The 64,243-nt window shown below is 38.3% G+C and overlaps 2 pseudogenes; one reads left to right on the plus strand and one right to left on the minus strand.

The window, feature by feature from the left end:
* Positions 1-32,371: 32,371 nt before the first annotated feature.
* LOC110596961 (uncharacterized) lies at positions 32,372-34,060 on the minus strand (annotated as a pseudogene).
* Positions 34,061-47,147: 13,087 nt separating this feature from the next.
* On the plus strand, positions 47,148-51,001 carry LOC110596962 (C2 domain-containing protein 2 pseudogene; annotated as a pseudogene).
* The last annotated feature ends 13,242 nt before the right edge of the window (positions 51,002-64,243 follow it).

Here is a 64,243-nt window from a genome sequence, read left to right on the forward strand (position 1 = left end):
ATCCTAAATTGTAGCAAATAAGAGCTAATTTATCCTACCTGAGACCCAATAAAGACTAAATTATTCCAGGCCCACATAATTCTAGATATTTTCATTATTGACATTTTGGTCTGTGGATTCTTCAGATCTTTGTGGCTGGAGATCTCTGCCCTCTGCCAAACCATGACAATCAAAACAGGTCTCCAGACCCTGCAAATGACCCTAACTGGAAAAATCAGTTGAGAACCACTGCCCTTAACAATTCACACACTACAACCTGAATACAAATTCCCCAGAGGCTGCTAGAAACAGCTCCTCCTTTGAATATCTTTTTTTTTTTTTTTTTTGGTGGCAGTGGTGCTAGGGATTGGACACAGGGCCTTGTGCATGTGAGGCAAGCATTCTACCTAAGGAGCTATATCCCCAGCCCCTCTGGTATGATTTTAACACCTTGCCAGGAGATAAAGATGCTTCTGACTCAAAACACTCTACAGAACTACTAAATCACCCCAGATAAAGCCTCAATTTCTCTAGGGTCACTTTATCCAAATTCCTTTTCTATCATGCTGTGTCCACCAGGGCAGCACTAATACCACATGCGCCTACCCTATCGCAGAAAGGGAAGAGTAGAGGGATCATTAGGGATCAGAGAGAGTGTCCCTTCTTTTCTGAGAGTGTCAAAGAAGCCTCTTACCTTTCCTGTGTCCACAGAAGAAATGCCTAGCTACAAAAATTTGTCTATCAAACTCTGCTTTAGTCTGTCTGTGTTGCTGTAACAAAATGCCTGAAGCTGTGTACTTTTAAAGAAAAGAGGCTTATTTAGCTCACAGGCCAAGGGTATGGTGCTGGCCTATGCTTGCTCTAGTGAGAGTCTCATAGCAGATGGATTCATAATGATGGGAGGAGAGAGAGAAGAGATCACATAGCAAGGCCAGGAATCAAGAGATCGGGGAGGATAAGGTTCCCTCTTATAGAACAAGCTGCTGACATGAACAAATCCACTTTTATCAGACCTGACCCATTCCTGAGAGATAGCATTAATCTCTTCTGAGAGTGAACCCCCATATCTGGATTATCTATCACTATCACTAGGTCCCACCTCTGAAAGGTCCCGCTACCTCCCAGCACCAACACACTGGGAATCAAGCTCCAACATGTGCACCTTTAAGGAACAAACCAAATTAAAACCATAACAACCTACAACCCAGAACTCTAAGATTTCATATGGTCAGAAATCACTAATGTTAGCATTGTTATTGTTTAGCTATGAGGTGTCCTCCAAAAGCTTCTGTGTTAATGCAGATGTTAAAAGAGTAGATTATGAACTATAATCTAACCAGTGGGTGAATTCATTATCTGGATTAATAATTTGAATGGATTAACTGGGGCATAATTGTAGGCAGGTGGGTAGTGACTAGAGGAACTAGGTCACTGGCGGTGTGTCTTGAGTATTTGTACTTTGTTCCTGTTGCTTCTTCTCTCTCTGCTTCCTGGCTGCCATGAGTTGAGCAGATTTTCTCTGCCATGTTCTTCTGCCCTGATGCTCTGCCTCACCTTGAGCTCAGAGTTATCTCACTGGCCATAAACTGAACATCTAAAACCATGAGCCCAAATTTTGGTCACAGTGACAAAACTCTAACAAACACAAGCTTTATCAAAAGCTCAAGTTATGACCAAGAAATAGTTAATAGTAAAGAGAAAAATCACTTAACTGGTTGAGGATTTTATAGAAATCCATCTTAATTTCATATTTCCTCCCCACAGAAATAAAACTAAAAAATAAGGGTCATTATTATTAATTCATTTTTTTGTGTTTATTATTCATTTGAGACATACTATGGGTTTGCTATTTTTTTTAAAAAATCACAATTTAATTACTGTCATTTTCCAGAAATCCCTGAAAATAAATTATTTCCTGATGATTTGATGCTTAACAGACTTGAGCTGTTAATGTTAATACTTTTAAATGTTTTTATTAGTTTATTATAGTTATACACAATACTGGGGTTCATTTTGACATAATTAATGCTCCATTTTAGTCTTAAGTACTTCTCTTTCCCTCTCCTCCTCCCTCTACTGTTCCCCTTCCTGTATGTTGGTCTTCTTTTTTTTTTATTGGTATGCTATAGATAAATATAAAGGTGAAATTCACTGTGATATATTCATATATGTCCATAGCATAACTTCTTCAATTTCATTCTGCAGTTCCTCCCTTTCCCCATTGACTACCCCAGCTCCTTTCTGGGAGCCACTGATCTCCTATATCCATGGAATTCCTTTATCTCTTTCTCTCTCTCTCTCTCTCTCTCTCTCTCTCTCTCTCTCTCTCTCTCTCTCTCTTTCTCTCTTTTATTCTATCATCTATATAGGAGAGAAAGCATTTGGCCCTTACGTTTTGGGGGATTATATATTTTGTTCCTGGCTCCTCCTATCACTCTCTCTCCCTGTTTCCTAGTTACGAGGAGGTGAATATCTTTCCACCTCCAACTGTTCTGCCATGATGTTCTACATCACCTCAGGCCTAGAACAATGGAATCAGCTAACCACTGAAGCAAACCTCTGAAACCATAAGCCCAGAATAAATTTTGCCCTTCTAAATTGTTCTCATCTAGTATTTTGATCACAGAGGTAAGAACTTAAATAACACAGTAAGCATAAAGGGTGAGTGTTCCAAGAAATAATCTAGCAAAAAATTTTGGAGGCCCATGGAAGGAAAAAGAAATAAAGAGTTAGGGTAGAGGCAGAGAAATCTGTGGTCCCCACATTGCTCTCTGCTGGAGAGAAGGGCCAGTTTCTATTTATTCCCTTTTCTCATTTCAGGGGAAAATGTGACTCTTCTGTGGATCCATAGAGATCTGGGATCATTCCATTTTAGATCTCAATATCCAGAAGTAAACAAAACTGTGAAACAGAAACCCTCAAAACTATCTTGGACCCCCAAAAGAAACTAAGGCATCTCATTAGACATTGAATTATGTCCCTTATAAAGGCAGCAAAGTCTTAACTGCAATACCCATGGTGGCCTCAACTTTAAACAAGGTCTTTGCAGATGATTAACTTAAGATGAGACCATTAACATGGACCTTGATCCAATATGACTGCGTCCTTATGAAAAGGGTACATTTCAACACAGACAAATGAGGAGAGTATCATGTGAGATGGAGGCAGAGGTGGGGTAATGCTTCTATGAGCAAAGTAATGCCAGACTGATGTAAATCTGCATAAGCTGGAGGGAGGCCTGGGACAGATTCTCCCTGCCAGCCAGAGAGGAAATCAACCCTGCCCATACCTTGATCTGTTGTTTAAGCCATCTAGATTATGGTATTTTGTCACAGTGGTAGTATTAAACTAATACTCGGCCTTTCTTCCTATGCATTCAATAAGAGAAAGAAATGAATCACCCCTCGTAGTTGCATGGTTTTTTCACATTCCAAGTTTGCTAAAGTCTACAGTGTAAGTGGGACCTTGAGGATGGGCTGGTGTCTGTGCTATGGCTTTGTACAGCTGTAGACCCATGTCCACTGGGGAGGTGAATGAGCTCTCACAGGGAGCATCAGAAATGGTCACCAGTGGTTACAGATGCCAAGAAACAGGACCTCTGACAACAGTGCTTGGCTCTGTATAAAGTTGCTGGAGGTGTGACTTGGGGAGTGTCTCTTAGCTGTCCTGACCCACTCCATTTTCAGTGGTAAGACCTTACATTATCTAGCCTTGCAGGGCCACTGCATGCATTGGGCCTCAGGGTGGGAGGAATATTTATACTCATCTGTCTTCTCATTTTGCAGAAAAAGGTAGGTCAGATCTTTGTATTATTCAAGACTGCCATATTTTAGGTCATGAAGCAAGTCTTAACAGAAACAACAAAAAATTAATATTATCCTTGGTATCTTGTAAGATCATAATGAAATGAAATCAGAAATCAAGAGTACAAAAGTATAGAAGCCACACAAACAAATGGAGATTGAACAATTATCTTTTCTTGATCAATGTTTTATATTCATTTTAATTAGTTATACATGACAGTAGAATGCATTTATGTACTTTGATATATCATACATAGATAAAATATAATTTCTCATTTTTCTGAGTGTACATGTTATAGAATCACATTGGTCATACAGTCACATATATACATAAAGTAATAATGTCTGTTTAATTCTACTGTCTTTCCTATCCCCACATACCCTACCCTCCCTCCCTTCACTTCCCTCTACCTAATCTAAGGTAACACTATTCTTCTCTAGTGCCCCCCCCCACCTTCTTGTGAATTAGATCCACATATTAGAGAAAACATTCAGCCTTTGGATTTTTAGGATTGGCTTATTTCACTTAGCATGATGTTCTCCAACTCCATCCATTTACTGGCAAATGCCATAATTTCACTCTTCTTTGAAGCTGAGTAATATTCCATTGAGTATATATACCACAGTTTCTTTATCCATTCATCTATTGAATGACATGTAGGTTGGTTCCATAGTTTAGCTATTGTGAATTGAGCTGCTATAAACATTGATGTGGCTGCATTACTGTAGTATGCTGATTTAAGTCCTTTGAGTATAACCAAGGAGTGTTATAGCTGAGTCAAATGGTGGCTCCATTCCAAGTTTTCTGAGGAATCTCCATACTGCTTTCCACAGTTGTTGCACCGATTTGCAGTCCCACCAGCAATGTGTGAGTGTGCCTTTCTCCCCACATTCTTGCCAATATTTATTTTTGCTTGTAATCTTAATAATTGCCATTCTGACAGGAGTGAGATGAAATCTTAGTTTTGATTTGCATTTCTCTAATTGATAGAAATGTTGACCACTTTTTCATATATTTGTTGATTGATTGTATTTCTTCTTTTATGAAGTGTCTCTTCTTTAGCCCATTTATTAATTGGGTTATTTGTTTTTGGAATTTAGTTGTTTGAGTTCTCTATATATCCTAGGGAATAATTATTTTCTCCCATTCTGTAGGCTCTCTTCTCATTATTGATTGTTTCCTTTGCTGAGAAAAAGCTTTTTAATTTGAATCAATCCTATTTATTAATAGAGGTTCAATTTCATTTTGCTACATATGGATTTCCAGTTGTGCCAGCACCATTTGTTGAATAGGCTATCTTTCTCCAGTGAATGTTTTTGGCACCTTTGTCTAGTATGACATAACCATATTTATGTGGGTTTGTCTATGTGTCCTCTATTTTGTACCATTGGTCTACAAGTCTATTTTAGTGCCAATATCATGCTGTTTTTGTTACTATAGCTCTGTAGTATGGTTTAAATTCTGGTATAGTGATGCCTTCTGCTTCATTTTTCTTGCTAAAAAGATTGCTTTAGCTATTCTGAGTCTCTTATTTGGTGCAGGGTTGGTTCAACATATGGAAATCAATAAACATAATTCATCATATTAATAGAATGATATAATCATCTCAATATTATATAATCATCTCAATAGATGAAGAAAGAGCATTTGATAAAATACAGCATGTTTTTAATGTTCAAAACATGAGAAAAACTAGGGGTAGTGAAAACATACCTCAACATTATATAAGCCATATATGTTAAACCTAAGGGCAGCATCATTCTAAATGGAGAAAAATTTAAAGTGTTACCTCTAAAAACTGGAACAAGGCAAGGATGTCCTCTTTCACTACTTCTATTCAACATCATCCTTGAAACTCTAGCCAGAGACAGAAGACAAAAGAAATAAATTAAAGAGATATAAATAGGTAAAGAAAAACTCAAATTATTGCTATTTGCTTATGCCATAATTCTATATCTAGAAGATTAAAAAAATTCTACCACAAAATTCTAAAACTAATAATGAGTTCAGAAAAGTAGCGGGATATAAAATCAACACACATAAATCAAATGCATTTCTATACATCAGCAATGAATCCACAGAAAGAGAAATTAGAAAAACTACCCCATTCACAACAGACTCCAAAAAAAAAAAATACCTGAGTATCAATCTAACAATTATCTTTTAAATGAGAAATAAATAATAGAATAAATGACAGCAGAAATAAATTTTTTTTGGAATCAAACAAGAATAGAGATAACAACATACCAAAATCTCTGCAACATTATGAAGGAGGTTTTAAGGAGAACATTTAGCATTAAGTGTCTATATAGATACATATAACAACAACAAGAGCAACAACACCACACATAGACACACACACACACACACACACACACACACACAAAGCCAGAAAGATCCCCAATAAACAATTTAATGTATATGCCAAATCCCTAGAAACACAGGAACAAACTAACTCCAAAATCAGTGGAAGACAGGAAATAATATCAGGACCAAAGTCAGTGAAATAGACAAAAAAAAAAAAAACCACAAATGATCAATGCAGCAAAGAATTGGGTCTTTGAAAAGATAAACCAAATTAATAAACCCCTAGCCAAACTACCCCCCAAAAGAGAAAACCCAAATAAAAAAAATAGAGATAAAAAAGAGATATCACGGGGCTGGGGATGTGGCTCAAGCGGTAGCGCGCTCGCCTGGCATGCGTGCGGCCTGGGTTCGATCCTCAGCACCACATACCAACAAAGATGTTGTGTCTGCCGAGAACTAAAAAATAAATATTAAAAATTCTCTCTCTCTCTCTCTCTCTCTCTCTCTCTCTCTCTCTCTCTCTCTCTCCTCTCTCACTCTCTAAAAAAAAAAAAAAGAGATATCACCACAGTCATTTCTAAAATTCAGAAGTTCCCTAAGGTCTATTTTGAAAATTTATATTCCAGTAGATATAAATATAAATGTTGTTGCTCTTGTTGTTGCTATGTGTGTGTAACTATATAGGCACTTAATGCTAAAGTACTGAGAATGTAGCCCTGGAGTCCAAAAGGAAAGAGATTGGTCTACCTGCTACCACAATGGTTACCTGGGTTTCCATATTGTGATCGCATTTTGAGATCCCAGGTCTCATCAGTCATCCCTAGCTATTTGCAGAAAGTCTGTTTGCAGAGCGTGGGGTTGTGTGACCTCCTGCCTCTCTGGGCAAGAAGGCAATAAAAAGCCCAGTGGCCCAGATGGGGGCATTTAGAACAGGGACTGAGAGGTTTTTGAGGATTGGAAAAAGATTTGGCCCAATGGCCCAACTGATCACAACTATACATATTCGGGAGGGATGTCTTCTGTGGGTTACAGAAGTAGTGATTGTAGTGGCAGGTTGTTGAAATGTTTTGGCTAGCATTTGATATTTAGCATCACAGCCCTTTTCATCTCTGCCATTGTACACCTTGAAGGCCACCTCAAGCACTTGAGCAGGTGGGGTGAGGGGACCTCGCTCCAACTTATTAATGTCAACTTATTTAATGTCAGGAAGCTTTGGGAGAAAAAGTAGATCATGAGTAAGTTATGACCATCAGGTGACTTAGGATCAAATATGTGTACTGGAGTAGGGCCTGAGTCAGGCAGTTTGAAAAGGAAGAGGGGTTTTCATTTTTATCTTCAATGACCTCTTGCAGTTTATCATAACTGATGGCTTTATGAGCTGCCTTTTTTAAACCTGTCAGTAAGCAGGTAAAAAATCAGTCCCTTCTTAATTGGCCTCCAGGGAAATTTTTAGTCCCAACTGGTGGGCTTCATTGGCAAAGTTCCAGGCTTGTTCCCAGACTCATCTGCACTACTCTAGGAGGAGGGTGTTGAATTGGATCACTTGCATACCATGAATGGTGAGGTTTTGGCCTATGTTATGTATTGTAACTCCTTGGCATATGTACTAGGGTTGGAGGTAAAGGATCCTAGGCATTTCTCGATTTGGGAGAGATCACCTAGAGAGAAGGGCACATGGACTCTGCCTACCCCTCAAACCCAACACTTCCTGGAGAGGAAGTAAAGCGGGGGGCTCTTAAATGGCTGTGTTACATTGGGTGATGGGAGGGCTGAAGGGTGTTTGGGATGGTGGTGTGGAGGGAGCAGGTGGGTTTGGTGGAACTTAGTAAGCTCATCAGTGGGGTTGAAAGGAGGGTTTGGGTCCCTTGTTTGTATAGGAATAGGGTCTCTGGAGGAATCCAAGCCTTGGTGACAAGTAACAGCTGGGCAGGAGAGCAAGAAGAGCAAAGGGAAGGCTTAGAGCAGAGAATAGTGAAGAATCCAAGGCAGGTGGAGGAGTGGAAGCAAATACTGCTGGCTTAGAGGCTTTTTCCCCCTCATTGCTGGCTTGACTCTCAGAGTCTGGAGTCCAGGAGTGTTGACCTTGAGGGTCTAATATCTGCTGTCATTTGATTAAAGTAACACAGTATTTTATCATCATATGAGTTTTTAAAACATGTATGAATATAGAATTTTAACTTTCAATCATCTTGGTTTTAGTAAGAGCAGAAATAAAGAGATCTTAAACTTTCCATTGAACAACAATTTATGAAAATAATATTTATAATGTTTACTCCATTTAAGTTAAATCTGATTTATCTATTTTAACTTAGATTACCCATGAAAACCAAGTTTAGTTAACATTTTAAGGCTTTTTGTTGTTGTTGTTGTTGAAGAAACCTAGAAAAAACAATGTACATTATATTTAAGACATTTAATAGAAAATGAGATTTTTCATTGTCTGATCATCTGCATCAGTGATTTTGAAGCCATCATTACCTTTTTTTGTTTACCCAATTTAAACTGAACTTTAAATCATGTGAATCAAAGGCATTGGTTCCATTTTTTTGAATTTTAGTTTATGAGTGCTCTGTATTTGGGTTCTGATAGATACACATGTGTAGACAAGACAGTATGCAGAACAAATAAGTAAAGGCCTTATAACTTTAAAATATATTAAGAGTCAACCCTCATAAATTGGTCACTGAGCAAAGCAGAGTGTAAAAAAAACTTTTAGAGTTGGATAAAATAGGTCTGTACAATAATTATAGGCATGCAGGATCAAATTTCTTAGCTCAAAAATATAGATTTTTTTTAAAAGATTCCTAGGGGCTGGGGTTGTGGCTCAGTAGTAGAGTGCTCACCAAGCATGTGTGAGGCTCTGTGTTCAATCCTCAGTACCATATAAAAATACATAAATAACAATAAAGGTATTGTGTTCAACTAGGTGGCCTAGGGATTGGACCCTAGAGGCGAAGGAGGGTCATGTTTCTTTGGGAACTGATATCTCCTAGCAGCACTGTGAGGAAGATGTATTCTCCCTCCACACCAATGGGGCTCCAGGGAAGGGGCTGAGATTTGCCCCTGTCACAAAGATGGGAGGATGGAGGTGAGTCTGCTGTTGGATCTGCAATCTCCCACTCCTTCTACAGACTTCCTAAAGATCTGGCAGCCTCTGGAACAAGGAAGGAGCACAGAGCTTCCAGGGCACCTAGGAGGGGAGGGGTCTAGGGATAGGAAAACTGTGTATCTTGCTTTCCTTGAAGTGGTATGGAAGGTCTCAGGGAAGACAAAACAGTGAGCTGAGATGGGGCACAAGAGAGATGGGTCCCTGAACCCTCTGTGGTGCCATGTTCTCAACACAAAGCCTTGCCTTTCCACGGCACCTCAGCTTGACAGCGCTTCAGCAGCTGTGTGGCACAAGTCTCTCAATTTGGTGATGGAGTGGGGAGGAAGGTGGCTCTCTGGCTCCTCAGGATGCTATATATCCAGGAGGGTGGGATGAAATAGGGTTGGGACTTCTGACAGGACTCCATCTCTCTGCCCCCAGGATGACACAGGAGAATCTCATCATGATGATCTGGGATTGGCCCTGGAGGCCCAAGGCATGCTGCTATTGGGGATCCCAAATAGCCAGAGGCTGCCCAAGGGGAATCCTCACTACCCATTGCTATTCCCTCAGCTCCCCTGGCACTGGTAGCTCAAGGCCCATGTACTGAGTTCCTGGGACCAAAACCTGAAAAAGCCTGGCCAGACCCAGGGACAGAGTGGCCCAACCTCCTATCCACTGTCCTTCTCAGCTTCCCACTGGACCTAGGGTCTACAATGAAGATCTCAGTTTGCCTCAACCCAAGGATGGAGGCTTTAACATGGCTGCCATGTGCCCTTGTGGTTTCGCAAAGTCTAGGCCTTATAGCTTTCTTCCTTGTGCCAAGTCCCTCAGAGCCCTGCATCCTACTGACCCTTCTCATCTTGTTCACTCAGGACCACTTCTAGAGACTTGTCAGCCTCTGACCTCAATCACAGGTCTCTGAGTGCCACCTCTGTGGGACAAGAGACACAGGGCAAGAGAAGAAGAAAGCAGGAGCCAGTACCCAGTTGTGGCCCTTTTAGACCCTGGTCTCACACTCTGGGTTACAGGATCCTCAGCTCCAGCTTCTTCCTCACCCAGCAAGGAAGTAAGGTGGATGGTCCCTCACTCCTTCCTGAGTGTGTGTGGATATTTGAGTATGCATGTGAGAGTGAACCAGCAAACTTGTGAGTGTGTAAGGGAGGGGATGGAGCTGTTGAATATGAGAGCTGCTCTAGCTGTTCAGCCCTCTCTGCAAAGGGCTCCACCTGGGGCCTAGGGAACCCTTTCCTATAGGGAGAAATGTAAGTGGAGCCTCAGGGCCCACCCTCAGATCTCCACTTCAGGGAAACCCAACCCTGCCCAGCAAACTGGTTTGGTCTGTGGCCACCTCTGTCAAAAGGGTTTGGCCTTGGGAGGGACAGGGACCAGGCTTCAGGCCCCAGCCTTGTGTTACTACACTGTTGGGGCCTTGACCCATTGGTGAGATTCTGCTTTCCCACCTCCTCTCTGGTCTTTTTACTCTTCCTCATGAGCCCTGGTTCTGGTGGTTGTGTGATGTGGTCTTCATGCACTTTATTTATTTGCAGTCTGTGTTCCAGGTGGCAGAACTCCTACACATTCAGAGACCAAGCCTTGATGATTTTACATTTCTGAGTGATGATCTCTGCACTGGCCAACACTGTCAGGTCAGGAATATGTTCTTGTTTCTGATATTGACACATGTTGTTGTCTCCCTATGTTAAAAAAAAAAAAAAAGAAGAAGCTTAAGATTTCCCTGTTTATTTTTCTTTGGTCAATGGCCATTTAGAGGAGCATTGTTTAAATTTCCCATGTTCTGGGATTTCCCTAATATCTTTCTGTTATATATGTTTTCCTCTGTATAATCGCATTATGTTCAGAGAACATATTCTGCACATGATTTACCTCTTCCTTTTTTATTTTTATTTTTTAGTTGTAGTTGGACACAATACCTTTATTTTATTTATGTTATTTTTATGGGTTGCTGAGGATCAAACCCAGGGTCTTGCACGTGCTAGGCGATTGCTCTACTGCTGAGCCACAACCCCAGCCCCCTTCCTCTTTCTGTATTTTTCTTTAGTTTCTGCATATGAGAGAAAGCATTTGACTCTTGACTTTCTGAGTCTGGATTATTTCACCTAGCATGATGTTCTTCAGCTCCATGAATTTATCAGTAAATTCTTTATGGCTAAATATATATAACACATCTTCAATCATTCACCTGTTCTTGAGTGCTAGGAGCCACAGCAAAAGTATTATGATACATGGCACCTTTGGTTTAGGTGACTGCCAGCTAGCCATTGAGATGATATGATTATGTTAAGATTTGCATTCATATTGAACTCCTGCTGTTCACCTCGCCTGCTACGAGACTCATGTTACAGGACTCATGTTACGGGACTCCCAGAGAGTTCCCATTGGTTGGGGAAGAATAGTAGGAGGGAATTTCCAGGGGAGGTCCGGGCCCCCGGTTCCGGTAGACGCACACACGTGTGTGGACCAGCTTGCTAGCGGGGCGCACACGGGGCACTGGTGGCCTTTTTAAAATAAAACTTTGTTTCTGCTCGAGCGGCTTGTGATTCTGTGCCAAGCCGGGTTGTGGCAATATTGCTGTCTCTGACCCTCATAAGGTCCCTTTCCTAATAACATGTCCATATTTCTTTGAGGGTAACCAGCTGCTGCATTTCGCCTAGCTGTCTCCATGCAAAATTCCTCATTGGCAACTTTCCATAATAAATATTGTTCTCCATTTAGCACAGACCGACATAAGTTAGCCCAATCTGCTGGTGTCAAGTCCAAGTTGGTAATAGATTCAACCATACTTATTGTGAAGGGTGCCTGGGGACTGTAGGTTGCTACAGCTTCCTTTAATTGCTTTATTACTTTGAAATCTAAAGCACGGTAAACTCGTTGCCCTTCTGCCCGCTCAAGTACAGGGCATGCTAACTTTTGGGGTCCTGCCTCAGGATTCTGTCCATCAACTATGGAAGTTGAGGGCCGCTCAGCTGCAGGTGGAGCTGTTGGTTGAATTACACCCTCTGGTGATAGAGTTAGTAGCAGCCTCCCTATCTGATGGCTGTTTTTCCCCTGAGCTTGCTTTCTTCAAATCTTCCTCTGTCTGACTAGCTTGAGAGACCTTTTCTTTTGCTTGACCTAATATATTTTCTACCATAGCCTGGACCTCTAACAATTTACTTAACAGTCTTTCAGTTTGTTTTTTACTAGATTCTAATCTACTATAAAGGTAATGTAACCCAATATGATAGGATAGAACAAAGCCAAAAGAGAATGAAACAAAAACGGAGAGGAGAATGGTTATATCAATTTCCTCATTCTCAGGGCTGAATAATTTCAACCCTTGAGCCAACCATTTTTCCCAGTTCACCTGAGGAAATTGTAAGGCTAGGGAGCTTGAAATAAAAACAAAATAAATCAAAACAAGAATACCCATTCTGTCGCCTTTCCTCAGGGGCGAGCGATATTACTCACCTCTAAGCTTCGGGCGTTCCCCGTCTGGGCCGCCAATTGCTGCAACCCTGCTGGGCACAGAATCACAAGCCACTCAAGCAGAAACAAAGTTTTATTTTAAAAAGGCCGCCAGTGCCCCGTGTGCACCCCGCTAGCAAGCTGGTCCACACACGTGTGTGCGTCTACCGGAACCGGGGGCCCGGACCTCCCCTGGAAATTCCCTCCTACTATCCTTCCCCAACCAATGGGAACTCTCCGGGAGTCCCGTAACATTAGTCCCATAGCAGGCAAGGTGAATAGCAGGAGTCCAATTTCCATATGAGTGTAAATCTTAACATAATCATATCATCTCAATGGCTAGCTGGCAGTCACCTAAACCAAAGGTGCCATGTATCATAATACTTTTGCTGTGGCTTCTAGCACTTGAGTACCTGGGCTGGTTTCATTACTTGGCTATTGTGAATTGTGTTGCTGTAAACATTGATGTGCCTATATCAGTATAGTATGCTGACTGTAGTTCTTTTGGATAAACATCAAGAAGTGGACAGCTGGGTCAGGTTCCCATTCTTAGTCATTTGAGGGGTCTCCATATGGATTCCAAAGTAGTTATTAATTTGCAGTCCTACCCAAAATTTATAACTATACTTTTCTCCCCACACCCTCACCAGCATTTATTATTTATAATTTAAAAAATTGCATTTTAACTGAAGTGAAATGAAATCTCATGTAGTTTTGATTTACATTTCCTTGATTTCCAGGAATGCTGAACTTCTTTTTTTCAAATATGCATTTTCCATTTGTATTTTTTCTTTAAAAAAGTCTATTTACTTCTTTTGCCCATTTATTAATTGGGTAATAAATTTTTTTGGTGTTAAGTTCTTTATATATTCTGGATATTAATCCCCCATTACAGGAGTAGCCAGAAAAGATTTTCTCCCATTCAGTAGACTCTCTCTTCACACTCTTAGTTGTTTTGTTTGCTGTGCAGAAACTTTTAAATTTCATGCCACTGCACTTATTGATTCTTGATTTTCTTCCTTGAGCTTTAGGGAAGCTTGTTAAGTTGTGTTAAGGAACTGCATGCCTGCACTGATATGTTGGGAGTGTCAAAAGTATATTTTCTTCTAGCAGTTGAAAATGTTTCTGTTCTAATTCTATTATGGTTTAAATATAAGGTGTTCCCAAAAAGTTCATTTATGAGACAATGCAAGAATTTTTAGAGGTGAAATGAAGTGTGACCTAATTAGAGGATTAGTCTGCTAATGGATTAACTGGGTAGTAATGATAAGCAGCTAGGTTGCGGCTGGGGAAAGTATGTCACTGGGGGTCTGTATGCCTTTGGGGCTTATATTTTGTCCTTTCGAGCAGAGCTTTTTCTTGGCTTTTTGGTTGCCATGACCTGAGCCACTTTCTTCTGCCACACACTTCTGACATGATGTTCTGCTTCAATAAGGTCTAGAGCTATGGAGGTGGCAAACCATGGGCTGCATCTCTAAAACCAGGAGCTAAAATAAACTTTTCCTTCTCTAAGTTATTCTTGTCAGTTTTTTTAATCATGGCAGAAAAACTGACTGAAACAAATTTCCAGGTTTTTGATCCACTCTGAGTTGACTTTTGTAAAGGGTGAGAGATGAGTCAAGTTTCATTCTTCTGCAAATGGATATACAATTTTCCTAGCATCATTTGTTTAAAAGGCTACCTTTTCTCCAACATACACCTTAGTGAAGTATCAGATGACTGTATCCATGTGGGTTTTTTTCTGAGTCTTCTATTCTATCCCATTGGTCTCTGTGCATGTCTGTTTTGGTGCCAATATTATGCTCTTTGTGTTCCTCTAGCTGGGTAGTATAATATGCATCCAGCATCATTTTCTTGCTTAGGATTTCTTTGGCTCTTCTGGGTCTTTTATTGTTCCAAAGGGATTTTAGGACTATTTTTTCTACTTCTGTCAAGAATGTCATTGGTATTTTGATAGGGATTTCATTGAATCTGTATAAAGCTTTGGTGATAATTAATTTTGACAATATTAATTCTGCCTATCCAAGAATATAGGAGATCTTTCCCTCTTCTAAGATCTTCAATTTCTTTCTTAAGTGTTCTATAGTTCTCATTGTAGAGGTCTTTCACCTTGGATAGATTTATTCTTAAGTATTTTATTTTATTTTGTGATATTATTGTGATAGGATAATTTTCCTGATTTATTTCTCAGAAGGATCCTTATTGGAGTATAAGAAAGCTATCAATTTTTGTATGTTGATATTGTATTCTGTTACTTCACTTAAATTTTTTTATTAGCTCTAGAAATATTCTAGTATAATTTTGGGGGTCTTCTTAGATAATGTCATCAGAAAACATAAATAATTTGAATTATTATTTTTCTATTTAAATCCTTGTAATTTTCTTCTCTTGCTTGATTGTTCTGGTTAAAGTTTGAAAAACTACGTTAAATAAGAATTGCAAGAGTGGACATGCTTGTCTTGTTTCTGATTTTAGAGGAAATGGTTTCAGTTTTTCTCCGTTTAGTTGATGTTTTTGTGTTTATCACATATAGCAATCTTGGTTAGAATCTGTTATCTTCCAGAATTTTGTGTATATTATTCCAAGACCTTCTGGATTTTAAGGTTTGGGGTAAGAAATCAATACAAATTCTAATTGACTTACTTCTAAATGTGACTTGCTGATTTCCACTTGCAGCTTTTATAATCTTGCTTGTTCTATTTATTAGCCTTTTTAATTATAAAGTGTCTTGGAGAGGATCTTTTTTTGATCTTACCTATTTAGAGTTGTAAATACCTCTTCTATTTGGATTTCTGTCTCATTCTTAAGGCTTGGAAAATTTATGATTATTTCATTTAAAAGTTTTTGCATTTCTTTAGTTTGTATTTCAGTGCCTTCATGTGTGCCAGTGATTTTTATCTTTGGTCTCTTAATGTTATTCAAGATTTCTTGAATATTCTGATCATGATCTTTTAACATGTTTTCTTTATTGTTGACTTTGTTTTCAAGTTTGTATACTTCATTTTTGAGGTCTGGGAATGTCTTCTCTGTGATCCTACTCCATTGGGAAATGCTTTCAATTGAATTTTTAATTTGATTTATTGAGTCATTTCTATTTTTTTTCAGAATCTTTGTCCTTTTATTTAAATGTTCTTTCACTTCCTATATATTTGTTCTTTTATTAATTCCTTAGATCTTTAAGTTCATTGAACATTTTAATTATCTACTTTCCAATTCTTTTCTGGCATTTTCTCTATAGTAGTGTCCATGGAAGCACTTGTGTTGTGAGTTATTAGGGGTGGCTTGTTCCCTTAATTTTCCATATTGTTAGTATTTTTACCCATCTTCTGGGATAATTTTCTCTTCTACTTTTTTTTGTGAGGGATTTTTTTAGTGAATTTTTTTCTTTTTACTGTGTGTCCTGGGTTGGTCAAATATTTCAATGTTGATATTTTCACTCAATTTGAACTTTCTATTATTGCCATTCTCTCATACCTCATTTGGAGGATGTACTAATTCCCTTAATTACAATGACTTTATAACAATGCTTATATTGATAAATCTTTAAGGAGATCTTTTTGACAGTGTTCTTCACTAACCCATTTATCTGTTTTTTTTGGCCAGATTTTTGCAGTGGAATGTTTTCTTTCTAGGGCTTCACTTATTGTGCGGTTTGTTTCTTCCTCAGCTCTGACCCAAAGTGGCCAAGCCTGTTTAAGGAGTCTGGATGCAGAGTTTCACAGTAGAATTCCATTCCCTTCTTGGTGGGTTTCAGACTATGTGCTTGGGCAGGAGAGTGGGATGCATCAGCGGATCCTGCCCTCTCTAAGCTTGGAAGAGATGACTCGTGGTTCACCAGAGTTGGTCTGAATTTAATTTGTTTCAGTCCCCTTCCCCCACCTGTGACAGAAAGGCTTCTAATCTCAGCGCTCAGATTGCATGTTTCAAGTGAAAGTGCTTTTCTGCTTTTCTCAGCTTTGTAGACTCAATTTCCTGGTGCTGAATTGCTGTTTTGATTCCTTCTTGGAAAGCTGCTATGATAGTATGGCTTCCTCTGAACCACCTTATGCCATTCTCCAAAGGGATAGACTTGATATGAAGCTGTATTCCTGTAATTAAAATTCTATTATGGCCATTCTCTCATTACACATTGGGAGGATGTACTAATCCCCTTAATTACAATAACTTTATAACAATGCCTTATATTAATAAATCTTTAAGAAGAGGAAGTGGGAAGTGCATCATCCCCTGTAGACCCAGTGACTCAGGGGGCTAGAGGAGCCAAGTTTGAGGAAAGCCTTCGAAACTCAACCAGAACATGTAATACCAGCTACTTGGGAGGCTGAGGCAGGAGGATTATAGCATTATAGGAAAGCCTGAGAAACTTAGTGAGACTCTGTCTCTAAATAAAATTTAAAACAGGGTGGAAATGTAACTAAGTGGTAGTATACCCCATTTCCTGGCTATCAGGATGCCTGACATTCTCCTTTCAGATCTTTTGGCACCTGTGCAACTGAGCAACGTGGACCTTTTGAACATAGGAAAGGGAGCCTAGAGATACACCCAAATTTGTAGGTCTTACTAATATGTTTATTAGAAAGAATTGTGAACCGGACAGTGACCTCACCACAAGTATAACTCTTATGCAGAGTACATTCAGATGCTAAATTAATGTGTTACATTTATTAGAAGGAACAATTGTTTGGTAGGTCCTCATAATAAACAAATTGGATCTCATCCTCAGTCATTGACATTCCTACTTTTAGAGTAGGGTCTTTGCCTTCAGCACCCATTTATTTTTACTATTTTAAATTAGAACCTTGGAAGCAAATGTATGCTCTAGTTTTGAGAAATCACAATCAATACCTTGCCCCAATTCCTTATTCCCTCTGCACCCTGACAGACATTGGTGCTTCCCATATGGCCCTTCATGGTGTGTGGGTCCCCTTCCTTCTGGCTATCAATGTTGATATTTTCACTCAATTTGAATGGATATTATCAGACTCATTTCACTGTGAGTCATCTTTTGCCCTCTTTGTCCTACTAAACCTGAATAATAATAAGAACAATATTTTATATTTTAAATTATTTTTTAAACCATTTTTTAAACCAACAAGGGCTATGAGTCTTCCCTGGTCCTGGCTCCTCTTCCTTGCCTTTCTGCAGCCATATGGCCCCAGTGAGTAAGGAGACATTACCATGTGACTGCCCATAGTGCATTGATTTTATAGTTGCACAGCATGTGGACCCTATTTAGGGTTTAATGCTATTTAGGAATCCATTCAGAAGTCCAACATTATTAGATTTCTTGAGGGCACCAGCAATAACATTGTCTCTTACTTCCCCTGTGACCACCTGCTCTGTGCAGCCCCTGAAACCCCATCCTCCTTCACCCCAAGTGCAGGCAGCAGGCCTAGGCCTCAACTGCAATACATGCACATCAAATCAGAGGCCATCTCAAAGTTGGAACAAAGAGAAGATCTCTGCTCTCATAGGAATAATCAAGTAGGGAGAGTGGGTGAGTTGTCAGTGATGGCAGGAGAATCCAGGGGCAAGGGCAAGCTCCTTAGGAGCCCAGGATTTACCCAAAAATTCTTGAAAGAAGAGGACAAAACAGAGCATAGAATGATGATTTTCTTCTTAAAAAATCAACAAATACATAAATAGAATATATATATATATATATATATATATATATATATATATATACACACATACATACATATATATGTATATATGTATACATTATTACTAAAATTAAAACTATCAAAGACCATAAAATCTATTTAAATGGACAGTTAAGTAGGGGAAAGGAAAGTAAGCATACAACTTCTACAATTGTTTATAATATGCAATTTCTAGAAAAATAGTTAAGGGAATGCTATAAATTATAAAGATGATTATCACAGCAGCAAGACAATCTACTTACTAGAAGGAGAATATGCTTATTGAAAGCTTGTTTTTCATATAGGGCCAACAAATGGGCAACACAGTAGAATGAAGTTCAGACAAAACATAATCTGCCAATCTGGAAGTACAAACTGTTAAATTGTAAATACATTGGATTAAAAAAAAACATAGCAGTTATATATATATATATATATATATATATATATATATATAAAGTGAAAAATCACTTTAATAAGCTGAACAGCAAGGTTTAAAATTAATGTGTGAACACATAAAAATCTGTGTGTCTAATAACATATCAGGATGCAGAAAACAAAATTCGAGGGTAGTAGAAGTGATTGCACACCAGAAGGGGGAGACTTCAATGTTCTGATCTGATTTAATAACAAATATAGTGAACAGAAAAAGCAAGTGAGGCTAAAGGAGAAATAAATACAACACCAGAGAAAACAAAGAAAAAAATCCTTTTTTCATGTTATATGAAATTTCATTGAAAAAAGTAAAAGCATACTAGGTCATAAGAGAACCTCAATGAATCTTACAAGTCAGTATTATTGCCTACAATAGTCTGTAATTAGTTCAATAAAACTAGTAATTAGTAGAAAAATGGAAAGCAGAAAATCTCTTTTCATGGAAATATTGAAAAAATAATATCTCTTGAGCAATTCATAGGAAAAAGGAAATAAGATTAAAAATGCAAAAATTCTAATAAATATAAAATAAGTATTTTATAATGTTAGAACTGTAGGCCATAGTGATGATAAGAGGAAATTATGACCCCAGCAAGAGCAGTGGCCTGAGGAACAAGAGACCAAGTTCCCCTAGGGCAATGTAGTAAATACTGAAGACAGTGCAGCTCAGGTAGGATCATTGCTGGTATAGATCAATGGAATGGGATTGAGAGTCCAGAAGGAACCCTTTATCTTTATGATCTGTTGATATTTAACAATGTTGCCAAGACAATTCAATGGGGGAGAAAATAATCTTTTCCACAGATGTTGCTGGAACAACTGGTTATCCATGTACACAAACATGGAGTTGAATCCCTTCTCAAAGCAAGTACAAATATTAACTCAAAATGGATCAAATATTTAAATTTAAATATAAGAAAATATTTGTTATACTAAGTTAGGCAATGCCTTCATGGTGGCACAGCCTATTCCCTCTGCAGCAGGAGTCACCTGTATCCCTCAGTTGTGAAAAGCCAAGTGTAGGCCCCAGGGGAGGGTGCTCCTGGTTCCAAGGCTTTAAAGTTTCCAGTTCCTGATGCCCTGCCAGACCTTGTGACCTGAGTGGAGGAGATAAGGAAATGTCCTTATATCCTCTCATCACCATACATGGAGGAAACACTTCTGATGAATTTGGGAATCAAAAGAGAAGAATCAAGTTCTGTAATTCCTAAATTTTCTAAAATGTATATGTTTACCTTTTATAAATGGATTTAGAATATTAAAACATACGTGCCTACAACATTACATGAGCCTTCAGAAAGCCACCATTGGAGAGATTAATAGGAATTTTACACTGTTCTTTGTGGCCTGGTTAATACTCTTTTCAAGACCTGAGTTTAATTTCAGGAAATGGGACTTTTTTTAAGCTTTTTTAAAAAGTTATAGATGAACACAGAATCTTTTTTTGTTTACTTATTTTTATGTGGTGCTGAGGATCGAACCCAGTGCCTTACATGTGTGAATGAAGCAAACATTCTGCCACTGAGCCACAACCCAAGCCCCAGAAAATGGAACTTTTTAAATGGTTCAGAAATATAAAGATTTGCACATCATAAAATATTAAAATTCATTTAATGTGTGATAAGCTTATAAATATTATAGTACTTTTGTGTTTGGTTGTGTTATTTGAATTGCTTTAATGGTTATTATGATTTTTTAAAAGACCTTATTCTTAATATAGTGAAACCATTATTTTGAGTTCCTGTATATTGAACTGCTCTCACCACCAGCGGCACACACATCATGGAGCATGGCTGGATTCTGGGCATGGTTTTCTTTTTTCATTTTTGATGGTATATTTATTACAGGTTTGATGAATGGACATTTGAGAGCAATTAAGATTAATGCTGCAATAGTAGAGGATAGGAAAGGTAGCAGAATACAACAGTTACTAATATGGCATTATGTAAAAATGTGGATATGTAACCGATGTGATTCTGCAATCTGTATTTGGGGTAAAAATGAGATTTCATAACCCAATTGAATCTAATGTATGAAATATGATATGTCAAGAGCTTTGTAATGTTTTGAACAGCCAATAAAAAAGAAAAGAAAGAATTATAGTTTAATTATTCAAAAAAAAGATTAATGCTGAACACACATATGAACCTTCGAATGTCTCATAAAATCATACAAAAATAAGAAATTGAGTAAGCCCTTTCCTATTAGTTCAGGTGAGCACTTTATCTCCAACATAGGTCCCATTAAACATATAGTCTGAGAAAGGAGACTGGGCTATGGGCTTAGGAAGAAGGCTACATATTGTATACTTTTCTCTGCTGAGTGAGGTTCCTTAAATGAGAAATAAAATTGGAATTCTTTGGAAGTGAGCACTTTGGTCTGTGTTAAAATTCTAGAGCAGTTGATGAATATGACTGAAATTCTCTAGACAAAATACATAAAATGTTATTTTAAATTATTTCAGTAGTTTTTCATTATTAATGTTTAAAATTTTTATTTCAAATCCTGTGTATATTATATGTATGCTATATACAAAGTGTACTAAAGAAGAATTCAATGCTACCTAAAATTGAATAATGTAGCCATACATATATATGTGAACATGGGGATATAAATCCTGCTACTTTAATTGTAAAGTCAATGATGACCTCTTTTTTTCATAAAAAGAATTAGTTTTTCCATATGTGTTTCTGTCTTTTCCTCAGCTACTCAGAAGTTGGCACGAGGTGGCTATAATTTTCCTGCTGTCATGTAAAACTAAAAATGAGAACTACTGGAGAATGATATTGACCAAATCATATTGTTATATTATGTGCATGAATGAATAGGTAATAACAAATCTCACTAATATATGTAATTATGATGCACCAATAAAAATATGGGAAAAAAATCTTTATTTTGAATAGATTTCACTAGAATCTATTTGCCTGTATTTTTTATTTAAAAAATTTAGTTTTGTAGTATTTTTAAAGAAAATATAGGAGCTACCTGCCATAATATGTCTGAGGATGTTCAATGCAGTTATTTTACTTATAATATTTTTAAATAACTATCCAGGATCAGGGTCTGTGTTGCCAATCCCTGAATAAAGAGTGAATGGATTGGCACTGTCCTTTTCCTGGGCTGTGGGGCTCACTGACAACATCACAGTGCTACACCTGATTCCCACAGGAGATCTGAGTGCTGCACACAGCTGGGCAGGACTTTCCTGTGCCCTTTTCTAGACACAGGCTGATGGTGCTTGAGGAAAGAAGTTATAGTGAGAGAAGTCTCTGTGGAGAAACAGGGGACAGGGGCAGGAAGGTTGGTAGCATTTCTGTGTCCTACCATCCTCCTGAAGACCCTAACTCATTCCACAGTAGGAGCATGACAGGTTGGAGAAATGGAAACAATGTATTTCAAAAAACCAGGCACATCCTGATCTTGGTATTGTGTGGTCAGTTGCTGTATGGCTGTTTGTGATAAAACAATCTTTTATAAAAAGCTGTTCTTTCAACTATTTTTGATAATAAGAATGATACACTCCAGAAGAAATTTTTAGAAAATATGAAAATACAAATACCTCATAATTTTACTGCTCAACAATACACATTTTTAAGATTTTGGAAGTGTTTCTTCCTATGTATATAGAGAGATAAATATGTTTTTATTATTTAATATTTCAAACATACAATTTTTTTTTCAAAAATAAAGAACACCTTGACTGATTTCCTGATCAGGACCCTTGCATTTTTCTGTCTAATCTATCCTGCAATGTTCCCCCAGATATAACCACTAACCTGAATTTAATCTTCATTATTCCTGCATTTCCCTTTAGATTCAGTTATGTATTTGTGCATTCTTAAACAACTCAGAGACTTATTGTGTGTATTTTGAACAATTTATAAATGGAATAATGTCCACAGCCAGAACAGTTGTTCCAGAGCAGTAGGATAACTTGCCAAAACACCAAGGGAGAGACATCTGGAGATCGTGGGTGAGATGTAAGGGAAATGCTTTGGGGGGAGGCCCATAGGTGACAGGCTGAATGGGAGGCTTTAGTAGAGTCCAGTGGTGAAGGCTGGACCTTCTTCCCTCACAGTGCTTCACCAAGTAGCACCTCCTGTCCTTACTAATGCCACCCCAGAAGACAATGTCTCCTATTCCTCATTGTGTTTTGTCTGGTGGTGGCCAGATGAATGAAAGACACCTATCTTTTCTGCAGTGCCCTCAGTTCAAGTTGCTTCTGGGTTTTTTTTTTTTTTTTTTCGCTATTTGAAATAGTGTTGCTGAAGATACAGTTTATATGTCTTTTTGTGTACCAGGCACCAGACTAGATGTCTTGCTGGGTCATAGTGTGAGTAATCTGTTCCAGTCCCTCCCTTAAGTGATGTAAGAATTCAGCCTCTCTCCAATCACTGTGTGGAAGAAGGTTTTGTAGCTTAGGCTGCAGAAGCAGTGACATCATCAGTATTAGCTTGCTTTGTTCTATATAGTATTAGCTTATATCAGTATTAGCTTGCTTTTTTCTTTTTATCAAGGAGCAGCTATCCTGTCATGCATGCAAAAAAAAGTGACTTTCTACAGATAATACTAACATGATCTAGTTTCCAGCATACATGAGAGAATGTCAGTGTCCTTCAAGATAGCACTAGCTGGACATTCTGACCCAGGCCTGCTCTCTATAGTCCCTTGACTTAGCCTGGTTCCTGGGAATTTAAAGGAGCATTCCAAGGATGTAATGCTTTACTGTCCTCTTTTTCTTAAATGATGGTGCCCGTGCACTGTGTGCATGCTTGTGCAAGTTGCTCATTCTAGTCAATAAAATTATGGGTTGCATTTGCCCATGTCAAGAAAATGTGGCTTATTCTTTTTAATTGCTACAGAGTATTCCATTGAATGGATATACCAACACTTAATTTAGTCATGTTCAAGTTGCATCTGAGTTTTTTCTTTTTTTTTTTTTTTTTTTTTTTGCTATTTGAAATAGTGCTGCTGAAGATACAATTTATATGTCTTTATGTGTACCAGGCACCAGACTAGATGTCTTGCTGGGTAATAGTGTGAGTAATCTGTTCCAGTCCCTCCCTTAAGTGATGTAAGAATTCAGCCTCTCTCCAGCTGGGCCTAAGATTTGTCATTGCTCCAGATATTCACCAATACTGATTGGTTTGATGGTCTCTGCCTCTCCCCTTGCAGTCTCCAGAATATAAATGGTATCTGATTGTAGTTTTAATTGGCATTTTTCAATTGAGATTGTATATATTTTCATATATTTATTGGTCACTTGCATTTTGGGGGGTGCCTGTTCCTACTCCTGGCAGGTTGTATTGGTCTTTTTAGGAAATCTTTATTTAACAAGAAATATAGCACATTTTCTTCTGAAAGTTTTCACAGTGTAATTTGTTAGGATTTTAACTCACTTAGATTTGAACTCTGTAGATATGGCCTGAAGTAGAGATGCAAAATTTTAAGTATTGAGAAAAAATATTTTCATGAGGAGATATTATAAAAAACAATTAATTCAAACCTGTTCACATTATGCGAATGAAGGCAGAAAAAGGAAATAAACCAGAAAACAGATGGCACAAATTAGAAACAAATATTAACATAGCTAAATCCAAAGAGGTCAATGATTTTATTAAATGCAAATGCTCTAATCACAGTAATCAAAACAGAGGCTGCAGATTGCTTTTAAAGACTATAGAAATGAGACCAGTACAGTAGAAGAAAGGGAGCAGGAGAAATAGGTGGAAAGGGGAGATACTGGGGAATGAAATTGATGAAATTATGTTATGTGCATGCACAGATATATTACAATGAAATCCACTATTGTGTATAATTATCATACAGCAATAAAAATAAAGTTCCCAGAAATAGAATTGTTGACAAAAGAAAAATACAAATAAAAAATTAAAAACAATAAAACCTGCTGAAACAAAAATAAAACATACACCACAAAAATTATATATTGTTGCTTGACAACAGTAACAACAGTAACTTATCTCTACACATACAGAATATCCATGTACAAAGAGTACAGAATTACTCTTTTTTCCTCTCCAACAACAGGAAATTGAGTTTTTCCTCTTATTATAACATAAACTTGGTCACAGAAGAAAATTCGGCAAGTATAGAAAAGTACAAAGAAAGAAATTAAGTCACCTCTTATCACTATTGAGAGGGCCAACCATTGACATGCAGAAGGCCTCCCACTAGGACTATTATTAGCACCCTCGATAACATGCAGCCAGGAATACCCAGGCAGGCAGCACTTGACCACGGGATAATAAAATGCATTCACACTTTCAGCTTCACTTCTGCTTTATTCATATCCAGGTGACTCAGAGGCATCAGGCAGCCTATTTTGCAGAAGATAAGCACCTGTTGCCCCAGCTCACTCTCCCAAGAACCTCCTCCTGCAGGTGGAACACTAAAACTCATCCTTTATGTCAAAATGTGGTTGATCTTCAGGCTTAAAGTCCAAGTCCTCACTGAAAATTCTCTGGGCTGTGTAGCCAACAATGGAGTATGTGTCCTTATATGCCCTGGCGAAGGCATCATTCAGAGTCTCCAGATCCTTTGCTATGAGACCGTGGTATCATGGGTGAGGTCTGCAGGATCCAGGAACAACTTGGCCACCCCTCTGGTGGAATCCTTCCTGGTCAAGGATTCCAAACAACTCCTTTCCGGAAGTAACATCCAACACAACTCTGTTCACTGTGCAGATGGGCTGATCTTCCTCCTCCCGGCCCTAGTGAGTCTGCTCTCCTCAGAAGAGCTGCACCAACGCCCTCGCTTGGCTGGGCATGGCACCTGACTGGCCTAGGCTTCTGGCAGCCCTGGGCCCAGTGCCAGGACAAGGCCATGGTGAGAACTCAGCGCAGGGCAGGGATGGCCCACAACAGAGCCAGATTAGTTTTAAAAATAACAATTTTAAATGCTCTAGAATAAGCTCCCTTTAAATGCAATGCTATATGTAGTTTAAAAGTGAAAGACTTGAAAAAAATACACCATGAAAACACCAATGAAAAGAAAACTGAACCATCTATATGAATGCCACTCAAAGTAGATTTCAGAATGAAGAATTCCATCAGAGAGGATGAGGGGTATTCCATGATGATATAAGGGTCATTTTATGAGAAGACACAATAATCTCAATGTGCAATGTCAGAGCTTGTGATAGACCCAACCTGATCTTTTCTTAAAATTGGGAGCAATCTCACCACAAAGCCATGAAAAGATAATTTTGGCTTTACTATAAATTACTGCAAATTCTGAATGTGTTTGGAATGCCTGCCCTTGCCTTGAACTCACTCATGCCTGGCTCTCTGACCAGAGAGCAGCCCTCTCTGAAACTTTAGTGACACCTCATAAATATTGGCCTTCTCTGGCCAAACAAGGACCCTCTCTGAGGCTCTAATGGTCCTCATAAATTCTGATGTTGGGGCCAGCAAAAAATGTAAACTACCATTAGTGTTATGCTCGTAAGAATTCTGTTATCTGTAACCCCCCCCTTTGTGTAACTTTCTGGGCTATAAAGCTGGGCTGCAGAAAAGCTGCTGCTGCTGTCTTGTTTCCGTCGTTTTGGGAGGGAGCGGCAGCTCAGCCGGTCAAAATAATAAGTTTGCTTTAATTTGATTTTAATTGGAGTCAGTGGTCTTTTCTTGCATCCTGGTCTAACACTTGAAAATCAGGAAGAGAAAATTGAAAGAACTTGAAGGAGAACATGATAAATCCACAAGAGGAATTGAAGATTTCAACACCGTTCTCTAAATCATCAATCAAACTGATAGAAAATCATCAAGGGCAGTGACCAGAACAACACCAGAAGCCAAGTACACAGAGTGGACTTTCATAGACCCTCCATCCAACACAGAGGGTATGTGTTCTTGCCAAATGAATAAGGACAGATCACGTCTTGCATCTTAGATCAAACCTAGCAGATTTAAAGGAATAGAAATCACATGTAACATTTTATATGGCCCTATATTAATGTAAAAATCACTAAGAGAAAGATAACACACATTTTACCTCCTCTTCAATTTTCCTTCAGCTGATCTTTGGCAGGAAGTTCCTGACCCTTCCTTGATCCTAGTCTTTTCCTTTTAAAGATCCATTGGCTCCAACTTTTCTATGAACTTTTCCCTATCTCTAGCCTTTTAACCCCAGTCAATTTTTACTGGAAATACCCCATTTTTTAGAGTAATGTTTTCTTTCTTGAAGTGATCTGCTTTTTCCAGGTATACCGACATCTGCTTGAGGTTAGAGACTGTATATCATGTTAATCAGTTGATCATCTTTTTCAGACAACTAAGCACTTTGGAACTGATGTCAGCAGGGACCAGGATAAAAAGGCCCCAGCCTATGTTTCCCTATCCTCAGGGAGGACGAAGAGCAGCCTGGGAAGGGTATGGGTACTTAAGAACAGAACATATTGGGATTTTGATGTAGTTTCAAGAGTGGACTCATTTAAACAAAGTTAGTTCACCAAGTAGACTGTCTTCTCATTCTTGAAAGAATTCACAGAAGTGTGTAGATACTGGTTCAACTTGTTTTCATTTAAAATACCACCAATATTGGGGTAAGTTCACATAAAACAAAATGCACACATTAATCAATCATAAATACATACAGCCATGTAAACAACATGAATCAAGATGCAGCATTTTCTATAATCCCCCAAAGGTTCTCTTCTGCCTCATTTGCAGACAACCCATCGCCATTGGCAACCACTGATTTTCTTTTTGATGCCATGAGTTAGGTTTAACTTTTCTAACCCTTCATATAAACTTTGTGATTACATAAATGCAATCTTAGAGCTTATATTCTTTTGCATTTTTCCTACTTTTTGTGTTTGAGAAATATCCATTGTATTGCATCCATTAGTAGTTTGCTCCTTTTGGTTGCTGAATCTGATTTTATTGTTTTGATGGATATTTGGCTCATCTCCTGATAAAGCTGCTTCTGTTGATGGATATTTGGCTCATCTCCTGATAAAGCTGCTATGAATGTGTTACTGGAGTTCTTGAAGACCCTAGCCCCAGGGTGTCCCAACAGATCAGGCTGGGCCACCTGTCCCAATATGCCAATCAAAGACAAAGGTAGTGGTGAAGGGCAGGAAAGGAGTTTTAATCAGTGTGACCACACCAGGAGGAACAGGTGTAGGGGTACAGTGGCCATAGATCTTCTTCAAGGCATTGACAGAAACCTCATGATTTATAGAAAAGGTAACAAAGTCAAGTGTTGGGGATTCAAATGGGAGTTTTCATAAATAGAAAAGTAGTTCATTTTGGTCATGCTATGCTCTGGTTGATTATTATTTCAGAACTGGTTTTATGAGGTGGCTCTGCAGAAGTCCTTATCACAGTTAAGTGGTACAATCAGTACACATGGGGTGATTGCTCCTGCTTCATGGGGCAGCCTCAGTTCCCATGGGAGATAATTGCTCCCATTTAGTGGAATGATCTCATCAGGCATGATCTGTCTGTGAGGCTCTGCTAATCCTAGAACACAATTGACTGCAGGTTTAGGGCAGTCACAGGAGACACGTGGGAGCCACTGAAGGGTGGAGGGTTGTAAAAGCTGGCAATTTAATGTCCCTGCAAATCTCAAAAATATCTTTCTTGATGTCCTCAGTCTTGAAGGGGGACAAGATAGGTTAGATAAATTTAGGGCTAATAAACCTTGTATTTTACTCCCGAAGTAAATAATTAGCCTTTGAACAGAACTGAATGGGGTCCTGGTCCAAAATTTAAGATAATAAAATGCAAATTGAAAGCAGAGATGCCAAGCTTTATCCTGCTTATTAGTTACTCTTTGGACATTGAAAGGCCTGAGTGAAGAGTCAGTACTTTTAGCAAAGTGACTTTTAATTCTCTCTTTAATATATATTTAGTTGTAGATCGACACAATACTTTCATTTTATTTGTTTATTTTTATGTGGTGCCAGGGATGGAACCCAGTACCTCATGCATGCTAGGTAAGCACTCTACCACTGAGCCACATCCCAGCCTGCAAAGTGGCTTCTAATTCTCTAATTACCCACTGTGTATGGATACATGCTCTTATTTCTCCTGGGTAAATTCTAGGAGTAGGATGGTAAATAATATAGTAGTTCCATGCTTAAATTTTTAGAGAAATTGCCAAACTGTTTTCCAGGGTAGTTGTACCATTTTAATCTAGCAGCAGAATATGGGAGTTCTAGTCCCTCTGTATTCTTATCATGAGTTGGTACTATCAAGTCTTTTTTATTTGATCTATTTTAATAAGTACCATACATAGACATATCTTTTTTTTTTAGTATTTTTTTTAAATTTTTTATTTTTTTTATTGGTTGTTCACAACATTACAAAGCTCTTGACATATCATATTTCATACATTAGATTGAAGTGGGTTATGAACTCCCAATTTTACCCCTAATGCAGATTGCAGAATCACGTTGGTTATACATCCACAATTTTACATAATGCCCAATTAGTAATTGTTGTATTCTGCTAACTTTCCTATCCCCTACTATCCCCCCTCCCCTCCCCTCCCTTCTTCTCTCTCTACCCCATCTACTGTAATTCATTACTCTCCTTGTTTATTTTCCCATTCCCCTCACAACCTCTTATATGTAATTTTGTATAGCAATGAGGGTCTCCCTTCATTTCCATGTAATTTCCCTTTTCTCTCCCTTTCCCTCCCATCTCATGACTCTGTTAAATGTTAGTCTTTTCTTCCTGCTCTTCCTCCTTGCTCTGTTCATAGTTGCTCTCATTATATCAGAGAAGACATTTGGTATTTGTTTTTTAGGGATTGACTAGCTTCACTAAGCATAATCTGCTCTAGTGCCATCCATTTCCCTGCAAATTCTATGATTTTGTCATTTTTTATTGCTGCATAGTACTCCATTGTGTATAGATGCCACATTTTTTTTTATCCATTCATCCATTGAAGGGCATCTGGAAGACAGGGATGCCCTCTATCACCACTTCTATTCAATATAGTTCTCGAAACACTGGCCAGATCAATTAGACAGACGAAATAAATTAAAGGCATAAAAATAGGAAGAGAAGAACTTAAATTATCACTATTTGCAGATGACATGATTCTATACTTAGAAGACCCAAAAGGGTCTACAAAGAAACTACTAGAACTAATAAATGAATTCAGCAAAGTGGCAGGATATAAAATCAACACGCATAAATCAAAGGCATTTCTGTATATCAGCGACAAAACTTCTGAAACGGAAATGAGGAAAAATACTCCATTCACAATATCCTCCAAAAAAATAAAATACTTGGGAATCAACCTAACAAAAGAGGTGAAAGATTTATACAATGAAAACTACAGAACCCTAAAAAGAGAAATAGAAGAAGATCTTAGAAGATGGAAAAATATACCCTGTTCATGGATAGGCAGAACTAACATTATCAAAATGGCGATATTACCAAAAGTTCTCTATAGGTTTAATGCAATGCCAATCAAAATCCCAATGGCATTTCTTGAAGAAATAGATAAAGCAATCATGAAATTCATATGGAAAAATAAAAGACCCAGAATAGCAAAAGCAATTTTAAGCAGGAAGTGTGAATCAGGCGGTATAGCGATACCAGATTTTAAACTATATTACAGAGCAATAGTGACAAAAACAGCATGGTACTGGTACCAAAACAGGCGAGTGGACCAATGGTATAAAATAGAGGACACAGAGACTAATCCACAAAGTTACAACTATCTTATATTTGATAAAGGGGCTAAAAGCATGCAATGGAGGAAGGATAGCATCTTCAACAAATGGTGTTGGGAAAACTGGAAATCCATATGCAAAAAAATGAAACTGAATCCCTTCCTCTCGCCATGCACAAAAGTTAACTCTAAATGGATCAAGGAGCTTGATATCAAATCAGAGACTCTGCGTCTGATAGAAGAAAAAGTTGGCTCCGATCTACATATTGTGGGGTCGGGCTCCAAATTCCTTAATAGGACACCCATAGCATAAGAGTTAATAACAAGAATCAACAAATGGGACTTACTTAAACTAAAAAGTTTTTTCTCAGCAAGAGAAACAATAAGAGAGGTAAATAGGGAGCCTACATCCTGGGAACAAATTTTTACTCCTCACACTTCAGATAGAGCCCTAATATCCAGAGTATACAAAGAACTCAAAAAATTAGACAATAAGATAACAAATAACCCAATCAACAAATGGGCCAAGGATCTGAACAGACACTTCTCAGAGGAGGATATACAATCAATCAACAAGTACATGAAAAAATGCTCACCATCTCTAGCAGTCAGAGAAATGCAAATCAAAACTACCCTAAGATACCATCTCACTCCAGTAAGATTGGCAGCCACTATGAAGTCAAACAACAACAAGTGCTGGCGAGGATGTGGAGAAAAGGGTACTCTTGTACATTGCTGGTGGGACTGCAAATTGGTGCGGCCAATTTGGAAAGCAGTTTGGAGATTCCTGGGAAAGCTGGGAATGGAACCACCACTTGACCCTGCTATTGCCCTTCTCGGACTATTCCCTGAAGACCTTAAAAGAGCATGCTACAGGGATGCTGCCATATCGATGTTCATAGCAGCACAATTCACAATAGCTAGACTGTGGAACCAACCCAGATGCCCTTCAATGGATGAATGGACATATCTTATTGTGGTATTAATTTTCATTTATTTATTGACTTAAGAGTGTTTTTAATGTGCTTAATAACCATTCAGATATTATGTTTTAAAATTTGCATGTCTATTTAGTTGGGTGCAATGGTGTATGCCTGTAATCCCAGCTGCTTGTGAGGCTGAAGTAGGAAGATCATGAGATCAAACCATGCCTCAGCAAAAGTGAGGCACTAAGCAACTCAGTGAGACCCTGTCTCTAAATAAAATACAAAATAGGGCTGGGGATGCAGTTTGGTGATCGAGTGCCCCTGAGTTCAATCCCTGGTATGCAGCCCCCCCCACCAAATTTATGTTTATTTAAATAATTAACCTAATTTTTAATTAGATTTTTTTGTTACTACAAAATGTTAAGTTTGCTTTGTACATGTAGATATGAGTTCATTCTAAGATATCTATATTATGAAATGTTTCTCCCAGGTACTGGCTTGCTTTTACTTTCCCAGTAGTCTTTTGTTTTTTTTCATTCTAATCCTAAATTTATTCAGTACATTTTCATCACTCTACACAACAATGTACAAATCCAGCCTTATCTAAAATGCTACAAATTTGCAAAACTTAAAACAAATTTTTTAATACTGACTGTACAATAAGGGGGGGGGGAAGCAATGCACCTGTAAAACCACCCAGAATAGCTGTCAGAACAGGGGGCTCTATAATGACCTCGAAGAGCTGGCTCTCAACTTGCTCATCAATTTCAAAGAGTAAGTGGTATGTGGGCCAGTGGAGTTGTGGGAGGGCTCAGAAAGACAGAGCCATTTACAGTAACAGGTGGTGGGGGAACACAATCCTGAGAATTCAGGGTGAGTGGAGGCCAGACCTAACAGGAATGACAGCTCTGTCCCCTTTCATGTGGACATAGCATAGTAACAGCAACACATTTGCCAGACTAGCTCAGGTCATCTGTGAAGAGACTGGGCCCCACTGCCACCTGGAAGATTGCTGGTTCCCCGCAGGCTCTGCCACTGAACAGACTTTGGAAAGGGAATGGGTGAGCTTATTGCCAGAAAACTGCAGGGCCCCTCAATGGGCACAGCTCTGAACCATCAGCACTTCTGCAGCCAGAGCCTGCCTGCAGAGGAAAGGCCTCAACTGCTGCCTTTGAAGCCTGTCCCAGTGAGGGGGCCTTCCCTGCCAACAATCCTGTGGCTAGAAAAGTGACACAACTGAGCCAGGTGAAAGGCAAGGTATAGATGAGCTTCAGAGGCTCTGTGTGTTGGGAGGAGTTGGAACTGGGGCGGCTTCTGTGGTGGTGGCGGCGAGGAAAGCAGAACCACCTGCGCATGGGGGACCTGCGTTTTGGAGAGTGTGGTCTCCTCCTCCTCCATGGGAGTGACATGGTAGCGGCGGCCGCCTTCTCCTGGGAGGGCTGAAAAGCTAGAGTGGGTGGGGGGGTTGGCATAGGCCAGAAGGCCAACACAGCCGTAGCAGTGATCTCCTTCCTAGCCATCAATTTGTCCTCAGTCCACATGCTTCAGTGCCTTCTCAGCTACATCTGAGGACGCAGCCTTCTACAGGCATGTCAATCATTTTAATTTTTTCCATAAGTGGAAAATACCTCCATGATGTGATCCTTCGTCACATTCCTGATGAGCCTTTGGTGGGTTAAGAGGAAGGGCTCCGCCTTTTTTTTCCTTTTTATCGGTTTTATGTGGTTTGGATTTGGAGCAGGAGCGCCGCCTGCTGTCATGTCTGCGCCAAGAATGGCTGGGAGATCCAGAGGAGCTGCTGGACTAGAGCTGATGTGCTGGAGTTTCCCCAGCGGCCCGTGCAGAGGACATGGAGCCCCTGCTTGAGCCTGTGTTGGCGCTGGATCCTGAGCTGAAAGTGGAGCTGGACCACTGCAAACCTTTCTGCTTCCACTGCAAGCCTTGCGTCTCTTCGAGCTTATTTCTGCCATACTCCTTCTTGCTTGACTCCTTAGTGGGTTGTCAATAGGTCTTTAGAGCGATCCCTGGGCTTCTCATCTGAGAGCTTTTTGCATTTGGTAGGACGAGGAGCCCTAGCTCTGGACTTTTTCTTATTTTCCTTGGTTCCTAGCAAGCTCTTCTTTTTCACTTCTGATAAATCCCCATTCTCTCCTTGAGGTGTTCAAAGCAGCAATGGCGGCCTCACTTATTTAAACTCTCACTTCTAGAGTGAGTCTGAGAAATGATCCCTAATCGATTGCAATTTAAGTCAAAGAGCAGCATCTTAACCTCAGCCACTATTTCCTCCTACTTCTCCTCAGCAGCTCCCTAGTAGTGTCTTTTTAAAAGATTTTTTTTCATTTATTTTTCTCCCTAATGGTTAACATTTTTTGTTTGTTTCATAAAAATAAAATCACTGCTTACTTCAACCAAGGTAATGAGGACTTTCCTGTTTCATTTTGTGAACTTCATAGTTCTAGATTAGATTATAGTCCTAGATTAAATTTAGACTTATCATACATTTGAACTAATTTTTGTGTGTTCTGACAGTTTTCTGGGGAAGACTGACAAACATGAGGGCTCCTAACAACAGACACTTACTCCCTTTTAGTTACAGTGGCCCAAAGCCTAAATCAAGGTGTTGCTAGGGCCCTGCTAACTCAGGGGCTGTGAGGGAGAGTCCTCCAAACCTTTTCCTGCTCTGGGCTGCAGGTGTTCTTTGGCTTGTGGCAGCTTAGCTGAAGGCTTCCCTAACTTCTTTCCATAGCTTTCTCCATGTTTATCCTTTCTTGTCTGTGTCTCCTCCTCATCTTGTAAAGACTCTTGTCATTGGATACACAGGCTGTCCAACTAATCCAGGACGATCTAATTGGAAAGTCTTGATTTTATTATCTCCGCAAAGATCCTTTATCTAAGCACAAGGTCTCTTTTGCAGGTACTGAAGCCCATGACTTAGATGTCTGTCTTGGGGGATCATAATCCAACCTCTTACATACATGATGGGAGAGAAAGTTTGTAGGTCATTATTTTTATATTTGGATAGTCAGTTATTCTATTATTTTCTGTTCAAAAGCCATTCATTCCCCATTAAATCATCTCAGAATCTTTATGGAAAATCAGATGACCATTTGTGTGTGGATCTGTTTCTGACTTCTCTCCTGAGTTCCACTGGTCTGTATGCCAACCTCCATGCTAATACCCCACTATTATGATTGCTGTAGCTTTAATTATTTTTTCATCTCTGAGATCAGGTAATATAATCCTTAGTTCTTCTACAAAAAATAATTTGGCTATTCTAGGTCATTTGAATTCCCATATACCTTTTACAATCAGTTTGTTAATTTCTACCAAAAAAAAAAAAAAGCCTGCTGGGATTGTGGTCAAGATTGTATTAGGTTTATAAGTCAATTTGGATAGAAAAGACATAACATTGAATCTTGTTGAATAATTTGAATCTTGCATATTTCACTAAAGGAAGCTAATAAAACTTAGCTTAAGTTTTTATTCATTATTATATTGATAAGAAAAAGTGTCTTAACTTTAGTCACAAGAATCAGTAGGTTGTTGGGATAGGGAGCTAAGGAAAGTTGATTAATACAGCTTTGAGTTTGCACATTCCTGCATATATGTTGAAATACTGACTTAAATCCCATGGCTGACCAGCAGGCATAGCATTCCCTTTTATGTGAAAATTCTTTGGACTATTCACACTGACCAGTCCAGAAGCAGTTAGCACTTCTTTCTCTACTTTGTCCTCTTATCCCAAAGCTTTCTGTGATTTGCATTATCCTACCTGCTAATCTATAGCCAATGGAGATTCAAGGTAAACAATTTGTTTTCCTTCCTCAAAGTTTCAGAATAGACACACACTTAAAGCTCTTTGTTCCAGTGGACATTGTTGAAATTGCAATATAGCATTGTGGATGTGAAACTTGTTCCAGGATCTGTTCCCTTTTCTTGATAGCCTCTGTAATTGCTCCATAACCTAACTAATCTTTTCCTTAAGATTTCCTTCATCTCAGGAAACTACTGACAAATCTTTTTTCCTCTGTGTTTAAGAAATTAGTGATATGAAGATTGAATAAAATCAACTAATAGGCTCTTGGAGTAGGGTGAGGGTTCAGTTGTAGAATATTATGGCTGCAGACAGGGCAGTGTAGTGTCCAAGTCTGTGTCCATGGGAGGGCAAGGAAGGGCTGCATCCTAGCTGGTTGTGTAACGACAGGTGGGTGCTTCAGGCAGTGGAAAGGCTGCTAAAAGATGAAAGGTAGAGTTTCTGCATGTCCACTGGTTAACATGAGAAGGAGCTGGTCAGCAGGTTATTGGGACATGAGTCAAGTGAGTTTGAGAGGATGATTGAACTTGGTTCTCCACATAGAATTGGGAAGATCAGGTCCCTGTGAATCTGGAGGGTTCCCAGGAAAGAGTTGTCTCCTATACACAGGTGCTGTGAGTAGGCTTTCTTTCAATCATCCCCTCTCAGCATATGGTGATGAATCTGATTATGGGTGCCCTTTATGGAAACTTGTCAATGACATTGCCTAGTTAAATCCAAGTAACTCTCACAGAGTGGGCACGTGGCTCCAGAAGGTACTTATCAAGGATCTGCAGCCTTATGGTGCTAGTATTGCAATGCACGGCCAGGGAGCAAGGAGGACATAGTGGTGCCCACAGTCTTGCTCCTTCAACAGTGCTTTATCTGCTAGTTGACTGGTAAAACCAATGGCAAACTAATCATACCCATAAGAATCAGACATTGCTGAGAAGATGTCTGAAATACAGATTTATATTTCCACCAGGAACAATGCACCTTGCCTTAAGATGGAGATAACCCAAGTTATATTAAAAGAGCCATAGGGACTAAGAGCATGGTATTGACCTTTACACGGACACACAGAACCATGAAACAGAACAGAAAAAAACTGAAATAAACCCATAAGCAACTGCTTCTCAACAAAGGTGCCAAACACATACCTTGGAGAAAGGATAGTCTCTTCAACAAATGGTACTAGAAAAACTGGATAATCACATGCAGAAAACTGAAGTTTGACTCCAATTTCTCCTCCTGTCCAAAAAAAATCAACTCATAATGCATTGAAGACCTTGATGTAGGACCTAAAAACTCTGAAACTGCAAGGGGAATGTGTTTGGGGAACTTTTTAAGATTTTTGGCACAGTCAGTAATTTCCTGATGAGATCCCAAAATCATAGGCAACAAAAGAAAAAAAAAAAAGACAAATGGGATTACATCAAACTAAAATACTTCTTCACAGCAAAGAAAGCAATCAGCAAAGAGAAGAGACAACCATCAGGAAGGGAGAAAATCTTTGCCAGCTTTACATCTGAAAGAGGATTAATATTCAGAATATATAAATAACTCAAAACCACTTAATAAAAAACAAATATATCAATAAAATGGTTTAATCAGAATAGGCACTTCTTTGAAGAAATACGAATGTCCAATAAATACATGAAAAATGCTCAATCTCACTAGTCATCAGGAAAATACAAATAAAAATTGTAAGATTGTATTATATCCATGTTAGAATAGCTATTATAACAAAATTAATCTAAGATATGGAGAAAAAGGAATACTTATAAACTGTGTGTGGGAATGTAATTTAGTATATTCACATTGGAAATAGTTTAGAAGCTTGTCAAAAGGCTGAAAATAGAAATTTCATATGACTCAACTATCCCACACCTGAGTATTTATCTGAAGGAAATTCAGTTGCCATATAGAGATAGCTGCATACCTCTGATTATTGTGGCATTGTTCACAATAGCTAACATAAAGAATCAACCTAAGTATTCATGAGCATGGTAATGGAGAAAGAAACTATGGTTACGTGTGTGTGTGTATACATATATACACACACACACATACAGGTGTATGTGTAGTATGTATATATATATGTGTGTGTGTGTGTGTGTGTGTGTGTATGTATATTTTATATACATATATATTTTATCTTTTCTGTAATATATATATATATATATATCTTCTTTATATGTATACACATCTTCTTTTAATTCTTTTTTAAAATATTTTTTAGCTCTCAATGGACCTTTAGTTTTTGTTTATTTGTATGTGGTGCTGAAGAACATGCTAGGCAGGTGCTCTACTACTGAGCCACCACTCCAGCCCTATATAGCATAGATCATATGATATATATGATCATATATATATTGGACTATTGTTTAACCATAAAGAAGAATGAAGTCCTGTCATTTGCCTCAAAGTGGATAAAACTGGTTTTATTGTGTTAAATGAAATGACACAGAAAAGCAAGAAGACAAGTCTTTCATGTTTTTTCTCAAATGTTAAATTAAAAAAAAAGAGATCTGAAAGTAGAAGAGAGATTGCTGGGGATCAGAAAAGGTGCTGGGGGAGGGGGGGAGGTAGTATGAGGGCAATGTATGCATGTGTGGAAATATCACAGTGAGTTCCATTTATGTGTACAATTATTATGTGATAATAATTATAATAAAAATAAGTAGATAAAATCTGGCTCCTCCAAAAAATAATGAAATAAAATCTTGGCTAAGGGAGGAGAACCATACATATGAACAAAGAGAAACAGACTACGTCTCTAGAACCAGGTATCCCAGAGCACTTTCATGAGCTTATTGTTCACCTTAATACAAAAAGCCCCTCATGCCAATAAGAACTGTGCAAGGACTCCACCCTGCCCTTTGAGAGATGTTGAGTGTCATCCACACTCAGGGAGGTGCCAGCACTCTACAGATATCCTTGATGTATTTGATGACAGACAGAGGGGACCCAAAGGAGAAGCTGCTGCTTTACAGAGGGGAAGGGTGTGTGTGAAATGTCCCTCCCTGGAAAGAAAAAAGAAACACTTAAATACGGGTGAAATCTCTGTCTCCATTCAAAAACCCAGTAGAGTACAGAGAAAATGTCCCTCAAATGTATTTTTTGCCAATTGCCACCACTGAGCCTCACCTTCTGGAGGAGCTACTGATGCAGGGTTGCAGACTGTGCATAGGGTCACCTCAACCCTCCTGTTTGCTCCTATTGCCATTTAAAACCACTTTGAGCAGATACCCCAGACGTTAGCTCAGCGACCTCCTTTCTCTTGCTCTTTTTATGCACGTATTCCTCCAGGATCAATGTTTGGAGTTTGGGATTTGCTAATGATATTGTATATTGCATTCTGGTGGGTATTTCTCATATTTTATAAACAAACTAGAGAAGCAAACAGAGCCAGGAGCTCTTTGGAGTTCAAATCCACAAAAATTAAAACAAAATTTACCACGTGTTCATATACCATAATTTACATACAGGTTAAGCATTTCCAATCTGAAAATCCAAACAGAAAATGATCCAAAATATGATATTTTGAGAACATTAGAGTAATGCTCAAAACATTTTAGATTTTGGAACTTTTTAACTTTTGGATTTTTGAACTAGGGATGTTCAACGGGTAAAATCTGAGGAAATATTCCATAATCAAAAATTCTGAAATATGAAACAATTCCTGTCCCAAGCATTTCTAATGAGTTGCTCCATTATATGTTTTTAGCAAAACAATTATTTTCTCACATTAATGTCTGTGCCAATTTTTTAGTGAATTAAAAGCTAAAAGTCACTTTGTATCAAAGAGAAAAATCAAGCAAATTAATGAGATTCTAAAAATACAAGTTAAGAGGCTGGGGCTGGGGCTCAGAAGTAGAGCACTTTCCTAGCACGTGCGAGGCCCTGGGTTCGATCCTCAGCGCCACATGGAAACAAATAAATAAAAGAATAGAGGTATTGTGTCAAACTACAACTAAAAAGTAAATATTAAAAAAATACAAATTCTATCTTATTTTGTTATTTTTTTCATTTTAAATCATAGGCATATAAGAGAAATTATTAGAAAATAGTTTCATGATGCAAAAGGCTAGATTCTATATGATGGTCATAGAATAGGGCCAAGTGTGAATGGGCTGTGTCACATGTTTTCTCCTAATGATGAGACCAAAGCACGACAGTCCCCAGGCTGTAAGGACAGTGAATCATGTACTCAAAGTTTAAGAACTGACATACTGCTGTCCTGGAACATCCAGTGGTCTTGTTATGGTAGGCATAAAATCTACAAGCTATCTAACTTTTTTTTGGTGGGGGAAAGAAGGTTTAGCAAATTAAACCCAGGGGTATTTTATGACTGAGCCACAACCCCAGTCGTTTTTATTTTTAATATTTTATTTTTATTAGAGTCTCAGGATGTTGCTTCTGGTCTCTAAGTTGCCAAGGCTGGCCTTGGACTTTTGATCTTCATGCTTCAGCATCCTACTACTGGCTAGGATTATAGGCCTGCCATACTATGCCCCGCTCATCTAACTAATTTGACATTCTGCAATTGTGAAGTCTGTAGGGAAATCAAACAGATCCATTTTGATGACTGTAGAAGATAGTGTCACTGTTCACATTTATGGTTTTGGTCCCTCTGTAGAGATTTGAAAAATGACCAAAATGGGGCTAATTGTTAAATTGAAATAAATTTGTCCTAAACTTGTCTCCATACTTGCATGATGAATTTGTCCCAAAGTAGCCTCCATATATGTGATCTGTAACCTAGCTTGCTATGCAAATGAACTCTAATCCAATTAAATGGTAGGGGGGGGCGTGGGTGTTGGGGGCGTGAAGTGGGGGCGTGACATGGGGGCGTGGCATGGGGCATGGCGTGGTGGTGTGGCGGTGGCTTGCCTGTTACCAAACAATTAAGTTTCCACCAATCACAGCCAAGCAGCTCCAAACAATCACTGATCTGACTATACGCAAATGGTCAGAAGCTTACTGTGTCCAATCAGGTGGTTTCAGTATGGCAGTTCCTTTTTTTTGGCAGTGAGTGTAATCTGCAGAGGTGGTGCGGTTAACAATCTTTGGTCCCAAGTGCAACACGGTGCTAGAACCTTATTTATTTATTTATTTTTAAATCAAGCTTTGCTAAATGAAGAGTTCTCAGTTTTTAATTCCCGTTAGAACCAACTGTGAGAACCTGCCTGTGTTCCTTCTGTCACTTGGAGAAACTCAAAGACTGTTTTCTGACCATCTTTGTGCCATCTAGGAGTAAAGTAAGCTGTAGTACCCAGACAAAGAAGAGGCTGAGTTGGAATTAACTGCTTTTCCACCATAGTGTCAAAAGTTAGACCACAGCTTGAGAGCCCTGGGGTGGGGAGGGAGATGGTGACAACAAGAATACTACTGATGAATAGAGTTCCAGAAGATAACTGTGAGGACCAACCAGGGGAAGTACAGGTTAGAGTCCCTGGAAACCAGACAGCATCCTGTGGGCTCAGGGAGAAGCAGCACCCATCAAGGGACATTTTCTTGCTCTTTTATTCCCAGGGTAGCTGCTGGACTTGAAGTGGTCAGAAGACAAGACCACTGGGCCTGTCTGGCAGAAGAGGCAGTTGTGCCAAATGCAAAGGGACAAGTCTACCTGCTGCTTGCTAGCCTGGCTCTGCAGAATTCCACCAAGCCTGGCTGTTCCTGAAAGAAACCTCCTGCTTCAGAGCAGTGTCCTGTTTTGACTATGAACCTGGGACCAGCAGTATAATTACTACATCCAGACCTCATTTTGTCCCTGAAGAGAACAAGTGCATTTTTCCTTATTTGAACATAAGCAGGTAAGCCATGGGGACCCTAGATTTAACTGAAGGGCTGGAAACTTTAGCACTCAGGAGCAGTTGTGCATAGGCAGTGTGAAGAGAACAAAGTCAGTTTTGAAGAACTCCATGAGTGCAGCTTGTTTGCAGTCAAACAGCAGTAACTGGGATTACAGAAAACAGTCCTCTAACACCAAGGTAAATTAGTAGAAACACATTAATATGTTCAAAATAGTTGTTTGAAAAATTACTTAAAAGAATATTTCTTTTTTTTTCCTCAGAACTGTAAATCTTTAGTGTGTATTAAACATTAGCTTTTGTGATAGAAAATTAATCGCTTAATTCTTGAAACAATAGACCACAATTGTGTGTCCTTTGTTTCACAAGTAAAAGTTGGCAATTATGCAGTAGAAATAAAAATAATGAAAATAGAGCTGGTGTTGTGGCTCAGTGGTAAAGCACTTGCCTAGCATGTATGAGGCACTAGGTTAAATTCTCAGCACTGCATATAAATAAATAAAATAACAGTTCATTGACAAGTAAAAAAGTATTTAAAAATGATAATATCAAACTCATCTAATAGGAATCATGCAGTGTTTTAATATTATAACTCATTTCCCTTTCACTGCAACATTATTAACATTCTTTCTCATGTTAGGAAGTGATTGTTGGAGACACTGAGTGTCTCCACTGAAATGTGAAAAGTATAACTGAAATTTGGAAAGTTTCTTGCACTGCAGAGACCACTGTTCACAAAAGAAATTCATACACCTTATATAGTTTTTCTTCATGTTAGAAATAGGTATGAGAAGTGTTTCTGGCAGCAGATTATGGTAGGAATATAAAAGGATGGTGGACTGTTCTTGCTTGCAAAGTTTCAGGAGGATTCCTGAGCTGAGAGATGTCTGTCTTGTGAAGCAGCTATTGGGAAAAATGGTAGATTGTGAGAATATCAAGGAGCAGGTTGCAGCAATTTCAAGTTTTGGACAAAGAGTAAGGGAAGAACTGCATACATAATGAGAGTGAATGAGGATGAGAAAAGCTAATGCACAAAAATGTTCTGGACTCCAGGACTGTGCCAGCCATGTTTCCTAGAAGAGAGCTTAGCATTTTCTAATTCCCATTCACTCTGGCTGGTACAGCATTATTTTATAGCTTTCTGAGCATTAGTTTCACCTGTGTGGTTTACATAACTGTGGTTTCATGGGTGTGAGATGTGTGGACCACATGTTTATGGGGAGATGGGTGTTCTTGTCATGACAACTCAGCCCAGGGAGGGGCACCCTAGCAAACCTTTGAGTAACCACAGAGACCTGCACCTGTTTGGAAAATGCAGCAATTCATATTGGCCCCAGAAATAATTACAGCAATTAATTGTGTTAAAAGAGTGGTTGTGAATGTGACCGACCTTAGAGAAAACAGGGGGAAGCCATTGGGACTGTCTGGAGCTGGATGTGTCATACTGTTAAGGTAGTGAGAAAAACATAAAGTGTAGTTATGTCTGGGAAAAACTTGGAGGAAATTTTTTTCTGTGGGATTTCTTTAGAAGTCAGAGTGCTTGACATTGTCAATAGCATTATAGTCTATTGAAGTGGAATTGTTCTTAAGAGATAATATTGTAGAATACCTCCGTGTTTTTGTTTTGTTTGGGTTTGCTTATTTGCAATACAGCTTTTGCCCTTAGAGTATGAAGAAGGCATCACATATTTTACCATTCCACATTGTCTTCTGGAGTGCCTGATTTTTTGAAGTCAGTGTTAAACCTGTGTTAAATAAAAGTCTGTTCCAAATTGAATTTGCAATAGATTCTAAATATCATTTAGAAAGTCATCTGTGTATTTAAAATAATCACTTCAAGTTAGGCACAGTGATGCACACCTGTAGTCCTAGATACTCAGGTGTCTGAGGGAAGATGATTGCAAGTTGGAAACCAGCCTCAGCAAATTAGCAAGACCATCTCAAAATGAAATAAAGGGGCTTGGAGTGTAGCTCAGTTGCAGAGCACTTGCTTATACTAGGCCCTGGATTCATTCTCTAGTCCTATGAAACAAAACAAAACAAATTACTTTATTTGCAGCAAAATGTGTTAATGTGAAAAAATTAAAAGATGTATTTTTGTTATTTTCTTTAATATCTTACTCTTTTAAAAATATTAATTTGAATTAGGTATACATGACAGCAGAATGCATTTTGATTCATTGTACATAATTGTAGCACAATTTTATATTTCTATGGTTGTACAGGATGTAGCATCACACCATATATGTAGTCATATATGTACTTAGGGTAGTGATGTCCATCTCATTCCACCACCTTTCCTACACCCATGCACCCTCTCTACTCTCCCTACCCTTTGCCCAATCAAAGTTATTTCATTTTTCCCATGCCTTCCCCACCCTCTTTATGGATCAGCATCCACTTATCAGAGAGAGCATTCAGCCTTTGATTTTTGGGGATTGGCTTATTTCGCTTAGCATGATATTTCCAACTCCATCTGTTTACCTGAAAATGCCATAATTTTATTCCCTTTTAATGCTGAGTAATATTTTATTGTGTATATATACAACAGTTTCTTTGTCCATTCATCTATTGAAGGGAACCTAGGTTGCTTCCACAGTTTAGCTATTGTGAATTCAGCTGCTATAAACATTGATGTGGCTGTGTTACTATAGTAGGCTGATTTTAAGTCCTATGAGCATAGACTAATAGGGATAGCTGGGTCAGATAGTGATTCCATTCTAAGAATCCCTAAGGAATCTCCATACTGCTTTCCAGATTGGTTGTACCAATTTGCAGTCCCACCAGCAATGTATAAGTGTGCCTTTTACCTCACATCCTCACCAACATTTATTGTTGTCTGTATTCCTGAAAACTGCCATTCTGACTGTGTGAGAGGAAATATTAGAGTAGTTTTGATTTACATTTTTCTAATTACTACAGATGTGGAACATTTTTTCATATATTTGTTGATCAAAGGCATATCTTCTTCTGTAAAGTGTCTGTTCAGCTCCTTAGCCCATTTATTGATTGGGTTGTTTGTTTTTTGGTGTTAAGTTTTTTGAGTTCTTTATACATCCTGGAGATTAGTGCTCTGTCTGACATGTGTGTGGCAAAAATTTTCTCTCAAAATGTAGGCTCTCTGTTCACCTGATTGATTTTATCTTTTGCTGAGAAGAAGCTTTTTAGTGTGAGTCTATCCCATTTATTAATTCTTGATTTTATTTCTTGTGCTTTAGGAGTCTTGTTAAGAAAGTTGGGGCCTAAAGTGACATTATGAAGATTTGGGCCTAATTTTTCCAGTTCTCCCAGCACTGTTAGTTGAAGAGGCTATATTTTCTCCAATGTATGTTTTTGGTGCTTTTGTCTAGTATGAGATAACTGTATTTGTGTGAGTTTGTCTCTATGTCTTCTATTCTTTAACAGTGGTCTATATGTCTATTTTGGTACCAATACTAAGCTGTTTTTGTTACTATAGCTTTGTAGTATAGGTTAAGGTCTGCTACTGTGATGCCTTCTGCTTTTTACCTCACATCCTCACCAACATTTTACTTTGGCTATTCTGGGTCTCTTATTTTTCCAAATAAATTTCATGCTTGCTATTTCTATTTCTATAAGGAATGATGTTGGGCTTTTAATTGAAATCACATTGAATCTGTATAGCGTTTGGGGTAGTTATGGCCATTTTCTCAATATTAGTTTTGCCTATCCAAGAGCATTGGAGATCTTTCCATCTTCAAAGATCTTTCAATTTCTTTCTTTAGTATTCTATAGTTTTCATTGTAGAGGTCTTTTACCAGTTTTGTTAAGTTGATTCCCCAGTATTTTATTTTATTTTTTGAAGCTATTATGAATGCGGTAGTTTTCATAGGATTCATCACTGATTATCTATTTCTTGGTATGCATAAAAAATGCTGAAAAATTGGGCCGGGGTTGTGGCTCAGAGGTAAAGTGCTTGCCTAGCATGCTTGAGGCACTGGGTTTGGTCCCTAGAACCACATAAAAATAAAAACAAATAAAATAAAGGTATTGTGTGCATCTATAACTAAAAATATGTTTAAAATGCTGAAATGTTTATGAGACTTAAAGTAGGTAAATTTTTTAAAAAGTTTTTTAATACCTTAATTTTTATTTATTTATTCTTATGTGGTACTGAGATCAAACCCAGGACCTTGCACATGCTAGGTGAGTGCTCTACTGCTGAGCCGCAACCCCAACCAAATAGTAGGTAAATCTTATTAAAATAAAATACAGAGGATCATAAAATCTGTAATGTGAATATCTTTGTAATGGATTGAATGCCATGGATTACTTTTTCTGGATAAAATTTTGGATTTCTGCCATGGAAATTGAACACACAGATCATTGAGGTGACATGTGACAGATGCATGTGCAGTGATGGATGAGAATGTTTCTTTAAAGCAAACTGTTTATTGCTAGGCCTCTAGGGAGCTCAGTGCTGTTAGAATCCCCAGGAGGGAATGAGGCTGACTTGGAGATCAGGGAGGGGCAACTGCTCTGATATGGTTAAAGTGGATTGGCTGTTGGCTCCCTGAGATTTTTCAAATGAAGAGAGTAAAACCTTTGTCTGTTTCTGTTTCTTCTGCAAGGGCCATTTCATGTGCTGATTTTCAGTTGAGATGAGAGGCCATACTTCCTCCTGGGATATAGGGAAAATTGTTTTCTGGGTCCTCTTCTGGCATGGAGAAGAAGGTGGTAGGTTTTGGAGTGAGGATGTGAGCTGTGTGTGGTTCTGGACCTGAGCCACAGAAGAGGGTAGTGTTTGTGTTAAAAATTGCAATTGGACCACATAGTTGAACAAGGGCTGGTTCTTGGAAAGTTATGAGATTCTTCAGCCTGAGATTGAACTGGGGAACAGTCAGAGATTTTGTTAATATAACAGCTTTAGATTGTGCAGAGAAGGACCTCTTAGAGACCCAGGCAGTAGCCACTGAGGACTCACTTTGCAGAGAGGGAAGGCTCCAGAACAGCTGGTTGTATGCTCTAAAGGGTCCCCCAAGGCCTTATGGTAAGAGAAATGCTGTAGGTATTCTGGTTTCCCTTTTGTGCTCCCGAACGGGTGTGCACTGGTGTGTCTCTTGCCTCCCAGTGACTTCAACATTTTCCCCTGAGAATCCAGGTAGTGGTCTGGGGTCATTGGTTTGAAAGAGGACTCATTCTTAGCATTTTCTGTCCACATTTTTAATTCTGCTCTTTGGGTGATTAGCATCTCTAGCAGTTTCTGGATATCAGGTTCAATGAAAGAGAGGCCCCCAGCCTCTACTTGCTGGTATGTGAGGTCTCCCCAGAATTTGAGGTTTGGGCTATTTTATAAAATAAATGATAGACTATTTTGAAGTATAGTCCCCTCGTTATGCTATATAGTAAAAACATTACTTTATCTATTTGGGTACCCATTAATTGATAAATATATATTTATTTTGATACTAGAGATTGAATCCAGGGATCTTAACCACTGAGCCAAATCTGCAGCTCTTTTTATTTATTTATTTTTCACACAGATTCTCACTAAGATGCTCAGGACCTCACAAGTTGCTGAGACTGTCTTTGAACTTGTAACTCTAGTGTCTCAGCCTCCCAAGCTGCTGGCACTAAAGGTGAGTGCCACTGTACCTAGTGACAATTAACTTTTTAAAAAATAATCTTAGAAGAAAAAGTGCCAAGAGTTTAATATTTCAAACCAATTTGTACAATTATGTCAACTTAATTTTAAAGCACTTCTTGATATTTTGCAAGATGTGGGGTTCACTTTGGAACCTAGGGACATGCAGTTTGCTAAATCAGGACCAGATTTTAAGATGTGAAATTGGCATACAATTTTAAAGGACTCATGTGAGAGCTACCACTTACTTTTAGCATTTCTTTTTAGGAAAATGTTATAGTTTGCAGCTGGAATGTCCTTCAAAGACTCATGTTAGTTACATTGTCCCTTGTTGATAGCACTGTTGGGAGGTGGTGGAGACTTTAGGAGGTTGAGGCCCCATTGGAGTTGGGTCACTTGGGGGTGTGCCTTTGAAGTTTTATTTTGTCCCTGGTCCTTCTCTGTCACCCCTTTCTCCTGGCCATGAGGTGAACAACTTTATTCTGCCATACCCTCTGACCATGATGTTTTGCCTCACCAGAGGCCCAGAACCAATGAAGCCATGTGACTATAGATGAAAAACTCTGAAGTCATTAGCCCAAATCTCTTCTCTTCTAAGTTTTTCTTAAGTATTGTATCACATCAACAGAAACATGAATAATGCAGAAAAAAATGTGTTTGACATTTTGGATTATTGGGTGAGCTATGAGTTTAGAAATGTGAATTTCTAGATATATTATAAAGTTGATTTAAGTATTCACTGTGTAATATTATGTACCATATCTAGCCTAGGAAATAAGATTGAGACTATGACAATTTTAATTATTGAGGTGTGGGCACTGACAGGAGAACAGAGGAGTGGGTGGGTGGAGGGATAACTTCAGTACCTGTTAACTCAGCAAGGGGGCAAAGGCTTGAGGAAGGGCAGTGGTTTGGGTTTTTGATCTAGTAATTGGAGGGGAGAAAACAGGTTAAAAAATACTTCTAAAGGAAATTATTTTAAAAGAAAGACATTCTTTCCCTAAATTTTCAGTGTCAGTTTTTTCTACAATACTCACAATGATTCTGATAAAAACAAATGGAAGTGCTCACTTAAATATTAAAGTTGATGTTGCCAGATAAATGTATAGGAATCGGAGCTTATATGAAAATGGGACAGCATAAAAGAGACCAAAACCAAACAAGCAAAGTAGGTTGACACACAGTTCACATATCCAGATTTATTCTGGATATTTTACATTTTTTCAGACCCCCAAACATTGCTAAGCAGAGGGTTTTTATAAACACAGCAACAGCATTTTCCCAAAGTAGTGTGCTATAATTGTACACTATGGAGGTAGAATTATAGATTGGATATATTCGAGTTGGGATCTGGAATGTCCTACAAAGGTCCATGAGGTAAAGGCTTGGTTCCCAGGGTGGTGCTTTTGAGGTCTGATGTATTCTGTAGGAGATAGGGGCCTAGTGGGAAGTCTTTAGGTTACCAGCGATGTCCTCTTAGAGAGGATTTTAAGACCCCATTCTCTGCCTCTCTTTTTCTTCCTGGCTTTGAGGCTAGTTGTTTTTCTTGGACAACCGTCTTTCCATGATCAGTTGCATGCCATCAGACACCTAAAAACAATAGGTGTGATCAAGCATCAATTCCAAAACTGTGAGCCAGAATATACCTTTTCTCTTTATTAGACTGATGCAGTCTCATTTGTTGATTCTTGTATTATTTCCTGAGAGAAGGCTGGAGTTCTATTCAGGAAGTCCTTGTGTGTTACACTGTCTGACAGTGTTTCCCCTGGGTTTTCTTCTAGTCTTTTCAAAGTTTCAGGTATTTATTAAGGTTTTTGATTCATTTTGAGTTGACAGAAGTGAGAGATAGGGATCTAGTTCAAATCTTCCACGTATGGGTATTTAGTTTTCCCAGCATTGTTTGTTAAAGGGACTGTCTTTTCTCCAGCACTTGGTTTTGTCAACTTTGTCAAAAATCAAATGGCTGTATTGTGTGGGTTCCTTTCTGTGCCATCTATTCCATTCCATTGTTCTACATGACTGCTTTTATGCTAGGACCATGCTGTTTTTGTTACTATGGCTCTGCAGGATATTTTGAAGTTGAGTATTATGAAGTTTCCAGCATTGCTATGTTTATTAAGGATTATTTTTGCTATTCAGGGTCTTTTGTTCTTCCATTTGAGGATTTTTGTTTTGTAGTTCTGTAAAGAATGTTGTTAGTTTGATGGTGCTTTCATTGACTCTCTGTAATGAATGATAAATAACAATGATATTTTAGAAAATTCAATTTGTAAAACAATGAAGAGAGTCATGCTAATCAGGCCCTTTGGCTACTGGATCTGTTCCTATGTTCCATTTTGCCAGATATGCCAGGCTCTAGCCACCTGGATCCAGCCAGTTATTCATTCCTTGTTCACCCTGCCTGGCCTCAGGCTTCCATGCTCCACGCCTCATGGGGCTTGGGGCTGATGCACTTATGCATCTTCTGGCAGGCCACCAGTGGATGTCCTGTGCTCATAGACAGTAGACTCTGTGTCCTGGCATGGGGGCTGCTCCAGGAAGCTGGGGTGAGGCAGGCAGGGTATTTGCCACTATAATCAGCTGGACTGATGGCATGGTGAGGTCCAGTGGTTCTTGTTGATGTGGCTCTTCGTCAAGGCTCTGGTCATGGTGGGCATGTACCTGACAGCAGTAGGCACTGGCAAGGGCATTACCCCCACTGCAGTAATGAGCAGAGCCCAAAGAGGAGAAGTGCCCAAAGTCCTATGTGTGCACTGCTTTCTTCTATCCTGAGGCTGAACAGCTTGTGGGATCAGTGACAGGCAGCCTGGGTGATTGCCCTGAACCATGAGGCCAAAATGAGAAGGGGACCCATGCAGCTGTCCTTACAGCAAGATCAGTGGCCTCAGCTCTAGGAGCTGGCACAAGCATGGTTTAGTCAGCCCAGAATGTGGTGGCCTGTCACGTGTTGGCCTGTCACATGGTGAACAAGACCTTTCAGTTTTTGGTCAGTGCAGTGCCCTCAGTGGTGGGCTTAGGATATTAGCTGCATGACATTCTCCCCTTGGTTCATCTACAGCTGAAGCTACACATGAAAGAAGAGAGAGAAGACATCCAGATTAGGTGGTCTTACATCCACATGCCGGAAGTAACCATCAAGGTGTAGCCCAGAGCACCAGGGGAAGGCCCGGTGTGTGAGACAAATGCAATATCTGATACCCTCAAGGATATTTTGAAGCACCTGGTGAGTTCTGCCTCTCTGTCCATGGTTCTGAGCACCAAGCCTATGGACATAAAAGAAGCTCAGAATCTATAGCACACTTCATCTAATGCTTAGGAATCCTGTCCCCCTAAACCTCCAAATGCTCATGAACTAAAAATCACTGGTAAAAACATCCTTGCCTTGCTCCTAACCAAGAACACTACTCACCTCACTTGGGAGGAAGAGTTCACCTTCAAGCTGACCATCAAGTCCAAGAAGTTACACCTGCAGATTACAGAGGGCTGGCAGTCCTCAGAAGGTCTTCTAGCTATGACCACTGTTTCTCTTGGCTTGTCAAAGAAGCAGCCTTTCAGGCTGCAGAGCTTCCAGGCTGATCAGTGGGCCTGCCCTCAGCAGCTTGGCACTGGGCTCTGTCACAGCAGTTTCCTTACATAAAACCTAGTGAATTGAAATCCTCACAAACCCCTGTTGCTGCTGCCAAGATAGAAAAGGACTTCACAGTGATGCCTTGTGGGATTGTAGTCATTACTGTCACTGTTACTACGACATGGGATTCTTGGCTGATCTGAGTCTCCCCTGAAGATGCCCATCAAGGTGAAGGCCATCAAGAAGGACATCTCTACCCAGGCTAGGTGGTGCTCCTGTCAGGAAGTCATTCTCTTCTTTAGATATGGAACTTCTGTTGTCATCCAGTAGCCCACTAAATCTTTAAACTGAAACTCAAGTCTCCATGGAAGAACAGCACTAACATCATTTCAGGGATCTCCAAGACCTCCCTCTCAGAACTATGATGCCCTGATGCAGAAGTATGCATCCTCCATGGACAGCACCCACAAGGATGCCCCATCTACACCCACCAGTAGAAGATGAGCCATCCTAAGCCCCAGCTACCCTGGAACCCCAGGAGAAGGAAGTACACCCCTGGGACTTGGAGAAGGATCCCCTGGTGGTAGCATTGGGTGGCCCAGCCCCACTTGAGCTAGATAGGGACATGCTATCTAATAGTTCCCTGAGTGTCTTAGAGCCAGGAGCGGCCAAGAAGCCCTAAGGAGGAATTTTAAGGAAGGGTGCCAAGCTGATTTTCCACCAATGGCACCTACAGAAAGACCTCAGCATGATCCAGTCACACAAAGACTTCATGTTCCTGCAGCAACACAACATGAGGGCCCCTTAAAGAAAGGGGTAACCCTTACTTAGCTTCTGAACAAGAAGCTGCTGTCCAGGCATTGGGGCAAGACTGCCGTGAGCTCCATGAACAAGGCCCTGTTGGAGCCCTGCATGTAGGCCACTTGCCTCCTTCCCTGCAGCTGAAGGACAGGCTCCTGAGATGGCACCCTCACCAGGACAGAGCAAGAGTGCCAGCCACTGCCACATGTCCACTCCTCCAGCTTGATTTTTCCCAACAGTCTAGTCTTTTGAAGGGAAAGAACAATCTGAGTCTCCAGCTGGGAGGCTTCCCCCAAAGAGAATTGAAAAAGCCCAATTTGCCACCAGAATCCCAGTGGGACCTGCTGCCTCCACCTAAGCATTGAGGTAACAGGAGAAGAGTTTCTTTCAAGAGAAATACCATACTCAGAGGGAGGGACAGCTGGGGATTCAATTTTACCCACACAGCCCCTTAGCAGAATGTGTTGGGGCCCATGGCTGGACCATGTCATGGGGAGGTGTGCCCCTAAGGCTGTCACTGTGAACAGAATGGATGGGTCACCTCTCCTAATTTGCTACTTATAATTAAAAACTATACCTGGCCCTGAGGACAGGGAGGTGGAACATGGGCAGGATTTTTGATAAAGAAATTATCGTAACAATTGATGAAATTCTTTGGCAAATATAGGAAAGTATTTGCCTTTAGCCATAGAACTTGAAAATCTATGCAAGTATTAAGTATGTTCTGTGCATATTATACTGGAAGTTTTTCCACAGTTACTCCGAGGCTACTTGCCAGTAGAGATAACTTAAATGCTGATGTGGTTCATAATCTTCCTCTGCCATATTAGAAGCTCAGATTGCCAGTGGAACAGTTGATGTGCAGATTTCCTTTCCATCTGGTGAACTTACTACATAAGAGTGTGAACCTGAACCAGGAAGTTGGGAGCAATAAGTGACAGCACATAGAACATGATAATCTCTCTCTCTCTCTCTCTCTCTCTCTCTCTCTCTCTCTCTCTCTCTCTCTCTCTCTCTCTCACACACACACACACACACACACACACACACACACACATACACACACACACACACATTTTTTTTTGGCGAAATATTGCCTCCAGCAAAAACAAAGTACTTATAGGGCAGTAGAAGAAATTATTTTGCATCTCAGGTGTCCATTTTAGGAATGGGAATTTAATAACAAATTGTTCAAACCTGGGGAATTTTTTATGGGTTCTTCAGATTTCTGCTGTTAATAGTGCTCCTAACCACATTTTGGGGGGAGTTCTTTGTTTTGTGTTCTAGTGGGAAAAACTGGGCACACACTTTTAAAACCCTATGTATCTAGCAGACTGCTTCCCTCATCAGCATGCCTGTATCTTGGGTCCATCAGTTTCCATGTGGCTTTGCTCTTCTTGAATGTGTAATGCCAGCAGATGTGCTTGTTGAAAAGTGATTGTCATTGGAGTGACATGTTTTGAGCTTTTAATGAGATGGGGGTTCTTCCAGTAAGATTAGAAAGGCTGGTGTGGCCCTAACCTCCAGCAGCTGGGCAAGTGGGTGCATGCTTTTCGGAGTCTTCATTAACTTTCAACATGTATTTCAGGGGAATAGAGCCATCAAGGAGCAAGGCCTTTTGGGAGAGCCAAAACCAAAGGTCTTTTTTTCTTTTCTGTTTTTGGGGAAGAAATCCAAAAACTACACTGGAAATTTTACTTTCAAATGCACATTAAAAATTCTTAAGTGTTCCAGGAATTATCAAGTGACTTTAAAATGACTTTTTAACCACACTTAAATTTTTTTTAGTTGTAGATGGACAAATACTTTTATTTTATTTTATTTTTATGTGGTGTTGAGGATTGAACCCAGAGCCCTGCATGTGCTAGGCAAGTGCTCCACTGCTGCGCCACAACCTCAGTCCCCATGTTTTGTTTTTAAAGATTGCATTTGAATGTTAACTCTTATAAAGTTCCAAAATACATTAATAGCAAATTACGCATATCCTTCTCCCGCCAAAAAAAGAATGAAGAACATGTGGCAAAAATATTTTACTGACATAGAATTTCCTGTACTGACTTTCATTGGGTTTTAGGGAAAGTTATCACCAAAAGCCAGTTTACCACATTCTCTGTAATGCAATAAATATTTATAGTAATAGTAATCGTAATGTATGACCTACATGGAATAGAAATTTACAAAGACTTTATTTTACTTAACTCAGTCATTCAAGTGATAGTTTCCTATGTTAGAAATGTTTTCATTCTCTGGTAACTAAGAGGACATTGTCATCATTTTCTGCAGTGTCCTTGAATCTTACTAAAACTCCTTTCTAAGGATATAAATAAGTCACAAACTAAACCTTATGAGATGAATTTAAGAAGCTCAAAGGAACTTGTAGTACTACCTCCCACACTGGAAGACCATGAATATAACATTATAGCCTATTAACTGTGTACATTTAGCTAATTAAATTCAATCTCTGCTTTAGTCTACTTGTATTGTGAAACAGGCACAAAAGCTTCTCCCTGGTTCATGGCTGTGTATGTGTGTGTGTGTGTGTGTGTGCTGAATTTATGTGACACATAATAATTACTCAGTAAAAATAAGCTCTTATTGTTATTGTCACTTGCTTTTATAATAACTTGATTATTTTGGCATATTCTGTATAAATACACAGGATTTTGTGTTCAAATATTGAGTTTATGTTAATAATAATATAGATGATCTCTGGCAGATAAAGTATATAACTTTTGCCCCAAAGTGTATCAAAATATTTTCACCTGCACATCAAATAATTTTTTAAAAATAGAAAATATATCTTTTATACTGTAACATCTGTGTGTATTTTAAGTATATATATATACTGAATTCCAACATTTTTATTTGAAAGGGAGCCCATGGTGTCATGGTAAAGACCTTCATCTTAAATGTACACTTGGAAGCAGATAGAATTTAAAAATACATTCCAGTAGTTGAGTAAATCTCAATTCTATTTCTAGAAAGTGATATGAATTTGGTGTCAACATATCAAAGAGATATGATAAATTGTGGTATAAAGGTGTATTAAGAATTGTAATGCAAATATTAATAATAAAGCTCATGTAAAAATAAATAAATAAATAAAAAGAAAGTGACATGGTGTTACCTCCAGGCACAGAACACACAGTCACAGATATATGTCTCATCCATTAAGGCTTCAAACCTTTAGTGCATTTTCATAGATAAAAGCAGATAATGATTGGTGCTCAAGCAGCGCATCACTGGCAAAGATAAAGTCAACCATTTGCTTTGAAAAGTGATCTTCATATATGGAGACCCCAAACTGGCTTCTTTGGAGAATGAGCTTGCTCATTGTCTTCTTCATTGGGCCCACAAGAGTATAAAATTAATAGTTTGGCAGGAAGAAAAGTAATTCAGTATGAAGCCACCACAGAGTTCAGATTCATGAAGTTGGGAAAGAATAATTTTTTAACCTTTCCTTCTTAGAATATATCTTTCTCATTCCGAAATGAAATAATATCCTGAGAGGAATTAAGATTTGGAAATCTTTCTCTGTAACACAGATATGTACTTTGGGCCCTCGCCATCACCACAAACTTGTGTAACTGGGAGACAATTAACAGGGGGAGATAGAACTTGTTCTCCACACACAGTCTCTGTGTGAGTCAGTCTTCCATTACTAAACAACTTATAAATTTATAAGTTACATAACAACTTATTTAAGTTATAGAACTTATAAAGTGCAAAATTGCTTTGGCTTACAGTTTGAGAGATTCCTAACCTAGATCTATTGGTTCCTTGCTTTTCGGCCTGTGATATGGTAGCAGATCATGGTGGGAACAGGTAGTGACACAAAACTACTCACTTCCTGGCAGGGAAACAAGAGATAAAAGGACAGACCAAAATCTCATAGTGTCCTTCAGGCACACCCCCAAGGAGATGAAAAGACCAGTATCCCACAGTGCCCTCTTGGCACACTCCAGTGACCTGAAGACTTTACTCTAGGCCCAACCTCTTCAGGATGTGCCAACCTGGGGGACCAGAGTTTTAACACATGGACCTTTAGATGGCTTTTAACATCCAAACTGTAGCAGTTACCAAAGTGGTCTTTCATCTATAAATAGATTGTGAGACACAATCTATTTATAGATTAAATAAATAGATTATTTATTTAATTTATTTATTTATCACTCCTACTTAACTCCCTACAAACTTCTTTGTATCTCTCAGTTTCTTTTTGTCATACCTCTATCCTGGTAACTAACCTGTAATGTTCTACTTGCCTAACATTTCTGCATATGTCATGGAAGAAATCTATGATTTTAGTGTTACATGAAACCATTCTATGAGTCAGTAATTTTCTCTCTGTCTGACTTCCTCCAACATCTGATGCCTTGTTCCCCTGATGTACACACATGTGCTTTCAACCCACTTGTCTACCATGCTTCTGGTGGTTGTTGCTCCCTCCCCGGTTGCCTTCATGCATGAAGAATTTGAATTGTTTGAATATATATTTAACAAATAAGCTTTAATGAGAGGATTTTGTGAACTCAGGAAATGTAAATTGTATTAGAGTATCTTTTGAAAACTTTTCCCAGTCATGAAAAATGAACAAACAAAACAAAAGCAGAAACAGAAAAAAAGAAGAGTTAAAATATTGTATACAATTCTGAGGCAACTGTGGCTTCTACTCTCCATTATGGTTCCCTTCAATGACCATGAACCAGTCTAAGCAGCAGTGGATATTAGGTTAGGAGGAGCATTAGAGATCATGGATGGGAATGCTGGACACATGCACTGAGACATGCACTGAGGCATTTAGAAGGGCCCTGGTAGATGGTGTGGGCATTGCAGTGTGTGGACCAGGGGAAAACACTGATTGAACCAAATATGAGACAAAAGTTTGTCTGCTTTAGCAATGCTTAGGATGTACTGAGGGGCCTATAAGTGAATTAGCAGTTTATTGCAGGAGTCTGATTGAAATGTCTAGCTGGGACACACAGAAGGAGTGCAAAGGAAGAAATGAATTTGACAAAAAAGGATTTAAAAAAATGAATAAATAAGGGAAGAACTAAATGGATGCAATGACTGAAAATTAACTTAAGAATACCCCAAAATTTAAAGACAAAAAATAGTAGAGAGAAGCCTGCAGCAGCAGCTGATTACAGAGCTCCAGGACAAAACATATCTGCATTTTGACGCAACCAAAAGAGAAACTCCAACCTGACTGGGGGCTTAAAATATTTTATATAGGTGGAGGTGACCCCACAGTTGGGTTTTCCTTCTGCTCTTTTGTGGACTAAGCCTTGCCCAATAATTTACATTTAAACAGCCACTAGGGCCTTGGTACCAAAGTCCTCTTGGAGGAAGGAGCTGGGTAGGCCTGAATCAGGTGTTGCAGACAATGTTCCTGGCCCTTGAATTCCTAAACCAGGAAATCAAAACCTTTATAACCTCCTCTCCCACTCCCTCTCTGAGTATCTCCATGCTTTAGAACCAGGTGGACTCAGGTTGAGGCTCCCCTGACATTGTCCTCAAGTAGTGTATTTGAATTGCTCTGTTTACCCCATGCCTTAGTCAGCTCAGGATGCTACACTTCCCAGAGGCTAGAAGTGCAATATTAGAGGGCCAGCCTGGCTGGGATCTGGTGAGGACCTTTATCCTGAATTGTAGGTTGTAGCCTTAACATAGTGAAGAGAAAGGGGAAGAAATTTCCATTGTTCATAAGGGCTAAGGTCATTTTTAAGAGCTCCACTTTCATGACTGAGCTCCCTGCCAAAGTCCCCAACATCTTAACACCATGACATTAGGGTTTAAGTCTTTAATATTTAAAGTTGAGGTCAAGACATTTACTCCATAGGACCCCAGCTACTAGGAATGGAAGTAGACAATCCCACAAATGGCTAAGGAATGTTTAACATAATTCTGAAGATTCGTGTTTCAATTTGTCCTTGGTTCAGCTTCTTCTGACCAGTGTCTTGGAAGCAAGGACTCAAGGCTAAGACTTGGACAATGACTGGAGTGACTGACATGTACTGCACACACCCAACACCAATGAGTAGCACACAAGCAGATGGATACTAGCAGCAGTCTTTGAAGGGAAGTTGTTTCAAGATTACAGAAAGCATCTCTACAGGTATGTCCTGAATCAGGTGTGTCCAGGAGTTTTCCATAAGACAGTTTTTTAAGTGTTGATCTGTTTTATTGGTATGTAAAAATTACACAGAATAGTGGGTTTCATTGTGGTACATTTATGTAAGGATTCTATGTTTGGGATTGAGGTCTCTGATAGCTTCATGACTGTGGCATTCTTAGTGGCTAGGAAGTTTCTGTGAGGAGATACAGAATTGCCTGGCTGCTGGGAAAATTTCTGTGCAAAGACACAGGATGCCTGGTTGCTATAGAAATGCCCTGCTTGAGGAGGCTCTGTTCTAGAGTCTTATCAGCCTCAAACTTGATTTCAGGTACATAGCCCCTGGGAATAAAGAAACTCTCTTGTTAGAAAACCACAGTGTTTGTCTAGAAGTAAAAATTTCAGCAACTTATATGTGGTTTTCATTTTACTGTCCATCCTCTTCGTTTTTGTGTGTGTTTGTAAATTTCCATAGTGCTGGGCATGGTTGTACACACCTGTAATCCTAGCAACTCAGAAGACTGAAGCAGGAGAATTACAAGTTTGAGACCAGCCTCAGCAATTTAGCAAGACTCTAAGCAATCTATTTCAAAATGAAACATAAAAAGAAAAAAAAAAAAGAAAACCACGATATTTCACCAAGTTTTACTGCCTAAGCCTGCTCACATAATAGTAACTATAAATGATGGGCTTTCTTGAGAGCTACACAAAGCTCCTAACATGCACATTGCAACTATGGTATGTAACCGAGGAATAAACTGTATAATGTTGTTAACTCTGTAACCTACCTAATGACACAATGAACAATAATGTACTACTGATGTCACTGACCTAATGTATGTAACCTATTGATATAAATAAAGCTGATAGATTGGCCATTCTGCCATTCTGATATCTTTCCTGCCTCTGCATCTTGTCTGTCTCTTTTTGCTTTCCTTACATGTTTATATATGCACATTGCATATTTTGATAAATTTAAATCCTCAGTACCTCTTTGACCTCTCTTTCTTCTCTTTATTCCATTCCTTTACCTTACTGTTCTCCCTTATATTTTCATGAGATTTTTTTCTTGCTAAATTCACATTTGAGAGAAAACATGAGTCTACATTATTTTGTCTAACACAATACTCTCCAGTTCCATCTGAGTCTACATTATTTTGTCTAACACAATACTCTCCAGTTCCATCCATTTTCCTGCAAATGTCATACTTTTATTATTCTTTGTGGATGAATAAAACTCCATTGTGTCTATATACCACATTTAAAAAATCTATTCATCTATTGACTGATACCTAGGCTGGGTCCATGACTTGGTAATTTATACAATAATTTGCAGTTCACAATAGTGAATAGTGCTGCTCTAAACATGGACAGACATGTGTCACTGTTGTATGCTGACCTTAGTTCTTTGAAGAAATACTGAGGAATAAATTGTATAGCTGAATGTTATGGTGGTTTCATTCCTGGTCTTGTAAGGAATCTCCATAGTGATTTCCACAGGGGCTATACTAATTTGCATCCCTATAAACAGTGTATGAGGGTTATTTCCTCCCCCTCCATTCTGACAGCATTTATTGTTATTTGTATTTTTAATTGATGTCTAAGTGGAGGGAAATAAAATCTCAATGTAGTTTTGATTTACATTTCCCTGATGACTATAGTTGTTAAACTTTTTAAAAATATAATTTGAACTCCTTTTGAGAAATGTCTTTTTTGCCTGTTTGTTGAATGAGTTTTTTTGAGTTTTTGGAGTTATTTATGTTTTATAGATATTAATCCTCTGCCAGAAGTATAGCTGGCAAAGATTTTCTCACATTCTGTAGATTTTTTCCTTGTGCCATGAATTGTTTTCTTTACTGTAAAGAACTTTTTAGTTTGATGCCATCTAACTTATTACTTTTATTTACTGAATTATAGAAGTCCTATTAAGGAAGTCATTGCCTACACCTGTATGCTGCAGCTTTTCCTTTTTTTCCCTCTTTTATTAGTTGCAAAAGTTATAGTATTATTTCTAGGTCTTTGGTCCAATTGAGTTGACTTTTATACAGAGTGAGAGATAGCTATCTCTTTTCAATCTTTTATGGATATTCAGTTTTTCCAGCATCACTTGTTAAAGAGGCTGTCTTGTGTCCAGTGTTAACTTTTTGGAAACTTTGTCAACTAGATTTCTGTAGCTGTGTTTGTTTCTGTGTCTTCTATTTTGTTCCATTGGCCTACATGTCTATATTTTTATATGAGAATCAAGCTGATTTTATTACTATAAACTCTGTAGTATAATTTAAAGCCAGGCATTGTGATACCTTCAGTTTTAACCCTTTTGCTCAGATTTGCTTTCACTATCCAGGGTCTTTTGTTCTTATGTACAAATCTTAGAATTTTTTTTGGTTTTGAGATGAATATCATTGATATTTTGATGGAAATTTTATTGGATCTGCAGATTGATTTTAGTAGTATGGCCATTTTAACGATATTGAATATCCCTAACCACGAACATAGAAAGTCTTTCATCTTTTGGTGTCTTCTTCAAATTGACTTATTATTACTTTTTCTATGTGTGTGTTTTGTAAATTTTTCTTGTAGAAGTGTTTCATATTTTTGGTTAAATTTGTTGCTAACTATTTTATGTTCTTGGAAGATATTGTTAATAAAAGTTTTTTCCTGGTTTCTTTCTCAGCAGATCCATCATAGTATATAGGAAAGTGATTGATTTCTGTATGTTGCTTTTGTGTCCTGCTACTTTGCTGAATTTGTCTATCAGCTTTAGAACTTTACTGGTTAAGCTTTTGGATCTTCTAAGTTTATGATAATATCATCTGGAGACAGAGGCAGTTTGACTTTTTTTCTTTTTGAATCTCCTTTATTTCCCTTTCTTGCCTAATTGCTGTGGCTGAAGTTTCAATGACAATATTGAATAGGAGTGGTAAGAGTGGATATCCTTTCTTGTTCCTGATTTTAGAAAAAATCCTTTCAGGTTTTCCCTATTCAGTTCAATGTTGGCATTGGGTTTCTCATATATGGCCTTTATGATGTTAAGGCAAGTTCCTTCTATCCCTGGTCCCTTCAGTATTTTTATCATGAATGAATGTTGATGTGGCTGAGTTTCTGTAGTATGCTGTTTTTAAGTCTTTGGGGTATAGACCAAGGAGAGGGATAACTGGATCAAAAGGTGGTTTCATTCTCAGATTTCCAAGAAATCTCCATACTGCTTTCCATATTAGCTGCACCAATTTACAGTCCCACCAGCAATGTATGAGTGTACCTTTTTCCCCGAATCCTCACCAACACTTATTGTTTTTCTTCATAATAGCTGCCATTATGACTAGAGTAGTTTTGATTTGTATTTCTCTAATTGCTAGAGATGATGAACAGTTTTCCATATATTTGTTGATTGTATATCCTCTTCTGAGAAGTGTCTGTTCAGGTCCTTGGCCCATTTATTGATTGGGTTATTTCTTTTTTGGGTTCTATCTGATGTGTGAGGGGTAACAATTTGCTTCTAAGTTGTAGGTACTCTGTTCACCTCACAGATTGTTTCTTTTGCTGAGAAAAAACTTTTTAGTTTGATTCCATGCCATTTTTTGATTCTTGGTTTTAATTCTTGTTCTATAGGAGTCTTATTAAGGAAGTTGGGGCCACATCAATGCTACTAGCAGTACAATTCACAATATATAAACTGTGGAGCCAACCTAGATGCCCTTGAGTGGATAAATGGATAAAAAATGTGGCATGTATACACAATGGAATTTTACTCAGCAAACAGAACAAAAATGATAGCATTTGCAGATAAATGGATGGTGTTGGAGAAGATAGTGCTAAGTGAAGTTAGCCAACACCCCAACAACAAATGTCTTGTGTTTTCTCTGATTTAAGGAGGCTGACTTATAGTTAGGTACGGAGGGGGAGCATGGAAGGAATACATGAATTCTTGATAGGGCAGAGGGGTAGGAGGGGAAGGAAGTGGGCAGGGGATTAGCAAGGATGGTGGAATGTGATAGACATCATTGTCCAAAGTACATGTATGAAGACACAAATTGGTGTCAACATACTTCATATACAACCAGAGATATAAAAAATTGTGCTGCATATGTATAATAAGAATTGTAATGCATTTCACTTCCATTTATTTTTTGAAAAAAAACAATAAAATATAAACCACATAGAATTTTATATTAGCAATAAAAAATAATGCATATTTAATTTTTTCAAAGGATTTTTTTCACATCTCTTGAGATTTATCCTTGAGTTTATTTATGTGGTAGATTATGTTTATTGATTTGCATATGTTGAACCATCCTTGAACCCCTGATATGAAACCATCTTGATCACAATATACAATGTTCTTAATGTGTTAGTGAATTTGATTTGCTCATATTTTATTAAAGATTTTTATATCCATATTCATCAAGGTTTATAGTTTTCTTGCTTTGAAGTTTTCTTATTTTATTTTTGTGTCAGGGTTTACTGGTTCATAAAATGAGTTTGGGAATATTCCTTTCCTTTCCGTTTCATCTAATAATTTGAGGAATGTTGGCATTTGTTCTTATTTAAAGCTCACGCAGAATTCAGCTGAGAATCTATCTGGTCCAGGCTTTTCATTGTTTAAAGTCTTTTTATTAATGTGCCAATATTACTGCTTGCTATTTGTCTGCTTAGATTTTTCTGTATCCTCTTGGTTCAATTTTGGTATGTTGTATGCGTCTAAAAAGTACCTACTTTTTTCTAGATTTTTCAATTTACTTTCGATTTATTGAGATATATGCTTTCAAATTAATCTTAATGATACTCTGAATTTCTTAAGTGTCTTCCTTTATATTTACATTTTTGTCTCTTATTGAGTCTTTCTCATTTTTGTTATTTGGGCTAAGAAATTATCAATCTTATTTATTTTTTCAGAGAATGAATTCTTCATTTTATATTTCCTTCTTATGTTTTTTTAGTATGTATTTTATCTCTGACATTTGAGAATGGCTTGTTCTTATTTATATAAGATTTCAGGATACATGAGCATTAAATGTATTTTGAATCATCCTGATTTTTTAATGTAGGCACTCATAGCTATAATCTTTCCACACAAAACTGCCTTAACTGTGTCCTAGAGATTTTGGTATGTTGTATTTCTATTTTTATTTGATTTTTAGAATTTTTTGGTTTTTTTCTCAAAATCCATTGATGATCCACTAATCATTAAAGTATATTGTTCAATCTCCATATTTTTGTACAGTTTCCATGGTTTTCTTCTTGTTGTTGATATATAATTTTATTCCATTATTATTGCAATATGATACATGGAATTATTTCAGCTTTTTCATATTTGTTAACACTTGCTTTGTTGCCTAAAACATAATCTGTTTTGGAGAAACCTGAAAAGAAAGTGTATTTAGCTGTTGTTTGATGAAATATTCTGTAATATATTTTAAATCCATCTGATTTACAGTTTGCTTTAACTATGTAGTATCTTTGTTGATTTTGTGTCTAGATGACCTTTTAGAGAGATATATTGGAATCATCTGATATTATTATATTATGGCCTATATGAAACTTTATAGTGCATGGTGTTTTATGTCATTAGGTGCACCAATGTTTGGGGGCATACATGTTTACTATCTTTTTATTTTCTTGTTGGAGTGTTGCCTTTACCAGTATGTGGTGACTTTCTTTTTTCTCCTCTTAACCAAATTTGCTTGAAATCTTCTTTGTTTTCAGGTTTCATTTACACAATGTCATTTTTCATTATTTTACTTTCAGCCTGTGAATAGCTTTGACCATAGATGTGTTTCTTGCTGGCAAAATAATTGGGTCATGTTTTTTTTTTTTTTTAGTTCAGTCTTATGATATCAGTCTTGTATTTGGGGAAATGAGACCATTTATATTCAGTGTTATTATAGGGAAAGATGTGTTGCCTCTTGCCATTTTGATTTACATTTAATGTTAGTTTCTATCCTAACTATTACATTTTATCCACTTTTCTAATGGAATTTATTCTTATTCAAAATCTCTGGATTGTTTTTAATTTTCTTCTATGTATGCTGGCATAGCAGTAGTAAAGGATTTCTTTTATTATGCTCATCTTGGTAGGTTTTTATTTCTTCTTCATTTCTGATACTATGATTCTTATTGTTTATTAGAAACATCCATCTTGGTTGGGTGTTATTTTTTTTTCAGGACTTTAAATACAATGTTTCAAGCCTTCCAATTTCTGTTGAAAAATTTGATGTTAAGCTAATTGGTTTTTCTCTAAATGTGACCTGGCTTTTAAAATTCTAGTAGCTTTTAAAATCCTGCTTTGAACTGAAATTTTGGCATTGTAATTATAACAGGGCATGAAAAACTTCTTTTCTAGTCTGGTCTATTTGAGAGTCTAAATGTTTCTAGGATCAGAAGGTTCATTCCATTCCCAAGGCTTAAGGAATTTTTTTGCTATTAAATAACTTCCATGATCCTGTATCTTTGATCTTTCTTTAATGTCTGTGTACATTAAGTTTGGTTTTTTAATGTTGTTTCAGAGTTCTAAATTATGATTATAGAGTTTTTAATTTTTTCTTTAACAGTGCCTGAATGCTCAAGGATGTCCACCTGATCTTCAAGCTCTGAAATTCCATCTTCTACTTAATGTAATGTACTGGAAACACATTTATTTCAGTTTTTGATTTGATTGATTTTGTAATCTAAAAAGAAGATTGAGCAATTATCTTCTCTAGCCCCAATTAAATCTAAATAAATAGATGGCTGCAAGAAAAATTCAGGTATCAGTTCTTCTCTCTTAAATATCAAAATTAGAATTCCAAATGTGTTGATAAAGTAAATAATTTTTACCTATCTGAAAATCAATTTTTCATGTCCTAGTGAAATCTCTAAGCTCTTTTCAATTTGCTTAGCCCTTTGAAGATGCAGGAGGCTTATTTGTTTTTTTTATTATTCTCTTAAATGTATTACTATGTTCATTATTGCTTTTTGTTTTTCTGCCCCCATGATGACTTTTACTTTTGTTCATATTCTGGATACTGTACATAGTCCAAGAGGTGAAGAGAATTAAAGTGAATGGAGTTTGAATTATTTTGACCAAAGTTACATGGCTAATGATCTGTAAGGCATTGTTTACAATGGAACATTTCCACATACAAGGGATTTCTAGGCAAAGTCCATCTCACTGAATGGCTCTCTCAAAAGTCTCAGCATTATTCATTGTGCACACAGAGTGCAATGGTCTTATATTAATGTTCTACTTTCTCTTCTCTGCTATGCTT

This window comes from Ictidomys tridecemlineatus, chromosome 13 (assembly GCF_052094955.1).
Source record: "Ictidomys tridecemlineatus isolate mIctTri1 chromosome 13, mIctTri1.hap1, whole genome shotgun sequence".
Taxonomy (NCBI): domain Eukaryota; kingdom Metazoa; phylum Chordata; class Mammalia; order Rodentia; family Sciuridae; genus Ictidomys; species Ictidomys tridecemlineatus.